The 72,089-nt window shown below is 38.9% G+C and overlaps 3 protein-coding genes across 5 annotated transcripts; 1 reads left to right on the top strand and 2 right to left on the bottom strand.

Moving 5' to 3' along the window:
- The first annotated feature begins 23,993 nt into the window (after positions 1–23,993).
- LOC147168209 (insulin-like) lies at positions 23,994–31,104 on the top strand. Of its 2 annotated transcripts, XM_086084771.1 has the most exons (4): positions 23,994–24,332; positions 27,760–27,867; positions 29,821–30,023; positions 30,850–31,104. In XM_086084771.1, exons 2-4 carry the CDS (start codon positions 27,836–27,838, stop codon positions 30,993–30,995), a joined length of 381 nt encoding a protein of 126 aa, XP_085940897.1. In that variant the 5' UTR covers positions 23,994–24,332; positions 27,760–27,835; the 3' UTR covers positions 30,996–31,104. The 2 variants fall into 2 exon arrangements, with proteins under 2 accessions (XP_085940897.1, XP_085940898.1); XM_086084772.1 differs by lacking the exon at positions 27,760–27,867.
- A 170-nt stretch (positions 31,105–31,274) lies between these two features.
- hmmr (hyaluronan-mediated motility receptor (RHAMM)) lies at positions 31,275–44,382 on the bottom strand. Its single transcript, XM_086085777.1, has 20 exons — positions 44,219–44,382; positions 43,512–43,610; positions 43,350–43,420; positions 43,178–43,255; positions 42,883–43,071; positions 42,659–42,745; positions 42,400–42,511; positions 42,255–42,320; positions 40,433–40,506; positions 40,291–40,361; positions 39,862–40,187; positions 39,652–39,791; positions 39,300–39,514; positions 34,869–34,976; positions 34,689–34,802; positions 33,908–34,612; positions 33,745–33,817; positions 33,312–33,488; positions 31,777–31,939; positions 31,275–31,668 (listed from the first exon to the last, which is right to left on the bottom strand). The coding sequence occupies exons 1-20, from the start codon at positions 44,262–44,264 to the stop codon at positions 31,640–31,642; spliced, it is 2,943 nt and encodes a 980-aa protein (XP_085941903.1). The 5' UTR covers positions 44,265–44,382; the 3' UTR covers positions 31,275–31,639.
- A 241-nt stretch (positions 44,383–44,623) lies between these two features.
- Positions 44,624–70,645, bottom strand: cyfip2 (cytoplasmic FMR1 interacting protein 2). Of its 2 annotated transcripts, XM_086084604.1 has the most exons (30): positions 70,459–70,644; positions 63,577–63,726; positions 63,404–63,493; positions 61,788–61,865; positions 60,919–61,020; positions 60,558–60,739; positions 60,372–60,468; positions 60,070–60,198; positions 59,462–59,566; positions 59,294–59,382; positions 58,962–59,199; positions 58,575–58,727; positions 58,337–58,476; positions 57,434–57,581; positions 56,441–56,594; positions 55,897–56,053; positions 55,728–55,824; positions 55,579–55,655; positions 53,770–53,878; positions 53,558–53,677; positions 53,272–53,471; positions 53,111–53,198; positions 52,838–52,981; positions 52,190–52,280; positions 49,923–50,053; positions 48,552–48,624; positions 48,366–48,460; positions 48,046–48,284; positions 46,482–46,629; positions 44,624–46,367 (listed from the first exon to the last, which is right to left on the bottom strand). In XM_086084604.1, exons 2-30 carry the CDS (start codon positions 63,691–63,693, stop codon positions 46,200–46,202), a joined length of 3,759 nt encoding a protein of 1,252 aa, XP_085940730.1. In that variant the 5' UTR covers positions 63,694–63,726; positions 70,459–70,644; the 3' UTR covers positions 44,624–46,199. The 2 variants fall into 2 exon arrangements, with proteins under 2 accessions (XP_085940730.1, XP_085940731.1); XM_086084605.1 differs by lacking the exons at positions 44,624–46,367; positions 46,482–46,629; positions 48,046–48,284; positions 48,366–48,460; positions 48,552–48,624 and adding an exon at positions 48,640–49,672 and having other exon boundaries at positions 70,459–70,645.
- Between the last annotated feature and the right edge of the window lie 1,444 nt (positions 70,646–72,089).

The following is a 72,089-nucleotide window of genomic DNA, read 5'->3' as shown; positions in this document are numbered from 1 at the left end:
CCGGCCCCAGCTGTGGATGGCAAGCGGCGGTCGACCCATTGGGTCCGACTCTACTTGCAAGCACCAGCAGGGCTAACTATGTTTGCAAAGTTGTACTTTGGGTATCCGTAGCAGAAAGATAGGGGCGAAACATGCCAGCCTTCTCTAAGGCAGGGCGTGACCTATGTCATATAATTACTATTACTTGACCCTAAAATGATATACAAATTTTACTTTGATGTGATGAAATCAAGAGTAGGGTTTTAAAATGAATGAATTATTAGTTCATCACTAGATTGCCCAAAATTTTAGACACTGTGCCTTTTAAGGTGAAGGCCTACAGCAGTACGGCAGTTTCACGGCAACAAGTGTATTATTATGTGTATTACTTCATTTGGAACTAAAAGGAAATCATATGGATTCAGGCATAGCAGAATAGTTTTGCTGGCACACTGGCTTGCTAACAAAGCTAACGGTTAAAAGTGTGACATTTTTTTACTCATGTTTTGTCCACTTGACAAAAACGTGAAAGGATGCTGATTTCGATAAGCACCTTCTATTCCATAAGGAACTGCTATTTCATTGTGAAATAAAAAAAAAATTCTCAAATCTGCAAATGCAATGTAACAGATTTTATTAGTGTTTTGCCATTACATCATTGTCGTTTACTATGACCTTATTCAAATGAATGTAGCCTAATGCAAAATGCAGTTTTAAATGCCAAGCCCATTATTACATTTATTGCTTTTGTTAGAGTAGACAATATTAAGTATTGTACTCTTTGCGTGTTCAATTAACTGAATGGTGAGATTCTGTTGAAGGAGTTCCTTTGCAAAGGTTTTAATTACCAGAAGCTTCTGGTCCACATTGACAAATCATCCAAGCGATCATCTGTTCAAATGTGGCTCCCTCTCTCCAGCTCACATCGTTATTTATTCACAAAAAGGGTTCAGAAAAAGGTCAGCCCACAACACACCTGGTTACAACTGAATACAAGAGAATCCGTTCCCATGGATATAAATCAGATTAAAAGAATACAATAATAATAAGCCTGACTCCCTTGGTGACATAGCAAAATCCCCGGAAACCTCCCTTTTAGATTACGAATGAATAGACAGACCCGTTGCTCTTTCTCATGAAAGTAACACAGATAAGAATATAGGTCTATTCATACAGCCATACTGAGTTAACTAAATTATAAACGGCTAAAATATTTTTTAAAACGAAAAAACAATGTTAATAACTCATCATTCCCTCATTTGAGCTCTTGAGAGCTCAACACATTAAAACATTTTTTTTTTTTTTCAATGGTTGTGTGATAAAAATAATTATCCTTAAAACATCCCTTTAGCAAAAGAGGAGGTAATTTAGCAATCATATGACATTAAAAAACAATTTGATACATTTAAAAGATTTTTAGTGGAATAAGCATAGCATATGTGAGGCTTAACATAAAATGTTGTTCATTGAAAAGTGTCGCAATGTATCGGCAGACGAATATGTGTTCTTTGAAGCCATCTTGTGATGAAGTTCTTTGAAGGTCTCTTTTTTTTTTTTTAATGAAAAGAGTGTCGCAATAGTTCGTCTCTTCTTTAAGAATTTGGGGTAGACTACCCAAATTCTTCGATTTGTCACCTGGGATTATTCTGCCCAAAATGTGACTGATCAAAGGAATGATTGCCCAAGAAAAGGCACTTGCTCTTGATCCGTTGACTGATGTCCTCAAACGGCAGCTCCGGAACGGCCGCTCCAAAACGATCACTGGGTCAGCTGACGTGGCTCCAGGTCGGAGGTGATAAGATTGATGCTCCAGTTGTGGAATTTCGTCTCTCCTTTCAACCTGAGAGCATCAGTTGATGAGATGGCCGAGCCTGGCACGTCTCCGGAAGCCTTGTAGACCAGATGTGGAATTTTCTCTGTGCAGAGAACTGCACAAGATTTCCTCACCAACCCCCTGGGGCCGTTCTCCTGAGTGCAGAAACTTTTCATTTTTAGTTTCTCATAAACTCACATAAATTTTATTTGGAGGAAAAAACCCTGATAGTTTTTGTTAGTTGGGATTAATAAATGTTATTTGATTAAGATCCGTAGGTCCTGTGCTGTTGGAACAGGAAAAGATCTATTTTTGTGACATTAAAATAGAGCCCAGCCCTTGATTGAGTTGAATGACATTCGCTCATTCATTAATATAAGACAGAGCTTATAAATATTTATCTTTCAAATAGGTTTTGTTCAATAATAGGTAATTTTTTACCATGACTAAATTTGTTCTAAATTTGCATAACTGTGCCTTTCATATCTCTTATTCTCTTCCCAGAATCCCATGACCGGCCGAATCCTGGCATGCTGGGAAAAACTCACATATATTCATATTATCTATACTCTTTTGCAAACACTGGGCTCCAAACATTACATTTTTCAAATATGATTCTGAGATAAAAGATATAATATAATATAATTACCTTCATTCGGCGAATATGCATTATTGTCCTTGCTTGCTTCAGACTTACTTTGCGATCGATTTCCTCTGATAACTGTGGATTATCATTTTCAAACTCATCCTGTCAATTGGAGTGTAGGCCGATACCCCACAACCTTTTTAATTTCGTTTTTAAGTTTGATTTTAATTTTCTAACTCGTCTACATTGGTTAAATTCTTAAACATAAACTCCCTCATTTGACAAAGATCCACTGATTTTTTCAAACACGTCAAGATAAAAGGGAGGACAAAATAAAAACCTCATGACTCAAAAGACGTCATAAATAAGTCAACCCTCTAAATCAGGCTATAAAATAAACAAAAGAGCTACAAAACACTATAAAACTGAGCATAAGCAGATACAACTTAAGACACTAATATATGATGACTTTGGGGCCATAAAAAATAGAGATAACCATATTACTCTAATTCTCCTAGAGTCCCAAAAATTATTTAAACTGCTAATCAACCTCACCTCTTTTACAGATTTAGTGGGGCTGAGGATAAAATCATCTTCAAACTGCTAATCTTTCACATATTAGCGGGGCTCATAAAAAACACAGCACACAAAATATTTCTGGGATTTATAAATCACAGTGCTGTTAAAAAAAAAATCAAACTTAGCCATCAAACTCTTGGTTAGTCTTTTACTTGTTACTACTCATTTTATTCTATTATTTATTTTATACTATAGCTGCAGCTGGACGAAGTCCAAAAAAGTTCCTCACGGGAAAAATAAAAATATATCATATCATAACAAATTAATAAAATTCCCATTGTACCAATTCAGAAACTGATTCTCCCAAAAATATAGGCAAAAATTTAATAGGCTATAGATTGAAATAAATTTTCTCAATCCCTCATTTCAAATTTACATATGTCGTTTTCAATTTCCTGAAATATCTTGCTATAGATCACAGTTCCCCACCCAACACATTAAGAATGCCTTGCATATCACCATGTAGCACTTTACTGAATGGATCACATCTCATTCCGACCACCAACTTTCTCAGTCCAGACCCCCAGCAAAAGGCAGGACGGCAGCTGTTGTCAATGTTCAGTCCTGGCCAGCATGGCGGCTGTTGTGGCAGCAATGTTCAGAGCAGGCATTTAGATTTCCTCTGGATGCAAAACAGCCATAGGGGAGAAGTCACTAGAATGAGGCGTATACACAGTCACTGGGCATTGAGGAATTTGAACATCATGTTTTTCTTAGGCACAGGACGAGAAGACTGTTGCTCTGCGGCTTTAGACCTTTGATCTCTGCCACATCCATTCAGACGCTGTCTGCAATGTGGATCCGATGACACACAGTCTTTCTGAGAGCTCACCTGATCAAAAAATGCACATTCGTTGATACAATGCTTTAAAAATGCCAGACTGAGGATATGGGATCATAGCAAGACAGTTCACTCCCTGCTTTCTCAAAAATGTTTCGTAAAAAACACAGCCTCTTTATTCATTTCTCTTTTTTTTTTCTCAATACCCCTTCAAATAGCTACTAGCCATACAACGTATCAGCAGCTGGGGCGCATCCCGTTCGCAGTTTGTAATCAGTGAAGGCCATCAAACCCTCATCTGCCTTGGAACTCAAACATCAGTTTCTGAAATGACACACTCAGAGAAAAAACAAATATTAAAAATCATTATCAACATGTCAATTTCAAAAACATTCATAACTCCTTACTCAACTATCTTACTTCCAGCCACAGCTATAAAGATGTAGGCATAATTATATCAACTCTCAAACAAAATGCCATTATTTTATCATTACTCTTTATTCATTTGTCCCGAAAAGGGAAAGTTAACAAATTAACCATCGTCATCAATCATTAAAGTGTAAAGATTTATTAGCTCAGTCAAATACTATTACTTATTTTATATTGTTTATCATTCCTCTCTTACCATTTTGACAAAAAAAGAGTCCCATTACGAGGACACATTATGCTCACAGCGCACAGCTCAGCCCCCACCTTTTTTTCTAACCTAGAAACGGGGGAAGGGGGGGGGGAATCTTAACATTATAAATCGCAAAACCTATTTTATCATATTCCCATTAATAAAACAAACGCCACTATCACAACAATATCATCTCACACAAAACAACACCAAACTTAGTTAAAATATTAAAGAAAAACAAACAAAATCCCCATATGCACACTTCTCACTTACAAACCCCCACCTTTTTTTAAAAGCTAGGTCACACACTCAAATGCATACGCACACACTCTTCAGTCATTATTTAAAAAATAAAATAAACGGTGTTATTCCTTCAATTCGTTGTCTACAAATCTTATAGCATTTAAACCGCAGCTTCGTACGGTAATTTCAATAAACGGGTTAACTTTAAACAAAGCATCCGTAAACTGCTCCACAAATGCTGGAGTCATTTTAGCATCAAATTCAGCCTTTTTCCATTACCAACAAAGAAAATACAAAAGTCTGACATACCATTTTGTCCAGCGAAAGCTTTGTATACAATCGATCCATAGTTCGTTTTTTCATTGTTCATCGACGCTTTTATTTTTCGCTGAACCGGAAGCGCATTCAGGACAAACCATTCTGTATCCGGGTCGAAATCGCCTCCATTTTTGTTTGTAGTTTTTATGTTTACTTCCGGATTCAATACAGTGACGTCTCACTTTCAATATTAATAGTTCAATATGTTAACACATATGGCCACACACAGACACACATAAGAATCACGTGACCTCTCGTTTATACACAGCGGTTACCCAATCCCGCTGAGCTAAACTGTTCTCCCTTTATTGCAAAATTTTTGCAAGGCGCTTTATTAAATAATGAAATTTATCACGTGCTAACGAACTCAACCGTGGAACAAAAGAAATTCAAACGGGAATCCTGACCTCAAACCACAATAAAAGCGCCAAAAAAAATAAAAGTTACACGTAATCTCTCGATTGCAAATACAGTAACACAAATCCAATTATTACTGTAATCAACCTGGACCCTCAATACTGTTCAATTTCAAACAGGCGCTTTTTTCAAACAAAAAAAAAATATTACGTGTTTAGGACGTTTTCACACCAAGAGCCATGAACAATTATGTTACTTAGTCCTCAAATCGGCCAAAAACTGCCAAAGCAGAAGCGCAATACTATAATCTACAGGCTGCACTTCAATGCACCGCCTCACGACGTGTGTAGTTCAATATCGTCGGACTTATCACAACCCACAACATCAAACTACAACTCGTTCACACAGATCTCTTTTAAAATTTAGATAATTTGCAAGACGAAAAAACCAGCTGCAGCGGACCAGACAGACAAAATTTCTTCTACGTGGATAAAGATCTCCACTTACCGGAATTAATATGGCGCCAGAAATTCCGCCCGTCAGGGAACGCCGCAGCCTGCTCAATCGTCAACAACACCATCCGTTTGGTTCAACGGAGGAGACCATTCGTTATAATTCAGCGTCGGCGGTCACCATTTGTTAGAGTAGACAATATTAAGTATTGTACTCTTTGCGTGTTCAATTAACTGAATGGTGAGATTCTGTTGAAGGAGTTCCTTTGCAAAGGTTTTAATTACCAGAAGCTTCTGGTCCACATTGACAAATCATCCAAGCGATCATCTGTTCAAATGTGGCTCCCTCTCTCCAGCTCACATCGTTATTTATTCACAAAAAGGGTTCAGAAAAAGGTCAGCCCACAACACACCTGGTTACAACTGAATACAAGAGAATCCGTTCCCATGGATATAAATCAGATTAAAAGAATACAATAATAATAAGCCTGACTCCCTTGGTGACATAGCAAAATCCCCGGAAACCTCCCTTTTAGATTACGAATGAATAGACAGACCCGTTGCTCTTTCTCATGAAAGTAACACAGATAAGAATATAGGTCTATTCATACAGCCATACTGAGTTAACTAAATTATAAACGGCTAAAATATTTTTTAAAACGAAAAAACAATGTTAATAACTCATCACTTTAAAACAATTGAGATGTGAATAGTGCTGTAAACGGAGCCAACGTTTCTCCTGCCCTCACATCTCAAAAGCACCGACAACAAAGAAATACAGCTACGTTACATTCTATCGTAACAATAGCTGTCAATACCGTCAGTGATAGATTAACCAGAGCTTTCATTGCGTTGACATTAACATATTCAAAATGCCAACCTCTTTGTGCAACACTTGTGGATTTACATCGACGCTCACTGGGCTGATTAAATGTGCTGCTTTGGAATAAAATACAGCCTTGGTGGAAGGAAAGGGAGGAAGTCAGAGAGGCCAGGTTCACACTGCATGTGTACGACACCTTAATTGCATCAATGATTATCTCTCCACATTACGCTTTCCCTTCTCATATTTATCGTTGTGTCCAATTTTCATTATGCCCTTCATTAAGAAGCATAAATAACTTGCGTAAATGTGCCGGCACGCCGCGACACACCCAATTACGCTGCCAAGTGTTATCCATCTTGTTCCCAGTGAGACGACATTACCTGGCTGAATTATGTCTATTAGTTGCCAGTGGCCCCTCCCACTCAATCAGGATAGCAGTCCTCATATGGCAGCATTAACTTTTCAGGCTTTATTGCATCTTCTTTACCCAACACGTACCATTAATCCCCTTAATGGCCACCATGACCTCTCTCACCGTCTTTCATAAAATAAAAATATGAATAAAGCCCATTACAGTCTGTATTGTGGACAGTCAAAGTGATAAATCAGTTAGCTGTATCAGAGGGATTGCCCCTGTGAACACTCAGCTTGGCTGCATTAAATTACGCTCACTGTTTGCTTTATCATAGCTTGTTTTTGCATACATAAAGCGGAAATATTTCTGAATCGTGTGCAGTATTTTTGCACTTTAGATAACAACTAAAGCTTTACTTGTCACTGTAGTGCAATTCTTTTACTTTTTGGTTTCGGTGTTATTGTTTTTGCAACATATTGGTCAATATCGAATTGCCAAATTTAGGCTTGGTTAACTACCAAGTATCCAACTTAACTGTAAGACTACATCTCAGGTGTAAAATGTTGTGAAAAATATGAAGGTATCAAGTGAGCAGGGGTGCCTGTCTGGTCCTCGAGATTCCCTATCCACACTGTTTTAAATGTCGCCCTCCTCCAACACACCTGAATCAAATGACTTGAACTTGGGAACCCTAATGTAAATTATATAGCGCCAAACGTATCATATTAAATACAAGGCATTTTGAGTCTTCTATTTCATGAGTAGGCTATAATATTTTTTTCCCCATTAAAACCCAGGCGTATATGATCTGACACATGCATTGCACAGACAATCCATTAGAGGGCAGTATCACACAGCTGATGGCTTTTCCAGCGACCTTGCAAGATCGCCCCAATTGAGAAAGGACAGACACCTATACTTATAAATAGTGGGAAATGTACATTCTGATTTGGGGAAATAATAATATGTTTGATATGTCTGTTTATTATTATATTTTTGACAGTTAGGGTTAGTGTACAAATGTACAGATTTAAAGCATTTTGACCGGATGCATCAAATATGACTCAAATCAAAAGTCATATGTAGAAATTTTCATGAATTTTTTATGTTTGTTTGTTCAAAAGGACCAATACTCTATTTACAAAGAATTTTAAAAAATCTCACATATATTTAATGGTTCAGGCTTTATAGGGTTAGAGAACATTTGCCTGCTGAAAAAACCTGCCTTCTCATTTGTTATCCTCCCATGACAGGTGCTGGGGCAATAGGCCAGGTAATTGAAGACATAGGCCAGAGGTAACCCAAATCTTAAAGTGTCACGATTTACAAAGATTTGTTTTCAATTAGTCAAAGAGCCAGTTGAGGTCAGCCAGGACAAAAGCGGATAACAAAACAAAAATGTTCTTTTCATTCAAAACAACAAAAATATAAACAAAAATGTAATTCCATTTGCACATTATTTCAGATAAATAGTGGGAAAAAACAAAAACAAAATGTGACCCCTGTATGTACGAATTCAAAACTTACATCGCAGAACATGTTTAAAAACTTTTTTCTTTACATATAAACAAAAAGAACCACAATTTTTTTTTATTTTTGTCCTTTTATTCAGGGGTGTCACACTTCAAACATAGGATCAATAGTAACAATTAGGGATGTTAGATACCACTTCTTCTTTTTTTATCGATACCAGGCCTAATTTCAAGGTATCAGTATACAAAATTGTGATTAATTAGAAATTGTATATGTATAAAAAATACTAGATGTTATTAGTACTTGGTTTCTATATTAGCGACTACTCAAGAATTAAATACTTGTATTTGATACCAATACAAGTATTTGATTCTGGCTGGTTGTCCGTCTCTTTACCTGTCCTTTTCACCCAAAGTCAGCTGGGCTAGGCTCCAGCACTTTGCAACCCTGAAATTATTGAAAAATAGATTGATGAATGAAAGTGAAGAAATGTTCCACACAAGACAGGTACCTACTGTACTACTGTACTATTCTACTTTTTTTTTTTTTTTTTATAACAAATGTTGGTAAATTAGTACCGTTTTGACAGTTCACTTGTGAGTGAACTCATTTTATTGTTGTTGCTAGGGATGGGCGAGTACTGATATCGGTATCAGTATTGGGCCGATACCAGGCCTAATTTCAAGGTATCAGTATACAAAATTGTGATTAATTAGAAATTGTATATGTATAAAAAATACTAGATGTTATTAGTACTTGGTTTCTATATTACAGTAGTTACCTGTCTTGTGTGGAACATTTCTTCACTTTCATTCATCAATCTATTTTTCAATCATTTCAGGGTTGCAAAGTGCTGGAGCCTATCCCAGCTGACTTTGGGTGAAAGGCGGACGACACCCTCAACTGGTCGCCAGTCAGTCACAGGACAGGTAAAGAGACGGACAACCAGCTGCAGTCATTTATCGATTGTACACAGTATGCTCCAGCTTGTCTGTGACATAAGATGTGATGGTGAGCAAAATCTACATTCCGAGCAAATTACCATCTATCATGTCTGGGAAGATCTGGTTTTGGTTGAGGGTCCCGATTGGTCCTGAGTGGGTTCCAGCCCTTCCGCGGGTTGACCAATCCGGGCCCTCAGCCACTTGTGCCTGGCCCCAGGTGTGGCTATAGTTACCCAATTAGTGTGCGTGTATTTAGTTCCCGGGTGGTGATCAGTCGGCGTGGGATCATTGCCGCTTGTCACGGTCACCCCCGGAGTTCTGTCTGTCATTTTGATTTTGTATCTTTTCAGTTTGTTGTTTAGTTAGCATTAACCAGTACCCTGGTTAGTGTTTTCTGTCAAATAAAGCACGCCAGTCTCGCCCGTACTCCTGCTGTGGTTCTCCTGCCTCCCTGCATTTTGGGTCTTCCACTTCACACGCCCCGTGACCACACCGTAACACCATCCCGCCCTCTCTTTTAAGCCATTAATGTTTTGAGTGGATACAATAATTCAGTTCCATGTAGTATTGAATTATTAGATCAAGTTCGATTCTAGTTTCTTATTTTGTTTCAAAAACATTTAGCCCCCTCTTTTATTCAACACTTGCTTCTTTTTCTTTTCATGTGGTAACTTAAAGGAAAGTCATAGAAAGAATTGATGTCTCCTTTCATTTGCTTCAACAGTGCCTAAAAAGAATCTCCAGGCATTCATGGTTAGCACCGCTCCTGATAAAGCGTCACAAACACTTTGTTGTTCAGGCGAGTACAAACTAGTTTATGCAGAGGCACAGCAATGATAAATTGGATTAAATGCTGAACGAAAAACACTTACTATGATTTCAAGTCTTCTCTTTAAATTTGTAATTTCAGCATTGCCCTTGAAATGGTTAAGATGCAATTGCTGAAGGAATTATTTTTTAAATATATCAATGAACAACACAATACAGAGCTCCCCAGACACAAATCCTTCATTTTCTCTTCTAAAATGAACAGTGATTTACAATCTCAAACTTGGGACAAACAGACAGCGTAAACTCCACCAAGGCTTAAACATTTGTCCTCCTTTGAAATCGACATGGCAAGAACAACCTAATGATTAAAAAAGAGGATGAGTCGTACATTCATATGTATATGATGCATAATTGCATATTAATACTGTATTTACGACTAATATAATCCAAAATATTGTGAGTTTCGTGATATGTCCAAACTATGATTGGGATATTTATATCCATGTGCACATAGATTTTGGTGACAATCGGTCACGTTGGACATTAACTCTTTGACTGCCAGACGTTTTCAGAAAAGGGATGCCGTCAGTGCCAGCCGATTTAAGCATTTTGACTGATCTTTCAAGGTCCACAGAAAATGTTCTGTTTGGACTATGGAAACACACGTACTACCAAATGAAAGATTGGACTTTCATCTTTCATCAGAAAAAAAAGTTTGTTTCTACCTTATTCCGTTCTTTAGTAATCAACAATAGAAAATGGTTAGTTTCATCCAATTTCGCCTGTTTTGGACCAAAATACGGAGAAATCAAGCTTTTAGTGAAACGATATTATTTCATGCATTCTAGTGAATTTTACACTTCTTTTTGTCCATGAATGATGCCACAAACACCTAAATAGTGCTTTACTTCTATAAAACACTACCACCAAGAATGAAAAAGTGTTTTTTGATAGCAAAATACGTTTATTTACATTCAACAGTGTAACAATTTGACAACAATTTGGCAAACTATTTACAAATGTGTGCAACTGTGGTGCTATTTACAAATATGTGGATGTTTCAACGACAGTTTTTCTTTTTGTAACACTCTCCTGCGTGCAAGGAGACGCAACAGCATTTGCACAACAGATTGCCTCTTCGCGTGCTCCACTTTCTTGCAGGCCGTTTTTTCCGGGGAATAGCAAGTATATACTGCAGTGTGTGTTGCCATCAAGTCTAATATCAGGATCATGCTACGGTTTCGTTACGGTGATGTTACGTCTGGCTTCCTCATGTCCTTCAGTTGCTACACCGGGTTGTAAGAGATGTTCTGATCCATTTTATCCACTCCATTCATGGTGGCATCGTAGTCCAGAACCAGTGTCTTCTCCGTGATCAGACTGTACCCGCTCCTCCGATGAATATGCATTGGACTCGGGGTACTCTTCATTGTCCGATCGAATGTCCGGTCGGTTATTGTGCGCGTTTTTCGGCCTTAGCAGCGGTAGCCGCGCTAGCCGCGCTTAGCCGGTGAGGCTTACTACGTGATCATAACAGTCGCGTCAAGGCTTCCAACTTTGGCGTCAAGCTCGGAGTCATCATCATCATCATCAATCTGCATTGGTCGATGCCAACTCTCCATCGCCCGATCGAATGTCCGATTGTGTAGAAGTACCCGGTCGGTTATTGTGCACGTTTTCCGGCCTTAGCAGCGCTAGCCGCGCTTAGCCGGTGAGGCTTACTACGTGATCATAACAGTCGCGTCAAGGCTTCCAACTTTGGCGTCAAGCTCGGAGTCATCATCATCATCATCAATCTGCATTGGTCGATGCCAACTCTCCATCGCCCGATCGAATGTCCGATTGTGTAGAAGTACCCGGTCGGTTATTGTGCGCGTTTTCCGGCCTTAGCAGCGCTAGCCGCGCTTAGCCGGTGAGGCTTACTACGTGATCATAACAGTCGCGTCAAGGCTTCCAACTTTGGCGTCAAGCTCGGAGTCATCATCATCGTCGACATCAATGCGCTTTTTAGTATTGATTGATGCTTTCCGTCTTTGAAAAAAATGCTCAAGCGTGAGCTGCTTGCAACCGGTTGCTTGGTCAGCCATTGTGGCTTATTCAGCCATTGTCTCCTCAACACTCTAGCTCCGCCTCACGTCTTCTACTGACGCCCACGGTGGGCGGCCCATCCAACCTTGTGCAAAGAGAGTCATCGCTGCCCTCTAGGGGCTAAAACGAGTCTTTTACTAACCAGATCTGCCTGATACTTTCAGCACAGCTGCCCAAGGCTTTCCTGCACCCGTTTCCAAAAAAAAAAAAAAAAAACATAGGGGACGTCTTTTAACGTCCTCGGCGCCCTTCCCTAGGTTTATGCTAAACGTTTTATAATGTTTATGGCGGTCAAAGAGTTAATGGGTTTGTTTGTTTGTTTGTTGTTTTATCTACGAGGCAATTTACGACGCGAATAAAATAATAAATATGGCAAGTTTCGTCTACTAAGCAAAGTAGACCTTTACATTATGAAAGCTCCACCCACTTGATGACAACTGCTCTGCCGAAAGACTTCTGGGATAAGAGATATGTATGTAGTCAGGTATTATAGGGTGCTACATGGCAGCGAACAGGGTATGTAATTATTTTGATACTTAAAGCCACAGTGTGTAATTTTTAGCGGCATCTAGTGGTGAACTAATAATTCAATGAATTTAAAAAACATTGTTGTTTTCTTTCTTTTATCAACGTACTTTTTTTTTTTTATAGAACCGTAGGTCTAGTAATTACTAATTATAATACATGGCTGTAGTCTCACAATAGGCAGACATATTTCGCCGCCATTGTCCTGGTACGGATGCCCAAAGGACTTCACTTGCATCTAGTGTTGGACCCAATTGGTCGACCGTCAATTACCTTCCACAGCTGGGGCCTGCAGGTGGTCTTCACGTGATTCGGGCTTGCGCCGCTTGGCTTCAGCTTTGCTCTTGCAAGCTTTTGCTACCGTATTTTCACGACTATATGGCGCACTACCTCCGGCAGGAGGCCCCGGGGACGACCCAGGACACGCTGGAGAGACTACGTCTCACGGCTGGCCTGGGAACGCCTTGGGATCCCATCGGAGGAGCTGGCTGAAGTGGCTAGGGAGAGGGAAGTCTGGGCTTCCCTGCTAAAGCTGCTGCCCCCGCGACCCGACCCCGGATAAGCGTAATTGAAGACGGAACGGAATGGCGCACTTAAAAGTCTTAAATTTTCTCAAAAATTGACGGTGCGCCTAATAGTGAGGTCCAAAATCTGTAAATGTTGTTGCGCGACTTCGTTAAGACCTCCGCTTGACTGTCTGTGTGGGAGCATTTCTCCCAACACATTGCTTATATACAGGACATCCGGCCCTGGTTGAGGACTGGCAGGCATGAGAACCCGAAAGACTCAACTCAAATGTGACATGAGACTTGTGGTTTCTCATGCCTGCCAGTCCTCAACCAAGGCGGGGTTTCCTGTATATAAGATACAGGAGGACGTCATGGTGCTCACTACTTTCGCTTTATAGAACAGCTAGAGCATATTACTCCACAATTTGTGAATGAAATTGTGCATGCTTGGGCTAAATGTGTCTGCTTGCACTAATGTTTGAGCTTTCGTCGAAGCCGGCATAATTTCTGAGGAGCCGCACAAGAATGAGACTGACTCTGACAATACTACAAAGGTGAGAGGAAACCTGGCGTGTTTGATGGAGAACTAGCCCAGCTGTTTGTTTCAGATACAGAAGATGAGGACTTTGAGGGATTTGTGGATTAAGATTGATCAAAAGTAACGTGAGTACATTGTTAAATACTTCAAGTACAAACAAACTCACTGTTTACATTGTTAAATACTTCAATAGAGTACTCAGTTTTGTTCTGTTGCCTTTTAAAAACATACGCTAGCACGTATGCTAGCGTATGTTTAACTGTGCCTGCGCCCAATAGTGCAGTGCGACTTATGTGTGTGTTAAATACAGAAATAGCACCCGTAACTGAGACTTTGTCTTTTAATATGGTGCGCCTTATGGTCGTGAAAATACAGTCGTTTTTTTTATTAGCTTCTCCTGCTAGACACTCTTGTTAGCCAATCCAAGCTATGGCTTTGACTAACTCCCGTTAGCTGCTCTTGTTAGCTGCTCTGGCTAAATACGTCTCTCTCTGTATTTTGGCGTTGCTCGCCGGGCTTCACATCGCCGAGATGCTCGTTCGCTTACGCAAAATAAGAATTGGTGGTGTGTGTAGTCTCTGAGCCACCGTAGTGTGCGTGCTTCCAAATGCATGCGCTTTGGCTGCATTCCATGATATAGTGACATCTAGTGGTCACTTATTGCACACTGTACCTTTAATCGTCTTAATTTTTCCATGGAGTTAGATGTCAATGATTGCATTTTTAATGTTCATACACACTGCCTAATAGAATGGCGAAAAAGGACCAGCAGTCTACTCTTGAAAGACATTTTACTAATCATCTGTCAGTCTCAAAGAAAGCAAAGCGAAAGTTTGAAATCGGACTCAAAATCATAGCTCCTTTTTGTTGTGATGCAGCAGTTCTATTTTCAGGCCTTATAAAACTCACTTCACCTCTGTCATTCAGTCATGTTCCTCCTTTCTCTTGGGAACCGGTCACATTTTTAGCATGTAGTCATTTTCTCAGCTGTCAAAGTTTGCTCTCTCCAAGCTCTGCTCTACGACCCAACCTGTCAAATTCCTATCTGCACACACGTCACCCAGTCTGTGTGCACGGTTTCTTTCAAAAATATGATTTTATTTCGTTTCATGTTGCTCATTACTGATAGTGTGGGCATGCGTGTGCTCTGCAAGGGTCCAGTCAGAGGTTGCGTACAAAGTGGGTCATGGCGGAGGTTAGTGCTGCATTAGTGACTGTCACTGGCAGGACAGGCGAGCACAAAGCCTTGGCAGCCCTCTCCCGCTCATTCACAATCACACACAGACACACGCAGGTGCTTTGTGAAACTTTGTGGCGTTCTGTCATGGATAGAAGCCAGCAGGCCATGACTCACACAAAAGGGCAATGTCTGGAACAGACGGACGCATCCAAGCTGTCTTTTGCTTGTACGCCCACACGTGCATGGGACAAGGTTTGCATAAGACGGGAACACTTGACCTGCCAGAATCCAAAACTCTTTGCCCTTGCCTTTTAACACAAGTTCTTTATTTTTGCCCAGTTTTTGATGAAGTTATTTTAATGGCATTGATTGAGGTCGAATTTTTAGAGAGAAATCTCTAATTACTTCCGCCCTCTTATGGTTCAATCGCTCCAATAAAAAAGTATGCGATCCAAGCTGTTTCTGTTGCGTGCCACGTCAGTCAATGATTCTTTTTTTTCTCCTGTTCAAAGACTTCTCAGTTTCGCTCCTCAGAGTGTCATGGATAATTACGGCAAAAATAAAGAAGCACTGTAATAGCTGATTAAAATATCTCACAAAGCTGAACTCTTCACTCCCTTGAAATGCACAAGAAGAGAAGACGAGTTACGCAACTTCCACCTCAGGGACCCTGCCGACTTTCTGCCCAACTTTGCCTCTGCCTCGTGTCTGGGCCGTCTGAGGGAGAAAACGCGCCTTTTTGATGTGCGTGTTTGAAGCCGCCTTATGACTGGGGCGAAAAGGATGCGGCTGTTGTTCACAGCTCGCGATGCTCTGCTGCACTCCCCGGAGGAAGCCGCTTCAAAGCGTGGCGGCGTTTGACCTTTCCTGGTTCCACATTTAACACCTTCTTAAAGCGCAGTGCCAAAGTGCCAGATAGCTTTTTTCTCCCCAAAGCTTTTACTTTCAGCAGTGTGCAAAGGACCTGACATTTATTAGTGAGAGTTTGACACACCTGCATTCCTTTACTGTCGTTCATCAAACTAGTCTCTTGTGATGGTAATTCTAAGAATCTGCTTGTCATCAGGTGCAAATGTGTGTCAATCAGATCAAGGCTGTGCAAGTTATTTATAAATTCCATCCATCTATTGTCCATATTAATCTTTGATTAATAAATATTCACTGCATCTAATGAGGCACAGGCACTAAATATCAACAGATTTTTAGATGATGTAAAAAAAAAACTTTCAGAATGTTTGTTCACAAACAAATTCTTCTGACACTGTACACAAGGCTAAACTGGCACACACACACACACACACACACACACACACACACAAAATGCCCCTCAAATGATCAAAACAGCCCGCCGGCCCACCAATCAGAGCCGACTGTTTGGTATCCTGCATTGACGTCACATGCCCCAAAATGGGCATTAGCGCAGCCATTTTGGCAGCATAGAAAACGCGTCACACTTTAACAATGATTGACAGCTGTTGTTGACCAGCTGCCAAAACGAGGCGTGCGCCAGGCCACCAAAAGTGGAACCAATGCGTAGCCAATGTTGCACTTTGTACATGGGGGCTGAATCCGCAGATGCTAACTGTTACCACACGCAAAATGTGGTGGAAATAATCAGTTTCGTTCGTTTGTGCTGCTACGGTTTAATATATATTACACAGTTGAATTGAATGCTTTACGGCATAAATGCCTTGAGGCTGCGGCCCAATTAGCAGCTGCTAAGTTGCTCAAGTACCTAAATAACACTGCAAGACTTTCGTGAATCTGCTAACTTGTAGCTTCGATGGCATTTTGATCACACCTAAAGGGTAAATAAATCCGGATTGTACAGACTTTGTCTAATCTGATTTGAAAGCACTCAACGGCGTAAGAGAGGAGGTAATTTCATGTAGCAACGTCGCTGAGTTGGAAAAATAAACACTCCTGACATTTCATCGGCAATCCAACATGTCCACCTCGCGCATGTTTATCATGTCCTTTTCATCAAAGTGACTGTCAATGCTCTTGGGCGGAAAGTTGACAGATAAACGCACATTTTTGCCCCCCTCGCCCGCTGTATTGTTTTTCATGATGTTTTTGATTTTAGTCTATAGAGTTTTTTATCTGTTAATGTTGGTTGAAAAGCTAAACTGATTAAAAGTAAATATGTCCTTTTTTAAAAGGGGGTCGAGAAAAGACAGGATTGTAGAATACTGGATTTCCGCGCTTTATGTGGCCCATCTGCCTAGCCACTATTTTATTTTCTTCTTCCTTTCATTTTCATAGATTTTACATGATGTGTATCTCATCAAATAGGTGTCCTGAAGGCCCTTACATTTTTTACGGCATAAACACAGAAGAAAGGAGAAAAAACACTGGCCATATTAGACAATCAGTGAGTTGGCATCACCTGTGGTCGGTGACTGTGTGCTGTGCAATGTCAAACTTAGTTCACAGTAAATTACAAGCGACAGCAATGATCAAATAATGTCCATATACTTACCAGATACACAACTTGACCATTTGCCATGCAGCATCCTTCTACGGTCTCATTATGAGGACCGGGACGTATTGAAAAGTTCATAGACAATTAGCTGGTCAGTCTTCCATTACGGAAAAGGATATGTTGGGCTCTGACTGACTTTGGCAACACCACGTTTAGAAAATTTGCCATTAAGTTAAATTTGTTTACCACTGCGATGAAAAGACGGCAAGATGGACATCTGTGTGTTTGATCGTTGGCATCTGAAGTTCTGTGCATAGTCACGATTCTCATGTTTACAATGACTTTACAATCATACTAAACAAAATACATTTAAAAAAAGAATATTTTTATATCCAATATTTTTTATGTTCAAATTTTGTTAGAATGAGTATACGTCTATATTTGCCTCAACATTAACATAAATATTCTTCTCTTTTTTTTATATATATGACTTTATGCGGACAGTAATCCTGTCGTGTGAGGGGTTCAATGTCAAGTGTTTCGCTTCATCGTCTGATTCATACATCATACATCTTTCTTGTCGCCTGTTGCCATTGTTAGATGTGGACCAAACTCTGACACCGGTAATACCGGGTCCAAACAGTAGGAATGTAACGATAACAGCAATATTGTGATATCGCGATATTAAAACTGCCACAATATATCGTCGTCGTCATGTCACGATATTAAAAGCAGCGCATCTGTTAAAAAAGTCGGTTTGATTTTCAATTGTGCAGTTCTAGCACCCTCTTGTGGCTAGTTTTTTAGAGCAGTTTAATTTTCACAGGGCATGTTTTGGCCCTTCTATGTTTAAAATCCACGCTAATGGTCAGCTGAAGGGGAACGTAATATGCTTGTGAACCGAGGATTTACGTATTTTTTATATATAATATTTATAATATTTGTCATTGCTGTAATGTACAAAAGCACAATATTGTGTGAGGGTTTGTTTGTTTTTTAGTATGAGCTCTTTTTTTTTTACAATGTGACCTTTTTTTGTATCACCAACCTCCCCACAATATCGTGATAATTATCGTATCGTGACCTTCATATCATGATAATATCGTATTGTAATGTTTGGATATCGTTACATCCCTACCAAACAGATCATATCATTATTATTATTATTAGGGGCAATTCACACCCCTAATAATATTAATATTAATATTAATATTAATATGAATATTAATATTAATATTAATATTAATATTAATATTAATATTAATATTAATATTAATATTAATATTAATATTAATATTAATATTATTAGGGGTGTGAATTGCCTAAATATTAATATTAATATTAATATTAATATTAATATTAATATTATTAGGGGTGTGAATTGCCTAGTACCTTGCGATTCGATCTGTATCACGATTCATAGGTCACGATTATAGCTTATAGCTGTAAGCCACTGTATTTAACAAACGGGTTGCAACCTGTTTCATATTTGAACTGCATTGAAATAAAATGTTAAGGCTTAATGTTCCATTAATATAACATTCTTCCATGTTTCATATGTGAACCCTAAGCAAGACATTTTGTTGAATATTTCCATCAAAATTGATCTTTAAACATTGATTCAGCTGCATATTGAGTCTATACGAGAATTGCGCGCTGTAATATCGTGAAATATTGCCGAATCGATTTTTTGACACCTTTAATAATATCTAATTCTTCTTATTATTATTATTATTATTATCAATATTGTTATCAATATTGTTATCATTATTGTTAACATTATTTTTAACATTATTGTTAAGATTATTGTTATTATTATTATAAAAATATAGCATTTATGACATTGTCCCAAAGTCATTTGAATGAATATTCTATAAGCATATTCGATATTTCAGTGGTGTTCATGTTGAATTTTATTTTGAAACTGTTCCAAACTGATTGCATTACCTCAGCAGTGAGTCAGAATGCAGGTTGATTCACGGCTTCCCCTTCAGAGACATGACTAGGAATGACAAATCGTATAATTTCGCATGTATCACCTGCGAAGCATAAGAAGCATGACCATCCTCTGACTGCAAGTATCCTTTGAAGATTTGTTTTAAGTTGACAAGAAACTTGGGGGGATCACCAATGTCATTAAAACTGAGCTACAGTTTTTTAATGTGATAAATGTGAAACTACACAGATTCCGTCATTTCAAGATCTGATGACTTTGTCAAGGTGAACATGCAGCTGGTGAATACATACAACCTCCATCTCATGAAGAGCGCTAAGGGGGAGTGTCGAACGAGAAGCGACATTCCATTGCATTTTAGCTGGGCCAAAGCTCAACATGCAAATGTATTTCCTCAAGCTAAACACAGAGCTCAGAGTTGAATATCTCTTTCGACCATTCTGTCGAAAGAGATATTAACCAATTGTGAGTTGTCAGCTTTGTTGCAAAAATAATATGATCCATTTAAATAGAAAAAAAATGAATATAAAGTTGTAGGTTAATAAATATAGAATAAAGGATTCTTGATTATACGCCCTGCTTGGCCATCATCACGCTACATTGCTTGGTCTATCTGTGATGCAGGGAATTTTGTGCGCTCAGTAGTCGACTTGAGGCTGTTGTGATGGTACACCGTGGGATTTCTTTATTTTTGTAATCTCTTCACAATAACTATGTTGAGGGGGGGAAAAGAAAGTGGTCGGATGAATATGTGTAATATGAATTCACTTGTATAACGGAACGTATGGTGTTCCACAGGGTTCATTTCTGGGACCTCTCCTGTTTTTATCAAATTTAAATTAAATAAATAAATACATAATTACAGGTTCAAAACTATTAGGTATCACAGAGTAAGTTGGGATGCAATGTCGCAGAATCATGACAAGTGACTAAGATATCATCACAATACAGTATTTTTTTAAAAAATCTATTTGCGAGACAATAGCTGCTATATGTAACTGAAGAAGGGAAGTTTGAAATCTCTATTTGTCTTGCTGTAATGACACATGTGACATATGTCTACACAAAGTCCATTATGTTACCAATTCGTGTCTTTATATTACACATTGACATGACCATAAATCATAATTAATGCTGAAGTTAACATTGTTTTATTGAAACTACAGTAAATATAGGTCATTTGCTTTATTCCCATGTTGTGTGTTATCAAAAAAAAGTTGAGTTGCCGAGCAACCAAATGTTTAAAAAATGAAGAAGCAATAAAACATTTCTCTTTTCATTGTGTTGTTAAAACTAGTCTACCCACACATAAGATAAACATGAGATTAAAAATGTCAAATTTCTCATTAAGTGCACAATTGCACAGACGATATTGACTCGATACCTAACGCCGGTATATTGATTCTTTATCGCCTCTCACATTATAATCTCCTAACATCAATATTTGGTCCCTTACATTTTTTTTACGTTTTTGGAGACTGGTTAGCACATCCGCGTCACAGTTCAGGGGTCACAGGTTGGAATCCGAGCTACGGCCTTTCAGTGTGGAATTTGCAAGTCCCCCTGCTTGCATGGATTTTCTCTGGCTACTTACAGTTTCCTCCCACCTTCCAAAAACATGCACGGTAGGTTAACTGAAGGCTCTAAATCGTCAACAAGTGTGAATGGTTGTTTGTCTACGTTTGCCCTGTGATTGGCTGGATGGATGTTGGTCACTTTAACACACATACTGGAATGCAATCAAAAACATTTTATCAAATGCTTTTTTTTTCAGTTTCCTGTGGAGTCTAACAAATGAAACTTTTTTAATTACTCTACAGAAGCTCATCTTTTGTCATGATTGCAGTCTGTAAATTTTGGGTTTAGTGTTGTTTCACAGATGTCTCAAGAATGTACCCAAGGAGGTTCAAGATGCAGACACGCTAGTTTTCTAAATAAAACTGTCTTTAACCTCAAACAACCCCTTTGTAGTTAACACTGCATAACAATAATATCTAATTCTGGGTTTTGCACTCTACAATATGTCAAATGAATGAGAACGTAACAAAATAATGATATTCCATTGTCAGTTAATCATTGACATTGTCCGCTTTTTAATGACCTGGGTCTTATCTGCGGAATTTCAAATGCAGCTGTTTGTTTTACAGAGCATATTACCGCCACACCAGGTAGAAATGCTCAAATTAAAAGATGGATAGAAGGGATTGTTCCCAGCCGTGTACTCCACGGCTGAGTCATTTTTTGATATAAAATTATATTACGCATGGCCTCTCGTCTAAATCTGGCCCACCCTCAGAAAGGCACTCAAATTAAAGAAAACAGCTGCTACACATGACAGGACACAGATCCCATCTAATAAACTACTTTTATAGAGACAAAGTGTAATCTTCCTGCTAATGGTTATATGTACGTATCAGAGATATTGCACATTATGATCCACAGTTGTTTTAAAGTAATTAGTACTGATAGTAGTTGTTATTATTGACAATTTGGCACTGTTATATTATCTGTGGTTACACTCAAAGAAATAGAACATTAGATTTAAATGGTTAGGTGAATTGGACACTCCAAATTGTCCATAGGTGTGATTGTGAGTATGGTTGTTCGTCTCTGTGTGCCCTGCGATTGGCTGGCAACCAGTTCAGGGTGTACCCCGCCTACTGCCCGAAGCCAGCTGGGATAGGCTCCAGCAACCCCCGCGACCCTTGTGAGGACAAGCGGTACAGAAAATGGATGGATGGATGGATGGATGGATGGATGGATGGTAAGACACTGGTCCCACACAACTATTTCATTTGAATTTGAAGAATGTTAGATGACTCCATTTCAGCAAAAGCTCTTAATTTATCATTTTCGTATACGACTGTCATCTTTTTGTTGAGTTTAATAAACAACATTGCGCAGAATTTATTTATTTTAACACTATTTTGTACCATTTACACGGACTTTGCATTCACTTACTGACAGCGTAGCATCAGGAGCAACTGGGGGTTCAGTGTCTTGCTCAAAGGCATTTAAACATGAGCATAAAGGTCAAGGATCGAACCCACAACCACTGTTTTGAGGTATGACCACTCTACCACTGAGCCATGCCACCCTACTACAGTCAATCACTTATCAATACCTTCTTAAAATAATCACTTAAGTCATTTTTTCAGATTTTTCTGGAAATATTAAAAATGTAACCATCATGAAGAGATTTAGGCAAAAAAGTAGTTTTTGCAAAAAATAACGTAGGCAATTATTTTAAGAGGGTGACGTTATGTTAAATGTACTTAAAGGTGCATTGTTGGAGTTTAAAATGTTCATGTTAAAGACGTTTCTACATTATGCATGTCCAGATGAGTACAAAGATCCCTGACTTTTTAACTGCAAATGCGCCTATCAGCTTCCCTTCAGTTTCTTCGGGGTGGGCAGCAGTGGAGGGTGACATTATGCTCGTCCCCGCGGACATGAAGTGTTGTGTTAGCTAGCGTACGACACAATTGGGATGGAAACTGAAAACAACAAGTGGAGGCCTGCTTTGAGCACAGACCAAGTTTTAGCTCAGAACTGAAAAATCGGAGAGTTTATTTGAGTGCATGTACTCGCATGCGCACCATGCACAAGTGTGACACAGAGGCTGCAGTTACACTTTAGGCCAGAGGTGGCAGTCACAAGTTAAAAAGTAAAAAATTCCACAATGCAGCTTTAACAGGTACTGTCATTTCTGGACCATAAGGCACACCTGCCTATAAGCCGCGCTAGCTAAATTTGGGGAATACTCGAGTTTGTTACACATATAAGTCGCACCCGACCGTAAGCTGCAGGTGTTTTAATGTTACCGCACCAGTAACTTTTTTTTTCATAATGAGGGCGCAAATTGTCTCACTCTCATTCTGTCCCTCCTACTGCATTTGGGCTCACTTGGTGTGTTTTGCTCAGCCTGATGCTCTCGCGCTTCCTTTATTGTGCGTCCCCTTGTGATCTAAAGGATAAGCCGCACCTTTCTAATAGCTGCAGGGTCGAATGCAAGTGAAAGAAGTAGCGGTTTATAGTCCAGAAATTACTGTAATTAGTCATGTATCACAATACATTTTAAAGGGGAAATCCACCTTAAACATTTCTTGGCAATAATATGTCATGTGACCTCACTCGTCTAAACATGACATTCTGATTAATATTACATTTTTGGAATATGAGTTATGAAGCAAAATCCAGACGTTTTTATCCATCTCAGGGGGCAGCCATTTTGCCACTTGCTGTCGACTGAAGATGACATCACAGTTGCTCAGGTCTCAGGCAGCAACCAATCAGAGCTCACCTGTTTTCTGAAGCTGCACTGTGATTGCTTCTGATATTGATAAAAACTGCTGGATTTTGCTGCTGAACTCATATTCCACTAACACAATATTAACCAGAATACCATAGTTATACTAGTGGGGCTGCATAGAACATATTATTGTCACACAAAAAAATGAACGGGTTGACTTCCCTTTTAAAAGTAAAAAGTGTATGTATGCAACATAATTGTGTCAAAGGGGAAGAATGAATTTGCTTCTTACATAATTGACTTGTAAGTGCTGAACTTGGTGTTTTTTTTCTTGTGCACAACTGCACTCTATATTTACCACTAGTGGCCACTAGCCAGCCAGGAAATCCTTTAATCTATTACCCAACGTGATCAGAATGTGACATATGGTGTTTGTCACCTAGTGAACTCTGCCATTTAGGCCGTCACTCAGCAGGGGGGCCGAATGGGGTCTCCTTTTTCAACTTGATCTGAACTCTGCTGTATGGACATACACAGTAAATGACTTAGCGCTACTCAAGAGCTGATCAGGATGCCCATAGGTCACAGTGTTAATAAGAAGACCAGAGAAGCTGACAAAACACAGGTGCATGTGAGGAGGTACTGATTGTCTCGGAAATGTAGCCAAGTGGAGATGTTCTCTGTACCTGTATAACCCAACAGGTCTGCTCCCCTTTTCATCGGCAACTGTCAGCTGCTCCACTGCACTGAAGGCCTCAAACAAAGGTAAGCGCGTTTCTCTATTCCCTCAAGATATCAACTTTGAAAATGTACATGTATAATAATCAGGATGAAAGTAATGAGCAGCGCAGGCAGCTCTATTATTCAGCCGGTCCATGGTGCCAAGAGAACTGGCATCCAGCCAGCAGGGATGGAGGAGTGGCGGGCCAGATCCAGCTCGTTGCCAATGTCGTAATGCTGGCGCCGGTGCATTGTTAAAGATTACTGTTAAAATGATTCATTTTCAAGCCAATAATCTGCAGTACATTATAAGACCTCCACCAAGGCTCTGTGTAGCTTCCAAATGACTGCGAAATATGTTTTCACCTTGAAACAGAAGCTGAGCATCAAACCTGGAGTATTAATCACAGAAGTGACTTCATTAATGACGCTAATAACAATTCTGCTCCAACGGAAAGATCAGCAAAGCACTAAGGTTGGGATTGACCTTGAGGATATACTGACAGAAGCTACAATTTTCATATTGAAAGACTGGAGTTTTCCTTCATTTATTTTAGCTTCTGTAAGATTTTAGTTAAGATAAAGCTGACAAAAAACACAATCAATTGTACTGTACAATTAATTATTAACACATTATTATTTTCATTTAATGTACTAATTTAGGCCTTTTTTTTGTCTGATATTTTGTTAATCTTGCAATTTCTTCACCTTGTTTCATCATCTTTGAAACAACATACTCAGTCTGATGTTATAAAGCTTCCTGTATGTGTTTGTCTCAAGAATGACTTTAGTGTACAGGCAAGTATGCAGGCAAACACCGAGAGTGAAAGTGATACTGTATGCATATGTTGTTGCGTAAATCCCTCAAATTAAAAGAATGCCTTAAAAGCAGCATAAAGGACAGCGGTCCAAATATGACTTAGATTGGAGTGCACCCTCCATAGTCTCACATCTTCTCACTTTTTTTTTTTATGAGAGCAGGTTTACTATGTTCAGTTCTACTCTGATAAGAGCCACTAATCCTGAACCGGTTGACCCGTGTGCAAGGTTCACACCAGGATTGGAGGAATGTTAAGTATGTTGGACATACATTTACAGTATGATCCTGAGAAGGAGGTAGCAGCCTGTTGGGACTCAAGTTGTGTGCTGAGCTTTTCTTCTTTTTTCTTTAACAAACTCAATTTGTTAGGATGCTCTTTTAGAAGACTGGCAGCAAAATTGGGGTTAACAGAGCACCACAGTTAATCCCGCCAGTTTGAGTCGAACACATTTTTCTGGATCATATTTTGACATCAACTCTCTCATCTTTAGGCCGTTTCTGAAATGGAATGAGGTCAAAGAAAAGCCACATCTTGAGGATTAGAACACATTTTAATACAAGGCCTAATATTAGACTGACAAATGATGGAATCATCTTGATAATAATTTAGATTAATAGTAATAATTATTATTATTATATTATATAATTATTATATTAAAAAATATTACATTATATTAAATAATTTAGGATGTTCCAATGAGTCAAATAAAGTCAATTTATTGAGGTAGGTCAATATTCTAAACAAAATGTCCTCCAAATATTCGACTCAACAAACATAACTAAAACAAAATGTAATTTCTATTTTGACAAAAAAAATAAAAATTGAGATACTGATTGAGTGTTTTGAGTTTTAAATGTGGTCATGGAACCAATTTAACTCATATCTCAAGGCACCACTTGAATATGAACAGAGGATGTTCTTAATTGCATCTGTCGCTTCCTCTTTTTGTCTTCAGTGTCCGTCACTACAGTCACGCATTATTTCAATATTTCTGCATCTGAGAGTAGCTTCTTGTGCTTCCCAAAAATCGATGCCACTCAAAATATAAAAACATGCCATTCAAATTGAGCGCCATTTGCTGTTGAGTCAATGACAAGAATGATTTGATTTCAAGGCATTTGTTTGGGTTATTATTCAAAATCCCTGTGCTTTTTCTCATAATGCTGTTTTCAAATTGGAAATCATCACAGCAAATTAAGCTCATGGGTCAAGTACCGATTGAGAATGAATGCAAATTGTTGGTCTATTGCTCTTTAAATTGCCCATTTCACTGTCCACATTATTAGTAGCAACAAAAAGTATTAACATGCCATTTAAAAATATATACACTGCATAATATAGTCTCCTACTGCTGGCAAAGTGTCAACAATAAGTGCACTGCCTCAAAAACAAAAGTGAAATAAAAAATTTGCACTCTCAGCAGTGAACTCTGTCTGTGTTACATTGGCTTAAGTCCCAGTAGTGTACATGTGCTGACCTGACCAAAACACAAATCGTAGTTTTTGCGGTTCACCTTAGGGTATATTCTCCCGCGCAGCCCTTTGGCTGTATGTGCAGATTCTCCCATCGACCACTTACGGACCTTCATGTACGCACTGTGGGTGTTGTGACCCTGAAAAGCGGGCATTATGGGGCCATTATTGCGCCAAAACCATTTACAAATGCATATTTCAATCCACAAATATGTAAGACAAATTTTAATCTGTAACAAGAATCCACAAATGTGTGACTGAAGTTGCAAATGTATGACATAAATATGCAAATGTGTACACTGATTTATATGCGCAAACACATAGTTGAATGTGTGTGTATATATATCTAACCTGTCAACACCAGGCCTCTTGATTGGCTGTATTTTTACATGTGACTTTTGTCACAATCCTGCCATGCAGGAGTCACAAATGCGTGTATTGAGACTTGTGTGTAGTTCCGACCACTAGGGGACGCTAGCGTCAATAATATGTCCGTTGTTGGCTGCAATCTAGGCTTGTTTTTGTTTGTATTCTTGTCTTTCGGAGAGCAGGGACCTTTTCAGATTCTCGTCTTTGCCGAGGAAATTAATTTTCATATCATAACCACGGACTTACTAACAGTGCATTCATATTTAAGTCTGTGATCCACTGACCTGAATATATGACTGGATAGCCGATAGGCCAAGCCTTTTAAAACCACGAGGCCGCCATATTGCTCCTCTCAAGAAACGTTTCTCGGCATACGATCCTACACATTTACAGTATCGAAAGTGGAGAACATTTGACACAGCACTTAGTAGAAACAGCATGATTTATGTTTTAAATTCGTTAAACATAAACAAGAGGACTTCAGACATTTTACAACTTGCCTTCAAGACATATTATAAATTGTATGAATAATGATGTTTACAAGAGGAAACTTGTCAATTTTTTTATTATTAAAGAATTGAACTGTAATTCAACAAAAGATGCCTCTGCCAAATCTAATATTGGGGTCTAAAGAACTGAGCGATAAAAGTAAAAGGGGGTCTTCAAAGCAGCACATACTGTCCACTTGTTATATATTTATTTTTAACTTGTTAAAAAATAGTGATCACCCCACCACAAACCCCCACCCCTGCACCCCAACCCTATACTAATTTATGTCTAATCTGTAGATTCTGTATGTATATTGTATAGGTTATACAGTAGTCTGCTGCGCGATGGGAGGAGCAAGATGGCAGCCCTGTGACTTCAAGGGCTTGCACGGGCGTATATGGGCTATCAGCGATCCAGTCATATAGTCTGGTCAGTTCTGTGATCCTTCTTTTTTTTTTAATTGCTGTGATCCTATCCGAGCGATATAACTCAGAAGTACTTGTAACCGTTCTCATCATCCTTTACGAACGGATATTACCCAATAATTCACGTTTTTTTCCTTGATTTCTCTAATAAATTTCTTTAATAAATAATAGAAACGTGTTTATGATTCCGTTTGCGTGCAGCCACACTTTTGTTCATGCTTTGAACGTATATTTTTTGGCCTTGCTGACTATCCATTTGTGACAAAAGAGTTGCATTGCTAATTTCATAAATGATTGTTTTAAAAACAACAACAATATTATTTTAAAAGTCTTCAGCGTTCAACTGGAGCGTCTCTGAGTAGTCTGTCAACTACGTCGGTGTCCTGTTGCTTTAAAATAGCCGAGGTGGATACTTTGCCGTGACCAGTAACTTGCATTATTTATCGCGCGATAATTATAATATAACTAATGCATCGTACATATACTAGCTTGTGGCTTAATGGGTAAAATGTTGGTCCAAAAAATCCAGAATACAGAATTCAATCCTCACTTCGAAATGTTTTAAAAATATGTATATTTTCATTAAATAATATAAACTACAATTTCTTGACAAGACTTGACTCGGTCCGATGATTGACCAACCAGAGCCATTCGCGGCAAAATAGCGCTAGCAGGAGAGTTACAGGTCACGGCAAAAATATCTACTGCCTTAAATATCGCTGCCGTGATGAATTACTGTATTATCCTTTTGTAAAGGATGATCACAACGACCTCCAAGTACTTCCGGGTCATTTCGCTCGGATAGAATCACGGACATATGAATGCACTATTCTAAGTACGTTGGTGATTATGATAGGAAAATAGATTTCCTCAGCAGACGAGAATCTGAAGAGGCCCCTGCTCTCCGAAAGACAAGAATACAAACAAACACAAATTGTCTATGGCCTTGATTGCAGCCAACAACGGAAAAATTGTTGACGCTAACGTCCCCTGGTGGTCGGAGCTACACATAACTGTCCATACACGCATTTGGGACTCCTGCATGGCAGGACTTTGACAAAAGTCACATGTAAAAATACAGCCAATCAAGAGGCCTGGTGTTTACAGGTTAGATATATATACACACACATTCAACTATGTGTTTGCGCATATAAATCAGTGTATACGTTTGCATATTTATGTCACACATTTGTGGATTCTTGTTACAGAAGAAAGAGAAATGAGGCGCCACCCCATGGCGCAGTGCCACACTGCGGATTGTTACAACTATGTGTTAACGCAAAAAAATCAGTGTACGCATTTGCAGATTTATGTCACATACTTGTGACTTCAGTCACACATTTGTGGATTTTTGTTACAGATAAAAATTGTTTTTATATATTTGTGGATCGAAATACACATTTGTAAATCGTTTTGGCACAATAATGGCCCCATAGAGCATACCCTGACAAATCTATTGCGCACATTCTCCCACAAACGATGCATCTGCTCTCTTCCGCACTCCGGAGGCTGTACTAGATCTAGCGCCCTCTCAAAGGTGAAAACATTACATTGCACGTTTTAATTATTTCACAGCCACTGTCACCGGCCAACTTTGCTTATTTGTGATGACAGGGTGGGGCACACCTGTCAGAAGTCTAGATGGGAAAATCACGGCACCATGGAAGTGCACAAAAACGGCTCATAATAAATTGAATCAAAGCATAAATGTGAAAACGTCCCTCCTGGTGCGCCAAATACACAATGGATGCGTCAGTCATTGGTGCACTGCGCTGTGCTAGGTGCAGTGTGAAAAGGTGTAAAAGTAATAACATGACTTACTTTCATTTCCTTTTGTTGTACCATATTTCATGTGGGTAAAATGTGTATTTGTTCTCAGTAAACAACAAACACAGAGGTTATCTAATAAAGAATTAAGTGAAATTCATCATAAGTATAGTAGTGCTTTGTTCTTCAGGTCTCCACATTCTATGGCCAAGGCATCATGGGTAGTGTCCATCCTGTTTTTGCTGGTGGTCCCTGTTCCACTGGTTACCGCCGTACCTACCCAGCACCTTTGTGGCTCCCACCTTGTGGACGCCCTGTACTTCGTATGTGGAGAAAGGGGCTTTTTCCACAGTCCGAAACGACTTCACAAGAGGGAGCTGGATCACTTGCTCAGTAAGGCACATATATACTTATACATACACATATACGTATATACACATACATATACGTATATACACATATACGTATATACACATATACATATACACATATACGTATATATACACATATACATACACACATATACATATGTATACACATATACATGTATATAGATATACATATACACACACATATATACACACACATATATATATATATACGTATATACACACACATATACATTTGTATACATATACGTATATACACACATACATACATACACATATACACATACATACATATATATCCACACACATATATATATATATATACATACACACACACATATATATATATATATACATGTTTATCATCATTTTATGCAAGTCTTGACTAAGTGTGGATTGTTCCCTTTGATATTTGATGGGAGGGGCTAATCCTCTGGTATAATTTGTATTAGCAGTCTACCAGCCATCCATTTCTATAGCCAGACTATAACCGTGTTAAAAGCATGCATCCCCCCACCCCATCATTTTTCAAGCCTCAATTCAAGGTATTCACAAAAACAAACAGCATTTGGACCTCAAACAATAAGTGGTGTGTTGAAGTTTAAATGTGACAGCTTCGATAGAAGCTATTGGAGCTCCACCATAGCTCCCACCCCACTCTCTCAAAGAGGCCCTAACAGGACTAAATGGATTGAAGTGATCAGATTACCTAGCCAAGCCATTAAGGCTCCATTAAAGTGTGATGAGTCCAAATGCTCATACGAGAAATTTGAGGTTCGATGCAGCAGACGGACTTAACTCTTGTTTTGGAAACTTTCTTCACCTCTAAGGATTCCTGTCTAAAAGGGCCAGACAAGAACAGCAGCTGTGGAGGAAATTTTCTGGCGGTGATGAGTCCAAGGTGAAGAGAGGCATCGTGGAGCAATGCTGTCACAAGCCATGCAGCATTTACCACCTGGAAGGCTACTGCGACTGACCTGCTAACTCCACATACAGAAGCACCTGTGAAAAAGGTCCTCAAGTCCATGTTATGTGATGCACTGGCTGTGTTTGACCAGCAGGAAATAAAGCTTTGTGACCCATAACCCAAGGCTCCTCTCTCTGCAAAGACGTGATTTTGTTAGGATGTTCCAGATATAGGAGTTTCTATCATCATTTCAACCAATGACCGCAATACTACAGTGCCCTCTGGTGGCTAGATAAAGCCATGGCCAGCAGGATTTAAACTAGTCACAAGAATTCAATTGAAACCACATTTAGGTGTTAAAGATAGCTTTATTTACAAGATAGAAATATGAGCACCCCAATACCTTACAGTAAAATCTCAGCTCACCTACATGAATAAGAATTCCTTTATGGAAATGGATTAAATAAAAGCTCAAACATTTGCTTCTAATGAAAGGAACCATTTGTCAAACATTGTTCATACACAAACATTTTAAGTATTTCTCTTTAAGAAATACAAGTCATTTAACCTGAACTTTCTGTGCTAAAGGCTAGACAAATGTCCAAAACAAACTAACAAAAACATTGGAACGCAGTTAAAACTTTTGAAAATCATCAATTACCTGAAAACAAAACAACAAAAACCCTCAGAAGCTCAATCATTGATGTTCTTGTCTAGTAGAATCTCCTTGCTGTGTGATTTTCTACAAGAGAAAGATTCAGAACAAAATCAGTAATCATTTATCAGTTTCCCAATTTAATCATTGAATCTAAATGAAAGTAATAGAAGTCAAGACACTGTGGCTGCTCACCTTCTCTCAGAGGGGTAGCAGTCTCAGCGTGCCTGTTCTCCTTATTGTGCTGGAACGCTTTGCTGGGATCAAACCTGCGCTGAGATTCACCGGGCAGCTTTGATTTGAGGGGATTTGGATCACTCTTCTGACGGCTCAACTGGGAGCGAAGCTTCAGCACCTCCTACAAAGACAAGAAGCGATAGACAGAAAGAGTGCAAGAGCCAGAGGATATATATATATATATATATATATATATATATATATATATATATATATATATATATATATATATGTGTTCGTCTTTTTCATGTTGTTTCGATACATGCAAAGCCATGTTTGTTCTGTAGATTGCAATGTTAGGGAAAAAAAGTGTTTGTCTTCTTCGCTGATTCTTCTTCTGCGCTTTCTGTTAACTCCCTGTGGCTGTGCTACAGCGCCACTCTACACTTGGCATATACATTACAGCCGTTAAACGTCCTCAGCGTCTTCTTTTGGACACACGCAAGTCTTGAAATGCTTCTGTGTGTACGAGATTTGTTTGAGGAACAAAGCCGGCTTTGCTTACATCTGGATGGGGCCTTACTTTCTGGACCTTGATTCCACAACCCTACAAATGCCTAGTAAGTGCTCGAACTGCTTCGCAGTACTGTTCCTACAGCTATGTCCATTCAATCCGGTTTTAAAGTCTGTTTTATTAATGTTGCTTTATTATTGACTAGCAGCACTGACATCCACATCATCACTCATTCCTGGCCAACACCGAGGGACTCTTCTAGTCTTTTTTTGACTCCCAGGTGGTCAAAGTCATTTACTCCCTCCTTTGCACAACTCAGGCACCTTACCAAAATCAAATCTTTACTCTTGCCACCCGACCTTGACCATGACATGAATTCTTACATTTCAACCTTACTGAATTGCATTGTATGCTGATATCAGCATCCACAGTGCTGCTGCTTAACTTTAAACCACCACAACTCAAAGACATATGATCACATCACACCAGTACTTCTTGCCTTTTGCTGGCTACCTGAGAGCAATAGAATTTAAAGGGATACTTGACTCATTGAGCCATTTTCAACAGTAAAAAGTTTATATTTTGTCTATAAACAATGTGACAACCATTATTTTTTTACATGAACAAATAACACATTTAAAAACAAATTTTTCCATTTGCTGTCGGCTGAAGGTGACAACACCTGTGCTGAGGAAATAGGCAACGACCAATCATGGCTCAGTTTGCGGACCAAACGCAGAAAACAGGTGTTGAAACACCTTTCAATGTTAACGTCTGTATGCGTTCCACGCACGCGCATTGTCCCACACATTCCCGCTGTGCGCAACGTTGCATGACAGCCCAGCGAAAGCAAAAAAATAAACACAGTTCCTGTGTGTGGGATAGGTCACGTCAGGGGTTTTGACTTGAGCCTTCAGGTTATCTAACTTGTTTTGAAAAAACGATAGAAATTAAATTATTATTGTTTGTTTGCAGGTGCGCACACTGGCAGGAAAAAAAACCAATCACATATTGAAATACAGCTTCCAAGTAGCATTACCTGTTTCAGGTCAAAATTCTCATCTTTTAGCTTCATCACATGTTTAATCTTCTGCTTCTGGTTCTGGTGACCCAGCAGACGAGCGTAAGCATCTGAGAGCTTGTTAAGCTCCTCCTGGTTTGCTCCCTTTTCGTTGATGAGTACCCTTCGCTCAGCAGCAAAGTAATTCAGTTGCTCCTTGAAGTGCCACAAAATAAGAATATTTCAAGGGGTATAGATAAATCAACAAGTCAAATTATTTGAGTGTGTATTAGCATCTTTTTTTTTAATCATCTAAATGCCAATCGTAGGTTTAAGTCACACATTATGTGCAAGTCATAAGCAAGTCTCTAGTTACAGTTACAATAAAACTTTTTGATATATGGATAAATCTGTAAGCAGGCACTACAGCAGTAAGTTTTATGTTTGGTTAAACAGTTTGCAAAAGACTGACCTCAAAGGGTTTAACCTTAGCAAGAAGTTCTTCATACTGTGACCTCCAGTGTTCCGTCTCGGAATTCGAAGAGCTTTGAAGGAGAAGAAAATGATTTTATGCAAGGTCAAAAAAAAAAAAAAAGTCATGCATTTTTTGCAAAAAACAAAACAAAACTCTGCACCTGTTGTCTTGTGCTTCACTTATTTGCTTTTGGAGTTTCTGCCGCTGCTCGTCCATCTCCCACTGCAGTGTGACCTTCTCCTGAGTCAGGACCCCAACCTGGCACTGCAGAGTGTTCCGCTCTTGTTCTTGTTCTTCCATTTTGCACAGCAGACCCTCCACCTTCTCCTCTGCGAGGGCTGTCTGTGCCTGAAGGTTCACGCACTCCTGCTGAATTTCATCCAAGCGAGCCTGAAGCCGCCTCTTCTCTGTATCTGTCATCATCAACGATTGGTCTGACACTTCAACTTGAGACACAAGTCCACTTCTTTCCTCACCCAATCTATTGAGCTCCGTCTGTAGTCTGAGAACCTCTGACCTGAGCTGTTGGTGGTCTTGAGTTTCAGCCTCCAGTTCTGCCCTTTTCACCTCAAGCTCTGCTTGATATTTAATTTTCTCTTCTTTTTCTTGTAGCAGTTGCTCCATTATGTTCACCTTTTCCTGGCGGACTTCCTCAAGATGCTTCAGAACCATTTGTTCCTGATAGTGAAGTTTAGCAATTTCTTGTCCTTTCTGCTCTTCAACTTGCCTCAATGCATCATCCATGTCTTTTGTCTGTCGCTGAAGCTCCTGCTCGAACTGACAGATTCTCACAGCATGGCTGGCCTCCAAAGCCTGCATCTCCTGAACTTTTTGATCAAGATGAGCTTGTACCTCCTGCAAAACTCTACATCAAGTTAAGAGAGTAAAACTAAGAAAACCTGAAAATGTATCATTTTTAATGATGCAATTAAGAGACAAACCCTGAACTCTGAAGTCTTATTTTGTGCTCCTCGTCTTTTTGTTGAATCACTTTGTCCAGCTCCTCTTTCAGTTTTTTACGGCTCTCGTCTGCTCCCCTCTGAGACTCTTTGGTGCTTTATCGGACGACAAAATCTTAAATTTTCAGAAAATTTCAGTGTAACAACACGTGACAAACTCACCATTCCAGCTCTCTCGAAATCTCTCCCATTCTCTTCAATGTGCTTCCGTGCTTCTCTTGTAGTTCTTTCATGGCAGTCGAGTGCTCCTCTTTCAACAATGACAGGTCGCTGCCCAAAGAATAAGCTACGATTACTCAAGTATTTTGACTGTTCACTCGTCAATGCACCAAGACAATCTGCTATGAGCCTTTTTGTAGTGGTTACATAATATAATTTTGTTTATGGGAGGGTGGGGGTTTGGTGGTTGTGGAATAGCACTTCTTTAATTTGGAAAATCCCATTTTTATGCTAGCATTAAAAAAAATTAATTAGTGATGGACAAATGAAGCATTTGTGATATTTTTTGACTCCTCTAGATGGCAGTCTTGGTTTAAAGTGTAAAATTTATCAATTTCCAATGCACTAGCCTCTATCTTTCAACCAAGAGCAGCAGCAGACAGGGCGTAGAAATTTTTGCCATCTAGTAGTGGGGAAATAATAGAATGTAATGACCTAAATTCAAAGTGCAGGCGTTTTTAAGCACACACACTACAGTGCCTCAGAGAGATCACACTTGGCAAGCCTATCACACTCTAAAAACAGTTGGGTAAAAAATAACCCAACTATGGGTTAAAAATGGACCGATCCTCTACTTGGGTCGATTTGACCCAACTTTGAGTGAAGAAATGGGTCTTTCAGCGTAAAACAACATATATATTGGTCAGATCCTTTACTTGGGTCACAAAAAAAACAAAAACAGTCATTTTGTATAAAATAACCCAGAAAGTTGGGTCAAATTGACCTATAAAGTGGATCGGTCCATTTTTTTTTATCCATAATTGGGTAATTTTTGACCAAACTGTTTTTAGAGTGCACCAATTACTAGATTCCCCAAGTTTGTCTCCTTCATGTATGCGTAGCAGAAAGATGTCAGCCTCTGTAAGGTAAGGCGCGACCTATGTAATATAGTTAATGATTAATAGACCTATTATTATTTATACCCAACAAAATGCACGTTGAGGTGATAGAGCATATTTTTTTGTAAAAAACCCAAAATAAAGATCTTGTTAGTGTCCTATAAATCGGGGGACTTGGAGAATCTCAGTTTTTACAATTCTGAATTAAATATTTCAATGAGTTCCCCATAAACAACTGGCCTATTAGTTTATTATGTACAAACAAACTTAAGAAATAAATGTGATGCTAATGAATAGGTGACCTCTAAATACGCGAGTAAGAATAGGTATTTTTTTACTTCGACATATAATACCATCAATGATGAAAATGCTCATTCTGTTCATCATCAGTTTGCTTTGCAGGGTGTGTACAGCTACTACAGACTGTCAAGAATATTTCCTGAGCATTTGTCTTCATTAAGAAGATTAGGAGAGAGAAAAGATGGAGCAGCCTGTGGGACGCTAATGTTGTTATTTATCCTGTGTAACAGATGTGCTGCTCAGCTAGAAGCAGCGGTGTCGGCGGCGGTGAATGTCAAAAATGCAGAATTCCGGGAATTTAAACCCATGTTGAGTTGAAAAATGTAGTTTAGTGATATAATGCATTATAATTGAGAGAGAGACATGTGAATCATGTAATTTTGAAGCCAAATATTACTACAAACAAAAGCGTGTATACCCTCACACATTGTAAATATTACATATTTTCAATGGACAACAAAGGAAAAAAAAGACATTCTTCTGCAATGTCAAAGTAGTCATGTGCAGCTTGCAAAACGGTGTAAATTTACTGACCCCTTAATGCATAGGTGTCAAACTCCGGTTCTCGAGGGCCGCAATCCTGCAGGTTTTGGAGGTTTCCCTCTTCCAACAAGCTGATTCTAATCAGCAGGATCGTTATCAGACTTATGCAGAGCTTGCTGATGAGCAGATCATATATCAGCTGTGTTGGAGAACAGAAACATCCAAAACCTGCAGGACTGCGGCCCTCCAGGACCGGATTTTAAAACACCTATGCCTTAAAGTAACAACACACATTCATGTCTAAACCACTCTCAACAAAAGTGACTACACCCCTATGTGAAAATGTTCAAATCCTTTTTGGTTCTTTATTAAAGCTACTTATATTAAATGTATAATATTAATTAATTTACTCGATACCTAGCAAATTAATAATATTGCTTGTAACTGTTGCCTCATTTTAACAGAGTAGATCTGCTACTTTTTTTTTCAGTGAACGACTTTTCAAAGCTGCAAAATTAGAGCGTGAAGAGGAGCCACATAAAACCTTCGATTGTGGAAGTTTACAAACTTCTAAATAAATACATCCATGACCTGTGTCCTTTTGTAACTGTTCACAAGTACTCACGTTTATAATAAACATCAACATACATGTCAATCATATTTTATTTTTGAAAAAAAACATTTTTTTAATTAGCGCAGTCTTATGTAAATAATACATGCTCTGTATCTGATTTATTTAGACTTTTATTGATGAAAGATAAGTGTGCGAGTGATTGTTTCACACTTCACTGACATGAGTTGCTTTTACTTCTTTTGTCCACTAGATGTCCCATATGTTGCTTTCACTGAAGCACCGAAGCTCTACTCTCGTAATCAACAAAAAGTAAATCATCAAATCACTCAGTAATTAAAAACACATTTTTACTTGCTAATTTCTGTGAGTATGAGTACGTCATTATTACTTATCAGAAAAGTTGACTGCCAAATTGAAGTTTGAACAAAGTAATGATTTTTTTGTTAGGAAATACTTAACTCATTCACTCGTAGCTATTTTCACTGAAGCAACCCCGTCCGCTCCCGGCTGTTTTACTGGATTTGGAAAGGTTCGTAGAATATTCTGTTCTATCGCTCTGGCATATATAACATGGAACCTACCAAAAGAAAGATTAGAGTCTCTTCTTTCATCGGGGGGGAAAAAAAGTATATTTGTATCAGTTTCCGTTTTACAGCAATTGGCTTTAGAATATATATAAGTTTCAGCAATGTTCACAAACCTGTTGAAAACACTGGCAAAAAAAGCTTGTTGCAACATGGCCCTGACTGATCTCTTATACTCCGCTGCCACCTGATAGCCGTTTTTAGTAATACTACCAATGCTTTAAGCCAAAGGTGTCAAACTCCGGTCTATGAGGGCCGCAGTCCTGCAGGTTTTGGAGGTTTCCCTCTTCCAACACAAGCTGATTCGAATCAGCAGGATCGTTATCAGGCTTATGCAGAGCATGCTGATGAGCTGATCATATATCAGCTGTGTTGGAGAAGAGAAACATCCAAAACCTGCAGGACACCGGCACTGGAGGACCGGAGTTTGACAAATATGTTTTAAGCGATCTCTTCATGTCAGAAGCTGTAGCAAAGCCTTCTGTATACGCTAGCATAAAAAAGAAGAAGAAGTATTAATACGTTTTTGGGAGTGACAAACTATTAAAAAACGTATTCATACGTTTTTTAGTTTGAATGAGTTAAGATGTTCGAAAGGTGTACATTATCAGCTGATATCACAGATTTTATTTTAGTTAGTCCAGTCAGAATCGAGTAGTCACACAAACATTGGAGCTTGTGCTGCTGCTTCCAAGTGTCTTAAAAAAAGAAAGCACTGAGCAATCTATAGTCTAGCCCCACATACTTGTAGTTTGGTATAATTGTGGATTTTGTCTAAATTTAAAAAAAAATTCTACATTCCTATACTATTCCAGACCTTGACACTTATTAAATCAATTCCCCACTTGCGTAGGAACCCTTTAACAATCCTTAATCATTGGTCAGAATTGGAATGCATTTTGATGCTGGAACCTACTAAAGTACCTCACTTAAAATTAGGGATATGCGAGTGCCGATACCAGCCTTATGTTAATGTATCAGTACTCACGACGGTGGCCAATACCAGAATCAGCTGCCCTGAATGTGGCCATTTTGTGATCAGGAACGAATAGAATAAACATTTGCAATTATAATTGTATGCAATTTTAAGGAAAATACTATAGTAGGATATATAGTTTTTTCTTTTTTGAATACTGTAATTTTATGTACTTGTGGTATCGGTATCTGTGGCTACTCTAAATAAAATGGCCACAACATCATTGCAAATTAGAATGTTTGATATAATGCCAAGACATTGCATTAAATCAATTATTTATTTTTTTAGTTTAGTTTTGATTTTTAAAGTCAATATTTTGGCCTTATTAGATTTAAGGGCTGTTTGAAAAGTTGATTCTCATAACAGGCCCCCACTCAAAAACGTTACCGCTGGGCACTGTTGTATCTCAAATTATGGGGATGCTGGGTGTTGTGGCATTTGTTGCTGCTATCTAGTGGCAGCATATACGAAGCTCAGCCATGGGATACATCAAATTTTGGCTTGCAACTTAATGTACCAAATGAGGAATTGTAACTGAGTGATCCTAAATGAGTGCACTCGTAAGTCAAGTCAAGTCGTATGTTCACTAATTGTGCATTTCGATTTTATGTAACTCACCGCTCAAAAGGTTCCCTGGTTTCACGGAGTTGTCTCTCTAACATATGAATTTCCTCCCGACTCTGCTTGCCTGCTTCACCTCGTCTTTGCACCTGCTCCTCCATGAGAGCCAGCTCTCCCAGCACCTCCTCCAACTCCTCATTCAGCTTACTGCAGCATTCTTCTGACTCGTGCCTCTCTTGCTGCAGCACCAAAGTCAGAGAGTCAACCAGGGCCTGAGGGGTTAAAACAGAAAAAGAAATGAAAACAATGAGCTTCAAGTCATCATTAGACAGGGAAGAGATTTTATTATTATTTTTTTTAAATAAAAAAAAAAGGGGGGGGGGATAATCAAATAAATAGAATGATTGACCCTTTCTTTTGTCAGTTCCTCAATGAGAAAAGCATGCTCATGCTGGAGCTCAATCCGTTTCTCTTTCTCATCTTGGTTAGTGTCCTTCAGCAGTTTGAGCTCTGTTGTCAACTCCTCCAGTCTCTCCTCTCGAATTTTGTCTAAAAACAACAAAGTATTTTGTTGAATTTTGTTACAGTTGTCTTTACCGACATCGGTGGGTGAGCATACTTTTCTCCTCCACCAAAAGCAGACATTTCTGTTCAAGATGTGACACATCTTCAATCATCTTCCTCTCCGTTGTCTGGAGCACCTCCCGTAGCAAGGCAAGTTCAGCCTCTTGCTGACCAACTGTTGCTTGACAGTCACTCACAGACTCTTGGGAAGCCTTAAGCTCCAACTCTTGGCTCTTCAACTTGCTCTCCACTTCTGCTAAAGCCTCCTTTGTGGCCTGCATCTCGTGCTCATATTTCAGCACATCCTTCTCTTTTTGCCTGAGAGCAACTTCAGTGCTTTCAAGCTTTGTGGTGCACTGCTCCAACTCCTCCTCTAGGTGTCTGCAAGAACATGCAACAGAATAACAGATCATGCATGCATCAGTGACCTTAACATTTATTATAATCAGACACCCTTTCAGGAAACTATTACACATTTACTTACTTCATTTTCTCCAGCTCAGAGTTACAGACAATGTCCTGTTCTGTAGTCTCTTTAAGCTTTAAGCGCAGGTCCTATAAAAAGGAGCCTGTTAAATTACAATTATAATGGATTAGTGTGCAAATATTCTCTGTTTCACGCCCACCTGAATCTGCTCATTAGATGCATCCAGATATTCCTGCACAGCCTTGATCTCCACTTGAAGCTGCCGTATCTCAGCTGGAAAAATAATACATTGCAAGAGAGGGAAGAAAAAAAGAAGACGTCTATTCAATCAAATGTGAGCAGTTATAGGAGCTTGATAAATAATGTTGTTGTTTTTTTGTACAATATAATAATGCTAATTTTTTTTTTGGGGGGGGGGGTCAGCCTATGAATAGCAAAAATCCACATACAATTGGCATTGGTGGCCATTGAAATGCATATGGGGAGAAAAAAAATAACCCAAAAGATTCTTCACAAAACAAAAGCAAGACAAACTCGCTAACATTAAGTCACTGTTGTTGTTGTTTTAAAGCAAACCATGACTTAAGGTTGTGTGTAAAATGGTGACATCCAGGTCAATTCCCCAATTCTGTTATTGGCAAGGCTTTGTACGCTGCTGGTGAAAAATGAATTACATACTGTATATATTATACACTGTATAAACATTTCCATATAACATTACTACTTGTGTCACATTATTAAAAGCTGCTCAGTATACTAGCCCAAAAATATTTTTACAATAGCCTTTTTATTTGACTATTTACAGTATGACTCAAACATCTTCTGTTCCGTTACCAAGAATAAATGACAGTCATTTGTTGTTTGCGCTTGCTGCAAATGGTTTAAGTACATAATGATTAAGAACAATGGGCCACTCGGGGTGATCGATAAGCCATTAATAGCTTTGATCGGCGATAACCAATTATGTACTTTTTCACATTTAAAAAGAAAATGAACTAGTTTAACTCTATATGTCCACAATTCAGTACTACATAATTCTGAGTCTTTTCATGTTTTCAGCAATTATATTAAGTGTTCAACCATTAATTGACAACTAATCAAGTTAATTAACAATTATTTTTCAGAAATTATTATTCATTTAGAGACCTTGTTTAGGTTTAAAATGGCCCAAATCCTTGGAATTTCTAGCCTGGCAAGCCATACCCACTTTCTTGAAAAGTGAGTCTGGTCAGGCATCCATAGGCAGCAATTCGGCACCGGCCAAAAACAGGTGGGCCAATCAAATTTGTCTATTTGCGTGACGTCCTCTTCACTAACGCTGCTCGAAAATCAAAACAAAGTGACTCATGACACCAAGAATCTTGAAAGTTTTCATTCACTACTGTCACGGCTAGAAGCCATGTTGGATTTTTACCCCGTCACAGCAAAAAAGAAAAAAAAAAGAAAAAAAAAGAGACTTCAACGAGTCGCTTTTCTGACGTCACGACCACTCTTCGCACATTGGCAAAGCCGCAAGTGAGACTGGATTTCCATGCTATGGAATTTTGGTCCCTCATCAGAAAATATTGTCAGATTTATGTAGTCCTCCAAGAAAGCAGATTGATTATCTTTGTGCTGAATCATAATAAAACATTTTACAACATCTGCTTTTACTTTGGAAAATTCTGATCAAATTGTTGTGTATTTTCTGACATATTACAGACCAAATGAGTAACAATCACATTTATTGTATGTTTGTAGTTTCTGCACTGTCAATTTGAATTAATGTCCTGTAAAGGGATGGGACTTAAAAAAATGGTAAAAAAAAGTAAAATCCCATTAATCAATTAAATCGACAATAAAAATGACTGATCAATCAACTATTAAGAAAATAGCTGCAGCGCAGCCCCAGTACAATGTATTTTAACAAACCTATGCATTTATTGTATTGGGTCTTCAAAGTAGCTAATGAAGTGTCTGGTGAATGTAAATGTTGTCTAGCCTGTTGTCTAGCCTGGAGCCTAAATTGGAGATCAACTCACCATGTAACCTGTCATTCTGTTGTTCCAATTCCTCATTTTGGGTTTTCATCACTTGATGGAGGTCCTCTGGAAAAGATAAAACATTGAAAATAATATAACCTAAAATTTGAGGAAAACAGGGTGATCTATTTCCGTTCATCCCTACCCAAGTCATTATTCCTGTCTGTTAAAGCTTTGAGAGAATCCTTGCTAGCTTTGCGCTCTGTTTCTAACTCCTTAAGGTGACCATCGGCGCTGAGCTGTAGAACACTTAGCTCCTGCACTCAGACATACAGTACATCTTAACATTTGAACGACAAATGAAACCATCATCATCAGCTTTGAATATTTGATGCAACATTTTGTTGTATATAGGGTTATGAAAACTGTTGTAATGGAGGGAAGTGGATATACAAAATTCACACCTTATTTTTGCTGTCCAATTTGTTTCTGGCTTCCATCAACTCCATTGTAAGTGAATTTATCCTTTTTTTTGTTGTGTCAGCTGAAACCTGGGAGGAAATATGAACTCTGTATCAAAACAGCACAAATAAGCTCTAAAATATCACTCTACCGTATACTGTAGGTGTGACTATTTGAAAATAGTTTGATTACACAAGCAAAAACAGAGGCTCAAGAAAGAACAAACCTTGTTTTTTAAAAACTCATTGACTTTCTTTAGTTCAGCTTTCTGCCTTTCAAGGGTGGTGATGTTAGCATTGAGGCCGGTCCTTTCCCTGACTGCCGCCAACATTTTAGCCTCCACCTTTTTTAGGTCCTCCTCAAGGGAGAACAATCGTCGATCCTGCTCCCCTCTCTGCTGGACCAGTGAGCGGATCTGCAAGGGGGAAAAGCAATATTACTACACAAGCGAGAATAAATCAGCTACTGAGAGTTACAGAGCAGCATTATTTGTGCCCAAATATTGTTTTTAAAAAGTGCACCTCCTTCTCTAATAATCGACGTTGTTTCATTTCCAAGGTCATGGAATGTTCTCTCTTTTTTGTACTTGACGCCTCAACCTGAAAGATGCATTTAAAATGGCGAGGAAATTGTATGGACACAAATTAGACTAGATGTTATATTAACTGTAGTCTAATGTCAACTGTAACTTACCATTCCATCAGCTGACAATGTTCGTCTAACAGGGGACATTAGTGTAATCCTGGAGGGTGATGGTGGGGGCACTGAACACACAGCCGATGAAAACAACTACGTTACACGCCATTTCATTAGTTCAGTGCAGTAATGTGTCGATCAGAGAAACATGTTACCAACCTGCCTTAGCATGTTTGAACCGATCCGATTTCTCAAAGGATACAGCTCCCTTTGGTTCTTCAGGTTTTATGTCATAGATGCCCGGGGCAGGGGCACAACCTTAGGTAAAAGTAGATTTTCATTATCCACATTACAATACTTCTTTGATAGTAATAGATATATATTGTGGCATTGTGCTTTTTGTGTATGGGTCATTCCAGAATCGGAGGACATTTTCTATACTCTGATGTTGTGTCACTCAACAAACACCGAACTCTTTTACTGTAATACTTTTCATTTATTTATTACATGTCAATGAAACCAGCGCAACCTTTTCAGCTATAGGCTATTATTAGAAAAAATGAATCGACTATAGTATTATAAAAATGTTTTTGTTCATTACGCGTGTCTGCATCAAATGCTGCGGCCGTTGGGGCAATGTCAGTCCAGTAATTTTTGTGTTTCCTGTCTGCAGAATAGTTATGAACGGCTCGTTTACAACTCCCAACTGGCTGCTAGAAATTGTAAATCTAAAAAATAAAGGAATCCGCATCTTCGGGGCGAGCGCTTTACCCATTACCCCACGAACTGGTACACATCATAGGCACAAAATTGTTCTCAGATTTTGGACGGTATGCTAGTAAATTCTACTGCAAACCCGTTCGCATCATAAAAAAAACATACTGCTAGCTTTAGCCGATTCAAACACGCTGCTCGATTTTACTCACCAACAGCTTCGTTGAACCTTTTCAAAGGAGCTCTTGAGAAAGACATTTCGTATCCAAAGATTTTGATTACTTTTCCTCAAGTCGTGTCACAACGCCAGCAGAAAGCAGCTGCTAGAGACGTTTCAGCGCTGAAATTTCAAATTTGCCCAATGCACGCTCTTTCGTGTGTGTAACCAATAAACGTTGAGTCGTGTATCCTTACGTCATGCAAAGGTTTACGCATTTCCGGGTGTGTGACCAATGAATGTTGCGTATATGTTAACGTCATGTAAATTATAATTTCAGTAATGGCGACCGCAAACTATAGATTTCAATTTGTCCAATAAATATGTTTTTTTTTAATCAGATATACAATGCCCAGGTCAAATTAAAATAAAATTAAATAAAGTAGCATGAAACTTCACATCAGTTAAACATGTTTTATTTCATGGAAATACAACATAATTTCTAATCCTATGCAGGACCGTTGTTGTACAGTTTATAATCTTTTCTCCATTTTCAATACTTCAAAACATGGTCACTTGTACAATTACATAAACAAAGCCTCATGTCACAAATGGAGCCATCGATGACAATAAATTACACTTCCATGCTAAGGTTTCGCAATGATACATTTGTGCCTTGCCTTTGTTTTTACTAGATTAACCTGTAAATGAACAATAGATCAAAGTTGAATAAATATAATAAAAAGATAGTTACAAAATAACATTTCTCAATTAAAAAATTTGCAGAAAAAGATCACAGGTTGGGTGTTACTGCTGACTATAAGTCATTTGTTATCCTTGTGAAAAAAATAGGGGCGTAATTTAGCATATCTTGATAGCACTGCTAAAGCTAAAGCAAAAGTCCAACAATAATTAATACTGACTATATTCAAGAAATGCTCAATTAATTATATTCAAATTTGTGTATCATGTTTTTCTTCCACACATCTATTGGACCAGCATCACCCGCACACACGCCAAACAGGTTAATCTAGTACAGCAATGTCATCATACACCCAGAGGTATTTACTCACCTTGTTGTTTAAAATTCTGGTAAAAGTAAAACATGTTCACCAATCAATTGTGTTATCTTCTAAATAAGGAATATCATTACTGTATTCATGAACAGTATATAAAATCTTTCGAACAGGCAAAATAAAGAAAAAATAAACAAGGTTTCCAGTCAGTAGCAGACAAGTATACCAAGGATGTGTAAATAAAAATATTCATAGTAAAACAAGAACAATTACGACACCCAACACTTCACTTAGTTTGACTGTGAAATTTACATTGAAACTTGCGCTGAATAAAAATGTATCCAGATAATCAGATGGGTTTGGAAGAGGTGAGATCAAAACATTTTTTTAAATGAAAGCAACCAGGTAACATTATTCCTTTGAAAGTTAGTCGATGGAATAAACAAAAATCATTGAATAAATCATTTAATATATAAAGATAGACAGAAGGTCTATCATAGGCACACCAGATTATTACACAAATGAGAAAAAAGGACATTCTAGTAAGCAGATGTGAGGCGATAGCATCTGTAGGACGGCCTGTTTTTTTCTGAGAATTTTTTTTTCAACCTGAATAATTAGCATCAATTTAATTAGTAAGGAATTGTGTTTACTTCATGCTGGGGCTCACATTTTGTCATATGCTTATTTTATGTAATTCAATCTGGTGTGCAGGTGTGAAAGAATAAAAAAGGGCATGCATGAGTCTGACTGCAAGTCATGTGTATATTAAAATAAATAAAATAAGATGTAACGATATACTTCCACCTCTGGTCTCGCTGACTCCACTATTGCAGAGCATTCTTAGAAATTTCAGGGAGGGTAACTGTTCGAGATGATTCATCTTTAAATTTCTTTAGCCAGTGAGAGGAAGAGTTAAAGTAACTAACAACCGTAAGAGACCAGAAATTGGCAAGAATTAGCATCACACCCATGAGGATTGTGAGTGTTTCAATGTGTGCTGTACGCGTGTATCTGTTTTCAACACGTTGTGGCCAGGGATTGGTGTATAGGAGGCTGGAAACAGCGAACATGCTCCACAGTGGAACTGTCTGTCTCCACGGCCTTCATATACTTGTTTAGAATAGCAAAGATTTCATTGTTAAGGATCTGGTACTTCCTGATGCGGTCTGCCATCTTCTTTAGTGGCTGTGAAAAAGACATTAGTGAACATGTGAATTGCAGTTATTCAACAACAGGATAACATCCAATGCTGAAAGCATGTTTGGTACTTCATTTCTGCTACAGTTACAGTATACCCACCACATTTTTGATGATCTCATCCTTGCCATCTTGTCTTTGGACTTTAAGCAGGTGGTAGCAGAAGTCAAAGAGATCAAAACGGCGCTGCTGTCCCAACAGAACAATAACAGCACAGCCGGCCCAGTTCAGACCATCCCCAAAGCACTGCCTAAAGGTCAAAGCACACAAATCAATGATTATGCTTTATTGCAACTGTGTGTATTGGGAGTAAAGTACTGTATTACAAAAGCAACAACATTATAATTGCTATAGGTAAGTTAGGGCAGTAATGTAAGGCACTACTGCTACAATCTCACAAATAGTACTTGTTACAAGTATTTTTACCTCGTGGTAATCAGACAACCAGTGCTAGAGTTTTGTCTCCAGACACGTCAGCTGTTTGGATCTATACAAAGTGTCCCGCTGGAATTTTTAAGTCATCATGATTTAATTAACTCGGCACATATTAGTCCTCTTGTTGCCACATAGGTTTCTGTTTAAATCCTACTTTTGGACACATCCGACTGCACCATCATTGGCTGGCTAGTCACTATTGATGCATCATTGGATAAAACATGTCAGTTTACCTTTACATCATTATTGGTCATAATGCCACTCAAATGTCAATGTACAGCACCTAATTTCAGGCGATTAAATGTTAGATTACTTTGTCTTTACTTCGGCACAGATGTTAAATCAGTACAATTAAGATCATTCAATGAAAATAAGTTTTTTGGAACCATGGTCAAAGTAAAGATTTATAGCATTTTTTTAAGGAACCAAATTATTTAGGGATGTTTGATACAACTTTTTCAGACCGATACCAGTATGAGTCCTCAACTCTTGAGTCGTCATCGTTACCGAAACCAAGTACCGATACCACAAGTAAGTACCTTTGATGCATAACATTTCCAAAAAGAAACAATTACATCTAATTTTAAATAAAGAGTTATATTTCCCAAATATAGCATTTTCCTTAAAATTGCATGAAATCTAGTGGCATTTTTTTTTATTCTTCTCATTTCTGATTTCTTGTTCCGGATCGTAAAATGGCTAAAAGAGAGGGGCCAATACTGATACCTTGAATTAAGGCCGGGTATTGCCTCGATACCGAATTATTCATTTAGTTTGTTGTTAGAGAAACCAATTGCTAATGTTTGCGAAAAAGTATAACTGTGTCAGTGAGCCAATTTATTTATTTTTGTTTATTATCATTTGGAACAACTTTTTTTGGCATTTGCTAGATGCCACTTGTGTATTAAAAAGTTATTTTTTTAAAAGTAATTAAAAATAATCATAATGTAAATAGTGTCTCCATTACAACTGCCAAACAAAGTAATTTCAAACAATAGTAACTACAAATATGGATTACATTTTGGTCGTAAGTACCTCTCCTCTGCATGTGCCCTGCTTGCATGAAGCTTCATTGAAATCGGTTTTGTAGTTTTTGCACAGTTCTGTTAGCTAACACATGAATAGTGAACTGTGAGCCATGACTCACTTAAACCTGAGATGCCTAGCATGTGCTCTGTATTTACTTGTGTCTGTTTTACATATCAACAAACATAAATCTGGTGTCACTCACTCTGCTGTGAACTCATGAGTGCCCACCGGAATGCAATACACAAACTGCATTGCACTCCAAAGGCGGTGGAACTCCATGCACTCATCGACATGCATGACACCATTGGTGGGAGGAGGCCCGCGCCACACCCCGTCTTGCAAGAAGCTGCGGATGCGCGTCAGGATGACCTCAAACATGGAAAGGCCGCAGCACAGGCGCTCTTTTGTCAGCAAATCTCCCTCACGTGCAATTGCAATTTGCTACCAGAAAGACAAAACAATTAAATAAGACATTAAACTCCACATATATACAATGTTCATACTTTATGGGCGCCAAAATACCTGAGGGGTTCCCAGCCTCTCAATTAGAGGCACAAGGTGGAGAGGGGCATATTTTGCTTCCAGCCTTTTCATCCTCACTTCAAGACGTTCTCCCTCTACACATCACATAAACAATATTTTTCAATGTCATTAAAAAATAAAAACTCACCCTCCCATTGAATTTGAATGATTTCAAACCAAATATACCTTTGATGTATACTCTCGGCAGAATGTTTTGGAAGGGGGCAGCATGAAGAAGGTCACATACTTCCTCCTGTGACTAATATTAAAAAATTATACAAGATAAAATAATTTTAATGCACTTTGATGCTTAAAAAAAAATCCAGAGCATGCAGGTAAGCCATGAAGTGAGTCTGTACAAGGTGTGTCAATGAAATGTCTACATCTAAGAAATCTAATATCTGTGATGTGTATTTTTTTGGCAGTAAGACTATAAGAACATTTGTAAAGGACCCTTCAGCGAGTGTCAGAATCACTGTCGAGTAGGCAGTGAAAATGAAAGAATATGGAACTAAGAAGGCCTGGCACACAAGCTGGGTTCTCGTTTATCCCAAAAGGTATTTGATGGGGTTAAGGTCAGGGATCTCAGGTTCTTCCATCACAAAGGGCGTTATGGACCGTTGTATTGTGCACAGTAAGACAGGAACAAAAACGGTCTTCCTAAAACTGCTTCTAAAAAGTTGGAATAATAGAACTGATTTTCAGTAAACGTAAGGGTTGTGATGAAATGTATACATGTTTTATGATCAACTGTTATTGTTCTTTGAAGAATGTGATGGCATTTGTTAAAAGCACACAAGCTAAAACGAAGCAGAATGTGAAATCATTTCCTAGTCTGTGCATTCATGACAGGAAGAGCCAAACAATAATGAAAGCAGGACGCAAGCATGTATGTTGAAATTAATACATGCACAGATGTCCTATATTTAAAAAAGTTAGTATTTGAAGGAAAGCGGAGACGTGTTATGCAAACAAGAAACATGCACAGAATCAGAATAAATGTATGGAAGCACCAGACAGCAATAGCAAACGTCCACAAATGTGGTACAGATTCCTCTATGCACATTAGGATTCTTACACTGCACCTTGTTATTGTTTTATTTATTGTCTTTCTTTAGATCTGTTATATATTAATGCCACATGTTTTTCTAGGCCTGATGAGATATAAAACTGTGTCATGCAAACACAGCAATAGAAAGAAAAACGAAACACAGCAAGCCCAACCAAAATGAGAGAAACAGAAAGAAAGAAAGAAATCATCTCAATGTTATTTAGATAGCAATGAACAAAACCCATATCCTTACCACCTGCGGTTGATGCCAGCGTGTAATGAAAAATAGAATGAGAGTTTCAAGATTAAATTTACTGTAGCACTCAGACTGGGGCCTGAAAGCCTCTAACTGTGATAGCTGATTTAGAGAAAACCAACATCTTAAATCGGGCAGAAAACTTCAGGCTCCCAGACTACAGAACTACACAACACATTCGCAGCCCAGGCTGGTGGATCTTATTATACCAGCTCTAACTGTCATGTCAGCAGCAGAGTAGTGGTCTTACCAGAGCTTGCTCGATGAGCAGGCAGAAGAGGATGGCGTTCCCCACCTCCCTTAAACTCTGGAAGACATCTGTCTTGAGCTCAGCGTATTCAATAATATCCTTGAGCTGGTGGTGGAAGAACTCCAAGATACCTGCAATAAAAGGAGCATGGGAATATTGCTGTATTTTCTATATATGATAGATCATACAAAAAAAAAATAATCACCCACACTGTAAAGCAAAAGATTTGTTTGGTATGGTGAACTACACCATATTACTAATACTCTCAGACTACTGGGATGAACGAAAGTGATGTCAGAGGGTTGGTTGACCCACATTGTCCCCAAGCACCAGGCCCTTGTAGCAGGGGATGAGAGGATAAGTGATCGTGGTAAGATTTCAAGATTGAAGTCCGGTCAGAACTTGTGCTACAGAACATCGGGAATCTAAGGATTACTAAACCCTTCTCATAGGGATATCCCATCTGCCAAATGTCTAATCTGAAGTTGCATGTCTAGTCAGTTTGGAAGAAGGACATCCCGAATAGGATGGAAAGTGGCACACCTATTATGTTTTAAATGCCTAACACCTATAACTTCTAGTGCTAACATTGTTTCATCTGCAAAACATGCTTTTGTAGGATTCAGCTTCCTACATCAGTAAATGTTTATTGTCAAGGATGTTTTAGACTACGGTTGGGTCAGGGAACGGGGCCATAACACAAATTGCCAAAATTCACGTATAATTGACAGAGATGGGCACTTCCATTTCTTCATAGGCCCGCCGTTGACAGATACCCACCTTTTTGGAGAAGTGCCTCCTTTTTTGACAAATGCTTTCTATTGCAGGACTCGAAAAAATACATAGACGGAGTGCAGACTGAAGCAGGTTTTTGTCCGTCGAACCGGGTCAGTACAGACGGTCCTTCTCATTCTGTGCATTTTTTCGAGGCTTCACGTCATAAAGCACTTGCCGAAAAAGCGGACACATCGCCAACAAGGTGGGCAGCCGTCAACAACGATTTAACAATCCGTAGTTGCGCCCCTTCGTTTTGTCAGGGTATTTTTGCTTTATCGTGACAACGCTGAGAAATATCTTTTTTTTGTCTTTTAATAAAGTGAGTACAAGTGGACAATCAGCCCATTTTGGCTCCCAACTTAGCTATCCAGTAGCACCCGTCCATGGCTGTATTCGGGCCAAACCTTCACGCGTTACAACGGAAAGATGGAGGTGCCCACGTCTGATAATATATTCCCCAAAAAATTGGGATTGGAATGGGCATTGGGGGGAACACTTTTTTTAAACCCCCAATTGGAAAAAAAAAATGCTGATAAGACTCCAAAATGCATTTTCCACAAATAAGCCCCCACAATTAAAAAAAAAAAATATATATATATATATATATATATACAAAATACCAGAACGATCAGGGTAGTTTTAAAGTGCCCACTTCACAGAATTATAATATCCCTGCCGAGCTTTACAACACCCACATGGAGGTCTGCTTGCAGTTCCTCATAGTGCGTTCCAACCTCCCGCATGACTCCAGCAAATCAGTTTCAAGTCCGTCATGTCATGTGCTGTCCCTCTCTCTCACTTTGATTAACAGTGACTCAAGTCAACTGTGTTATACACACACAACGGCGCAAAAATTAGTTGTTTTTTTTACCTGCACCAAGCTGCATGAAACTGCAAAAATATCCAAAATCCAGTCTGCCTCAATGCAGATTAGACCGCACCTCACTCTAGACTTGCACTGGGTACGTAAATGGAGCCCCTAGTGGCATTTTACAGGTAATCCTGGAATTAAGGTAACAGTTAATTAAAAAAAATATAATAATATATATATATATATATATATATATTTATTTGAATTTTCTTTAATTCTTTTTTAAATTTTATTTCATCTGCTTGATTTGTTGCTTAAATGTGCATGTCATTGACAATTGGTCAAATTCTACTCAGAACCCACATTCCTATGTCACAAATTCCATTTCCATTTAAGTCTGCTATTAAGCACTCCCTCTTTGCCATCACTGGCAAAAAACGCACTTCTGAACTTCATCCTTTAACTTCTCAAATAAGACATGATATGCGGAAGCCTAATTATCCTAGTTCAAAGTCTTCATAGTCTATGTTTGACTTTTGGTGCATAATTTTTTGGTTGTACAACTTTGGAGGTTCCACTGTATCATTTGATACAAGTCTTCCATACAAAAAATACAATTAAGATTTTTTTTTCTTCTTTTTCTTCTTAAAGAGAGCAGACAGAGAGAACAAACGCTCACCTGGGGAGCCATATTCATGGCGGGGTAAGCGGCAAATTTTGGGCATGACTTCGATGAGTGTTTTTACATACTGCAAAACGGTGCCCTGCAACTGAAAGGACAGAAAGATGAACAACAAAGTCATGTTGAGAATCCATAAAAAAAAAGGTGTTCCATGTTGTGGAATAGCTTGCCGGAGAATCTCAGGGCTGCAGAGAATGTTCATGTTTTCAAAGAGCAGGTTCAAGACATACGTTTTGAATGTAGCTTTTACCTAGGATCTATTTTAAGTACTTATTTTATTTATCTTAGCTTTTATTTTATGTTAAATTAAATCTTGGGTATAGTTTTTAAATTTTTGGGTCTATTATTTAGGTGTTGACCATTGAGCTTATTATATTATTATTCCTCTCTTCTTTTTATTATTTTAGTATTTTTTTATTTATAGTTATAGCTCTGTCTTATCTTCTTAAAAATGATTATAGTCTTCCAGAGTTTTCTCAGAGGGAGCCCTCTGGGTCAGGAGCTGGGGTTGGGCCTGCGGCCGCGGCTTTTTTTTTAAACTATGTAAAGCACTTTGAGTTGCAATTTTTGTATGAAAAGTGCTATACAAATAAAGATTGGTTGATTGATGTTCAGGAAGGTTAAGCAGAAAACGATGATGAATACCAAGCTCTTGACAATCTTTAGCAGCTCCTCCATCACAACAGCAATGCCTTGGTAACCAAGAAGACGACAAATGGTCTTGAAGTGAGGCGGGCCAACAAAATTCCTGTAGGAGCTATAGATGTGAGAGTAGGCAATGTTCAGAGGCTAGAAGAATAAGAGGAGACAAAGAAAGAATCAATGTCAGTCATCAAATTACATACAGTCCATTTCAACCTAAGTAGCTAAACAATCTTTTTGAAATTTAAATGAAATATGTGCATGAGAAGAGCACACCTTGGACCCATACAGGTAGTAAGGCTGTACGTTGGCTGGCTTGTCTCTCTGAGGCTCCTGGGTGAAGGGAATGGCTGTGCGTACAAATCTGAAAATAAAACATTTAAAACAGTTAAACAAGCCACCGTTGAAAAAAGGTGTCCCTGCAATCACGGACATACCGGTTCGTGGATCCATTGTAGCAATAATTAGGGAGGAAATCGAAATTGAGCTCCCAAAAGACATGAAGCGTAATTCGGCCATAGGGAGCTGACACGTTGTGATTGGCTTCACGGAACATGGCATCAAAGCTGTCCAAGGTCATGTGCTTGGACAGAAGCCGGTGGGTGAGTCTGTTGATCTCCAGAAGCCACTCCAACTCCTGACCAAGAGTGATACAAAGTGTTGCATTCACAATCTGAATTGAAAGCTGCACTATTTCATTGGGCCACCGTTTGCGATCTTTACCACAATAGATGTCAGATCCTCGCTTTCAAAGCGGCTGATGGCATGGTCCAGAGATTTATACATGGCAGCAGAGATCCTTTGGGTGATGAGACGATTCAGGTCAATGGAGCGACCCAGAAGCTGTCGCACACAGAGTGAATCGAGCATATAAATTAAAAAACTGCACTGAACTGCAGACTTATTATGTACAGTACTAGAGTTGTTTTCAGTACCTGCACATGTCTCTGTTTAAGCAACGTCTCATAGCGGTTTGAAGGTGGGTATGGTATAATCACCCCATAGTTTTTGCACTCTGCACGGAAGCGCTTATCAAGCAGGACACTGTGGAACAAATGTTTCCGTGGGTGCATGATATTGTGTCAAACACATCAAACTTAACTCTTTGACTGCCATAAACGTTATAAAACGTTTAGCATAAACCTAGGGAAGGGCGCCGAGGACGTTAAAAGACGTCCCCTATGTTTTTTTGTTTTTTTTTTGGAAACGGGTGCAGGAAAGCCTTGGGCAGCTGTGCTGAAAGTATCAGGCAGATCTGATTAGTAAAAGACTCGTTTTGGCCCCTAGAGGGCAGCGATGACTCTCTTTGCACAAGGTTGGATGGGCCGCCCACCGTGGGCGTCAGTAGAAGACGTGAGGCGGAGCTAGAGTGTTGAGGAGACAATGGCCTGGTCAAGCCACAATGGCTTGACCAAGCAACCGGTTGCAAGCAGCTCACGCTTGAGCATTTTTTTCAAAGACGGAAAGCATCAATCAATACTAAAAAGCGCATTGATGTCGACGATGATGATGACTCCGAGCTTGACGCCAAAGTTGGAAGCCTTGACGCGACTATTATGATCACGTAGTAAGCCTCACCGGCTAAGCGCGGCTAGCACGGCTAGCGCTGCTAAGGCCGGAAAACGCGCACAATAGCCGGCCGGGTACTTCTACACAATCGGACATTCGATCGGGCGATGGAGAGTTGGCATCGACCAATGCAGATTGATGATGATGATGATGATGACTCCGAGCTTGACGCCAAAGTTGGAAGCCTTGACGCGACTGTTTATGATCACGTAGTAAGCCTCACCGGCTAAGCGCGGCTACCGCTGCTAACGCCGGAGCTTTCACATGCGGACATTTTGTCGGACAATGAAGAGTACCCCGAGTCCAATGCATATTCATCGGAGGAGCGGGTACAGTCTGATCACGGAGAAGACACTGTTTCTGGACTACGATGCCACCATGAATGGAGTGGATAAAATGGATCAAAACATCTCTTACAACCCGGTGTAGCAACTGAAGGACACGAGGAAGCGAGACGTAACGAAACCGTAGCATGATCCTGATATTAGACTTGATGGCAACACACACTGCAGTATATACTTGCTATTCCCCGGAAAAAACGGCCTGCAAGAAAGTGGAGCACGCGAAGAGGCAATCTGTTGTGCAAATGCTGTTGCGTCTCCTTGCACGCAGGAGAGTGTTACAAAAAGAAAAACTGTCGTTGAAACATCCACATATTTGTAAATAGCACCACATTTGTAAATAGTTTGCCAAATTGTTGTCAAATTGTTACACTGTTGAATGTAAATAAACGTATTTTGCTATCAAAAAACACTTTTTCATTCTTGGTGGTAGTGTTTTATAGAAGTAAAGCACTATTTAGGTGTTTGTGGCATCATTCATGGACAAAAAGAAGTGTAAAATTCACTAGAATGCATGAAATAATATCGTTTCACTAAAAGCTTGATTTCTCCGTATTTTGGTCCAAAACAGGCGAAATTGGGTCAAACTAACCATTTTCTATTGTTGATTACTAAAGAACGGAATAAGGTAGAAACAAACTTTTTTTTTCTGATGAAAGATGAAAGTCCAATCTTTCATTTGGTAGTACGTGTCTTTCCATAGTCCAAACAGAACATTTTCTGTGGACCTTGAAAGATCAGTCAAAATGCTTAAATCGGCTGGCACTGACGGCATCCCTTTTCTGAAAACGTCTGGCAGTCAAAGAGTTAATGAGACCAATTCACATTTCCTACCTTCCAGCCATTGCTTTATAGTAGGCAAATATCTGATCAGCCAACTTGTAGACAAACTGATCAAAGCAAAGGTTTACCTGTAAAGGAGCAAAAACTTTTATTTCAAGAAAATGACACAAAATCATTTTAATTTAAGTTAATTTTATTACCTCAGCCTCAATTTCATCATAAAGGAACTGCTTCTTGAACTTAGTGAGAGCATAATAGCCGCTGTCGTTGTACAAATCAAGTGGATATAGCACATACCTAGGCAAACAAGGAAAACACTAAATACAAACTATGTTGTTCAATCTGACTTGTTAAGGAAATGGGACTCACTCCATCATTGATGGCTCCTTGGTCTCCAGGATGTGGTCGGTGAGAATCCACGGCATGGACATCTCAATAGGGAACTGTATTCTGCGACCCATGGTCAACTCAAGGAAGAACTCTCTAAACCAGAGCTGGGACAGGTCACAACACTGCTGCAGGGCCTCTGAATAAAGGGAGGTTGATCAAATAAATACAGATTCATACAATAGAGTCAATTTTTATAGTTCTCATATTGTTTAAAAGTATTAGCTTTGGAGACAAAAGTTTTGAAACACAAAGACATTACACCAAAAGGAACATGAAATTAAAGAAAAATGTTGTGTTAGAACAACTTCCACTCTTCTAGGAAGACTTTGTGCAACAATTTTGCAACCTGTCTGTGGGAATTGCTTTCAATCCCAGGTCGAGCTCATCCTTAAGTTGTTCATTGGGGTTAAAGAAGGAGGCCATATCAGCCACTGATTGACTAATCAATGGATCAAGAACAAGGACCCCATCTGCCTTAAGTCGATGAGGTAATTCACCGTCTGTGTAGGGAGGTTCTCCTCACCGCTGAAATTAAGCAGGTGTGTGAAGAAGAAGGATTGTTTGTGGAAATCTTCTATGGCCACAACAATGGGTCCATCCAGACTGCTGCGCAGGGTCTTTTTAGAGCCACTCTTGTCTGCAATCAATGACTCCAACATAGTGCGCACCATGTACAGCTGCAGGGAACACAAAGAAGGACCATGAAGAATGGAACTACACACTAGACAGTTTAATGAGACTGAATACAAGAGCAACTCTATAGTAATCCTATACTATAGACAATACAACTGTAAGAGTTCAGCTTTCTACTCATATGCCGATAACCGATAAGTAAGCCGATAATTGTTTGCAAAATTAACTTGAATACAAATACATTGCAACATTGTGTAAAGTACCATGAAGCTGAATTGTATTGATATCTCTACTTCAAAAACTAACTCAAAGTAACTCATTTTGAGTTTGCCAAAACAAAACAGTTATGTTTTAAAAATGCAACAAAAAACTGCAAACATTTTGGGCAGACACAGTAAAGAAAGCCCACACTGGCGACTGCTATGTCGCCATGATGCATCGTCTGTGAACACGAGGTCGCGCATATTATGACGTCACAAATATGCGACACTACTATAGGAGAGGGGAGGGGTTGTGGAGTTTGACACAACTTAAGCCACAACCACAACAGACCAATGTGGCATGTCTAATATTATCGGCGGATTTCTTTATCATCTGGTTTATCTGTATGACGTCAAACTGGTTGGTAATTGCCGATAATTATCAGCTGATTTCTTTATTTTCTGGTTTATCTGTTTGACGTCAAATTGGCCAATAACTGCCGATAATAATCGGCCACCGATATTATCGTGCATCCCTAGTACTGATGCAACTAAAGAAGTGGCTGGTAAGTTGCAATCAAATAGACTTTGAGAGGAATTACGGTACAAAACATTTTCACTCATTGCACATTTGTGTTATCATGACCGTCCCCTTTGATAACAATAACTTCAGTGAAACTTACTTGTGTGCTAGAAGGCCCCACAGCTCTCCGGGGCACCTTGATATCAAAACCACCTTTGGGGTCCTTCTCCCCCCTCAGACACGGATCATTTGGAGGTTCCCTCGCCCCCTCCCAGTCACAAACGGTTTTTCGAATGGCTTGGAGAACACTGCAGAAAAAGAAAATGCGATGACAGAGCCACATACACAACACAACATTTACATATGTGGGTTTTACTTTTGATCAAATTATCTGTACAGTGTTAATTTTGACAAGACATTTTAATTTAGTTTTAGATATAGCCTTTTGACTAAAATTAATTAAAGTTTTAGTCATAATTTAGTCATCTGATTGTATTAGTTTTAATCCAATTTTAGTCAACGAAAATAAAGAGCAATTTTAGTAGGAAAACATCGACTAAATTTAGTCGATGTTCTCCTTCAGCATACATTTCAGCTTTTATCCAGAAAATTATAACACAAATATTTGTAACTAATTTAACACGCAAGACACATTTAATACAATGGTGTCTTTATTAATTGTTTCAATGAAACATGTTGAACTGACAATAATATGCCGTTCTTATAACTTCGTTTTCACCTAAATAATAAAAAAAGGCATAATTGCTTGAGATTAATTCTTACAGCTGCACAATGAATGTAAACATGCTTGAACATTAAATAAACAGTTTCTGAGTGGTTCTTTTTTCTCCCACCCGCGAATCATTCCTTCTGATTAGAATTTTCGTCACTGTGGTTTTTTCATTTTCGTTTTAGTCATTGACGAAATTGTCAGTCAATTTTAGTTATCGTCTCTCTATTTTAGTTTTCGTTTGATTTTCATCTGAAAAATATTTTTGGTGGCGAAAAATATGACAAAAAACTTTCATCAACGAAATTATCACTGGATCTGTACTGTATGTACCTAATGAGGACGTTCTTCTTTTTGCGTACAGCCTGGCGCAAAGGCTCCCTGAGGGTCATCTGGGCAAAGTCCTGCAGTGCTGCGTAGATGGTATTCCTGATAGCCTGATTAAACACGGACTCCATTCGGCCCATCAGTACCTGATAGGCACAACGACATCGGAATGATTACTGAATGCTGAGCATCGCGCTGGTTTTAGGAAGAACAATTTTAAAAGATAACAAAATGGCTTTTGTACTTGAAGCCCTTTAATCATGGCAATCACTTCCACCAGAGCAAACTTCTCCTCGCTGGTGTAATTATAACGTGTGGCTCGTTCATATTCCTCTGCTGTGCCCGGACAATCCTTATTACAAAATTTATCCGTGGGATGGACCAGCTTCCATGAGTACTGAAAGAGCCAGAAAGGTTTGATTAATTTGATGGTGCCTTTAAGAATACGCACACATACTGTACACTCACCAGTGATTTTCAACACACAATCTAATGAACTATAATAGAGGTTTTTAAAAATATGCCTTTACAAAAATAATGATGCTCAATTTAAATGGGTTTGTTTTCATTAATATTCTTATAATTATGAACGTAGTTTTCGGTAGTGTAGAATGTAACAAGCACTACTCACAACTTCCATGACATGTGTACTCCACTTGGACAACAACTGCAGACCCCTCAGTGAAAGGTCAAAAAGCTCTCTGTATTCCTCATCTGATTTTTGGCTGTCCAGGCCCGAGCCCGTCACCACTTCACTGTTGCTATAGCGCGCGAGCTCAGAGATGAAGCGGATGTGGTCCTCTCTGATCTGCACCATCTGCTCACACAGGTTGTACTGTGGTGAAATGCTGCTCTGGGTGCACGTCCACCTGTGTGCACAGGGGAGACAAAGGTGGGTTCAAATAGATCAAGAAGGATGAGAAGCTGTTAATCTCAAAGTGTGTATATTAATGAGTTTCTTACTTGGACTTGTTTTCCTCGTAGTGAGCACTTGTCTCGATGTAGCGGGACAACTCTATCTGCATGTCTCCGAATAGTGGCACTACTTGAAGCTTAAAAGCACAAGAAAGAAAATGTCCTCTGATTTGTTTAAGTATGGACAAAGATATATTGAAAAGGTCAAAGCCTTACTTTGAAGAACTTGTCAATCTTGCTGAGGTTTATCCTTTTTTTGGCATCTAGTTTGTAGATATTGCTCACATTCCCATCCATCAGGTACAGACCAAACCCCATCACCTAACACATGGACAAACATGTTTTAATATGGGGGGGAAAAACACTAACTCATTACAACCCAAAAACTACGTTTAATACTTTGTCCTTCACTCCCAAAAACTTATTTATACATTTTGCAATGGTAGTTATTACAAAAAACGGCCAGCAGAGCATAAGAGATCCAGCCAGGACCATGTTGCAACAAGCTCTTTTTCCCGGTGTTTTCAACAGGTTTGTGAATAATGATGAAACGTAGCTATATTCTAATGCTAATAATTGCTGCAAAACGGAAACAGAAAAAAAGTACTTTTTTTCCTGATGAAAGTAGAGACTCTAATCTTTCTTTCGGTAGGGTCCATGTTTTTATAGCAATAGAACAAAATATTCTGTGGCCCTTGCAAAATCTGTCAAAATCCAGTAAAACAGCCGGGAGTGAAGGGGTTTGCTTCAGTGAAAATGGCTGGGAGTGAATGAGTTAATGACTACAGTGTAAGAGCCAGTAAGAAAGCATTAAATGTGTGTACCTTGAGAAGCATGTGTTTCTCGCTTGGAGTCAAATACATCTTGTTCTCATAATAATCTACACAGATGTTGACAATATCTGCCAAAAGTTCCTCATAACCTGGAATCACTTCCAGCTGTTGGTGCAGGCACTACAAACACACAACAACAGGCGAAAGAGATCGTATTCAAATATAATATTATATATGACACCAGCAAGACCAACAAGAAAACATTAAATCATTTTGGTATTTGCATTTTTTTTTTTTGCAGGTAAATTACACACTTTGGAGGAGATAATCAATGGAGGTAACAATAAACAAACCTGAGTGATCCTGTTGTGGTTGGCTAAGAACATAGAAAGATTCTGAGACTCCTGGATGGACTGAGGATCAGCCATCTTCCTCAGAAACTGAGCTGCCCTAAATACGAAAAGATCCCAACACATGAACCAATTTCCCTTTAGGAAAAGCAAATGCAGTAACGAGAAAGGTTGCATTTATGCAAGTACCTTTTGTAAGCAGAATGATCATTTTTTACGCTACACTTCATGTTTTTCAGTTCGTCCAGTACAGCAAACATGTTGATAAATTTGCCCAGAGTGAGCAGATAGGCCTCAGAAACAAAATCTTTCCTTCGCTCAGCGTGGCAGAGACGCTTCACTTCGCTACAGAAACGCTCTATAGCTTTTCGCTATAAAAAACAAAACAAAAACATAACACATCATTATTTGTTCTTATGAAAAGCAATAAATATATTTTTAGATGGATATGTGGTTAAGAAAATAGGTGGATGAATGTACAAACAGTACGTCCTTTAGCCATTCATGCCCTCCCTTATACCTGCTCAATTATCACTTTAAAATGTCTTACTTGGAAGTACATAAACTTCATGAGCTTGGTGACTTCAGGCTCCAACACCTCCACTGTTTTCTCGTAGATCTCAACTCTGTTGGGTTGCTCATTGCATTTCACCTAACAAACACAGGAGGGCACCGTCACATATCTTGCCTTTCTGGCGCTTGTACTGGAAATTCATTGAAGGCAATTCAAATTGAGGGTCAATTTAGGATAAATCACACCAATAAATTATAGAATGATAATTACAGTGGTTCAATATACTATAAATACACTTTCTATATTATATTTCTTTGTGTTTTCTTTTTTTTTTTTCTTGATGTTTGTGAAGTTTGCTTCCCCACCCATCGAAAAAGGAACTTGTGGTTTGAACGTGACTATATGAGGACTGTGAGCTGCCAAAGTTTAGAACAACTTTTGAACAGTATAGCTTTTGCTATCAGGGACTTGAACTGTTGAATGATTTCCCCACTGAACTTTAATTGGAGACAAATACAAATGTCTTCAGCAAAAAACTCAAACAATGGTTGAAGTTGGGCCAAATTTGCTCTCATTGAGTGAGAGAGATTTGTTAGCACTTAGCACTATCACCCAAACAGGAAACGTATTTCTGTAATATTATCGTTTATTGTTGTAGTTTAATGTGTGGTTTCAATGACTCATTTTAGTATGGCTCTTACATCTGCCTAAGGGACTGCCGATGAAAATTAGCTTAACTTTGTTAACTTGGGCAATTTACATTGTAAAATGTTGATTAATGTGCATTGTCTCTTTTCAAATAAATACAATTCAATTCAATATAACAGCTACTACACTTGATTTTAAAATACTGTGAATTAATAGTAAAGTCTGAGTCTACCAATTAACATTTATTTGTGTGTTACCTGCGGGATAGCGCGAGAGCAGCTTCTCCAAGTGTAAAGCATCACAGCATACTCATGTCCTTCCTCCAGCATTTCATTCTGCACAAAGTGAAAAGGTAACGATGCCCTGTCAATATGTGTTCGTAAAGGGGAAAAAATGCCAGTCAATAAAAAACCCGCTATGATAATACGAATGAAATAAAAATGTAAACTTTAATATTGATAATAAGTTACCATTACAGTATCACCAGTACCAGACACACTATTTAAAGGGACAGTGAAGTGAAAAATCAACTTTTTGGAGCTTTTAGCCCAGTTATAATGCTTTTTCTTCACCAAAAACTTAATTGACGTGGTGTTTTTCTGCATTCATCCCTCTATGAGAAATTCTAAGTCATTCTGCTCTCCAAGCACCAGCCCCTCCCAACCTGAGAAAATGAGTGGCTGCTCACTCTATGACATCATTAGGTGCGGACCCAGCCCCGCAACGCTTATGCGGACTAAACACCTACGTTCTCGGAGACCACAGAATAGCGATAAAAGTAGCCTTTATCAGTAAACATTCTGTCCAAATGAATTCAAAGCAATCAATTATCCCTCACATTTGCAATGCCAATGTGCATGACAATTGTCCGTTGTAATTCCCAGAAAGGTTGTGCGCTGTTGAACCTAACTGAACGAACGGTGGAGTAGTTAGCATGTAAGCAGAAGGTCCCCGGTTCGTGTCCCACTCAGGGTTTTATTTTTATTTTTTCCTCCCTCTCCTCCCCTACTACGATTTCTTGCGGCAAGGAGACGCTTTGTTTTAAATGTTTATTAAAGAATTGAACATCCATCCAATTTCCACATTTAAAGAAGACGCAAAGGCTGACCGGTCTTGCGTGGGCTCTCGTGCTTGAACGCGGCGCTCCAGAGTTTTGCGGGCGGTGGTGCGCGCAGCAGCTGGCTCGGACAAGAGGGGTGTGGCAACCACACGGGGAGGGGTGTGATTTTACTGAACCGGGCGTTAGAAAAATAGCCAGCAAAATATCTAATATTTAAATGTAAAAAATTACATCGCCATGGTGTGAAAGGTAAGATTGAATCATTATATGCCTATAGTTAATTGCGGAAGGGCTTAAAATACCATGATATAATACCTGTAAAAAAACTGATGGAACATATCAGACGAAACAACAGCAATTTTTCAAACTAGATGAACATTTGAGCAATTGTTTTGTTTGCAGTTTGTCAGTTGCACAAACCATTTTGATAATTTATTGTTTCATATTTTACTGTGTGCAGGCATTTGTTAAAGCTGCAATGTCTTCAAAGCATAGTACATTCATTCCTCTCAGACGAGTAACCTTTTCCGTAATGAATGTGCACTTGATTAATATTTCAACAGGGAAACATTTCCTCCATTCAGAAATAGGTGAGACACATTTCTAAACCCCTCTAGCTTTAGCATCCTCAAATAGACTAGCTTCAGCCTCAGTGGGAGTTCCCGTTGAAATTGAGTTGAATACACAGCTTCTCCTATTTGTAAGTCGAGTCACACTAGTCACAGCATCATTTATGGAGGAAGAGGTTGAGAGGAACTTTGTCTGGCTGAAGCATGTGACCATGTGTGTTTGAAAATAGAACGCAGGCCTCACCATGCTGGAGTGGACTGTAGCTTGCTCAATATAACGAGCGATGCCAGTCACAAAGGCATTCCTATCTTCAAAGTTGGTATCAAAATTGGCCTGGAGAAGAAGGGAGAGATCAGTGAGCAGAGTAAGATATATGGACACGAGCTGGACAGGTGACAGCGAGGCTGGGTTAGTACCTGGTACATAATGGAGGAGGGAGGAGGTTCAATGCATGGCTGCTGGTCTGGGAGGGGCAGCTCCTCCAGCAGGTCCACATTGGACAGGGCATCTTCAAGGGTCACGTGGGTCGTCATGGTTACAAAGCCTCACTCACACCACATCCAAGTCTGAAAGATGGAAGGAGAACATGAAATTAATAGCCAATTAAAAACCCGCAGATGAATGATGGCACTTGAGAGACTTAAAGACATTATGCATTTTGTCTGCCGTGTCTGTGACATACTTATGTCAAAATATCTCAGGCAACAACCAGCCAATGCAGAATACGGCTTTTGTTACCATGACAACCAGAGCTGGAGCTAAGGCCTGGAACGAGGCAAACCACTTCTACTAACAGAAGCAGAGTCCAGAGTGTGGAAAGAGCGCTCGTGAAGACTATGAACACATTTTCACTCATTGAGGCAGTACTTGTGCATTAGTTTGTATAAATAAGCATTAGTGCGTGACTCTGTGCACGTACCGCAAGCAGCAGACCCATCGACAAACACATATACCCCTCAACTACCTCATTACCATCTATATCCATGACCAAAAGACTATTATGGAAGCAAACCAAAGCTGCACCGTCGGACTATGAGCACATCTTAAACTCACTGATCAGCGATTGTGATCGACCCTGAAAATCCTGATCGTGTAGTCTTACATTCACTTGAGCCATTCCATCTCTTCTTCATTTGCGCAAAGCAATATTCGGCTGCATTCACAGCCTGGAACAGCAAGTAAAAGGACTTCATCTATAAACGCAGTCCACCGAATGAAGCGTTAAAATTAAGCTACCGGTAAGTATAATAAAGTATAATACTTGGCCTAAGCAAACATCATTTCCTCATCTGAACCCCTTTGTCTAAGCCGTTGCCCCTGTAGCTGTACCCTCCCCCTTTTCAATAAAGACATTCACAGCAATAGTAAACTTTGTGTTTGTCGAAGAAAATCTATATGAATAAGTCCCAATAAGGAATATGGAAAACAGTGTGACATGGGACCATCAAAAACTGAGTATTTGCATTATATGTTGTTTGTTGATGTTTATGTTATGCGTGTATTTGCATCATACATGAAGCAATATATACGGTACGTACAGTAATTTACAGTCTTGATCAGGGGTGTCAAACTCATATTAGCTCAGAGGCCACTTAGAGGAAAATATATTACCAAGTGGGCCTGATTAGTAAAATAATGGTATATAACTTAAAAACAATTGCCGGAAATTATACACAGATTTTTGTGGTCCAACCATAAATTACGGAGCTCCACTGCAATAATATTGTTCCAAAAAATAACACAAATGCAAATGGAAGGAAATGAAGTTATAAGGACGTTAATCCTTGTCTTACGTATTTGTGTTACCAGTAATTGAATTTGTGTCGTATTTAACACGTTTATGTCGGTCTATGATTTGTTATTTTTATTTTAAACAAAACTGTAACTTTAAGTTGTGTGTAAGATAATGACATAAAGGACGATTCCGTGTACAAGTTGCATTGCTCATCTGAGGACTGCGTGTGAAATTACGAATTTATATGTTTTACAAATTTATTTTTAATTTAAAAAATCGTCTTGCGGGCCAGATTAAACTCCTTTGCGGGCCTGATCCGGCTCGCGGGCCGTATGTTTGACACAACTGGTCTTGATTGTTGCTAGGAATGTAGTGATTCTCTCCGCTTAAGAAAGTTCAGCCCTTGTCCTCTTTTTCTCTTTTTCTCATGACAATCACCAGCATGTATAAGCTTTTAATGCTCATCATGGGTCTCTGGGAAATGTGTGTTTACATATGACCGCGCAGACAAAGTTGACAGGGCCAATAATCGGCTTAATACGCATAGCCAGAAGCGAGAAGATGAGTGTGGAAAAAAGAAATGAGCCACAATAAACTATTATGTGTGACTCTTCCCTGACTCTTGAATTCCCACTTGTGCATTGGTATTACAAATACATTATACAGTATTGAGCTGCTATTCATTCATCATTTTCATTTACACAAATTATAGGCCATTTATATTTGTATTCGTTTGTGTTAGTTCAGTTTGCTCTGTGCTCAGCGTTGCCTATGCAGCCATATATTAATATTTTTTTAACTGCACCAACTTTGTGTGGGGCATTCCAGGGAACCACATATTACAGGGGGTGGGAAAAATCGGTTTGTGTTTGATTTTCGTTGTGTTTGTTCTCTTTCTTTTTTTTAATGTGAAGCACCTTGTGTTGCTTTGAAAGTATGAAAGGTGCAATAGAAATAAACATTTGATTGATTGATTGGTACTCAGAATCAAGTTCAACCTTTCAGAGATGGAGTACTTCCAATATACAATTATATACAGTAACAGTACATATATAAAACGCAATAAAATTAAATAAATAAAACAGTAATTGCAACTATAAGTGTTTAAGGATCCACAAAAAACTATAGTCTTATAGAAAGTACAACTTGCTAGAAGGGACTAGTCTTGAACAGCGCAGCTGAGCGCCAATCCTATTCACATTTGAGAAAGGCCTTGAAAGCCGGAGTTGGCTGAACAAACTTTCCCACCATATACTAGACTGTGCAACAATTTGTGTGCGCGTGAGTGTGTATGTGTGCATAGCATTTACATAGCAAAGGGCCCCTGCTTCACATTAGAGTTTTTAAGAGCTTGGCCTATTATATATTATTATATGTTTGCTAAAGATTAAAACAGTACACATCAATAGCATTGTAGGCAACTTTATTTGATCAAAATTATCCAGTTATCTTTGTTTTGTGTTTTATTGAGGATTTACTTTTATTGTTATTTTACAGTTGAACATTTTGCAACAAACCCTGCAGCTCCATCACTGTTATTGTTGGAAAAAACTAAATATTTTAGGAGCCAGAGATTATCATTATTTTAGTTTTATTCAACTTTCAATTTACATATGATGTGTGACTGTATATTTGTCAATTGGGAAGGAAACTGCCTTTTAATTTGCTGTCTATAGTTGTTTATTCTCCATTTTAACAAATGCGGTCCCAGTGAGACTTTTAAGAAAATTATACTGTGGAATTTATTTAGGCGTTTAATGACTAAATTTAATGATAGCTTAGCCTTAGCATTTCTTATCCTCTGAAATACTACTTGTCCTCTTTCATGTTAACAGTTGTCAGGACTCAGAAGTGTTGCTTATTCGCCACCACGTAGACGATGGTCCGTGACTTTGAGGAATGGCTGCAGTTTAGCCGTCACGCTAGCTGTCCAGCTGCAAAGTGGCACTGCAGAGCTAGCTTTGTGCACTAGGGAGGATGCAATGACGTCAACAAATATTACCGCGATTGGTTGGTTGTTCAAGTCCAAATCTTATTTCAGCCAACTTGCAGACTCACTTGCAAACTCCAAGTTAATCTACTGCACGTTGTCCTGCCTTCTCAGGAACATTTCACACTTCCCTGTAACAGCGGAATACATGGATACGGCCCAACCACAACACTTGGCATCTCCGCAAATGCGACAAAAGCTCACCGTAACTTCTGCTAACATGCCAGGCTAAACATAGCTCCACCATAACATATAAGAATATTAGTCTCTGGATGGAACAATTCATCATACTTCCTTGACACAAATAGCTGACAATAGCTTCCAATGAAAAACAAACAAACAAGTGAATGCATGAATGGCAAACAACAAACAGGTGCAGGCACTACCGTATACTAAAGGTGTTGGAAAAAATTCATTCTGCAATATATCAGGATATTACAGCACGCAAATCTCGAATCGATTCAATATGCGGTCGAATCGATTTTTAAACATTTTTTAAATGTAAATATTCAACAAAATGTCTTAGTGTTAGGATTCACACATTAAGCATGGAAGAATGTTATATTAATGGAACATTAAGCCTTAATATTTTATTTCAGTGCTGTTCAAACAAGAAACAGACTGCAACCTGTTTGTTTAATGCAGTGGCTTAGTTATAAGCCTGAATTTTCAGATAAATACATTTTCATACAAATCTTACAGTGTACATGTACAAGTTTGTCTAATTTGTATTTTCTAAATGTGAGTAAAAAAAAAATCGCAATAATCAATTTATAGATTAGTATCGTGATTAATCGGTATTGAATCGAATCGTGACCTATGAACCGTGATACGAATCGAATCGCCAGGTACTCAGCAATTCACACCCCTACCGTATACGGTACATTGAATAAAAAATGACAGGGCGAATACGCCGTTGTTCACTCTATTACAATTTAGGGCAGCTCTCCTCATAACAGCATCAGCCAGTAAACCTGTATGGGGAAGTATGTGAACCTGTGATGAAAACAAAACAGCAACACCCAGAGAAACAACTTCAACCATGCACGACAGTGTGAATCCAAACAAAGTAATATTACTAGAAAGGAAGATTGTTTTATATCATTGCATAGAACTGTGGCCATTGTCTGTTATCAGGCACTCGTCAAGAGGAGACACTCACTGACTGAAAGTGTGTCAAGTCCAGGGTCGCACTACTCAGTGGAATCCCCTGCCCCGGGGGTTGCCTTTGTTACACAGATTCATCCTCACCAAACAAAACCAATCCAGAGCATTTCCATACACATGTTCCAGCAGTGTCTGTGAAGTTTACAGAATCGGACGTTGGCTAGTATCACCTGACCACATCAATGACGTTTTTTATTTTAGGTCAGTAACAATGGACACCACACGTTTGTGGAACAACAAGCCTAGTTCACATGACCAAGCTTCACAAGTAGAGAAGGGACATGAGGGGGGAAATCACATTCATTAGAGTATGTAAGGCAGTAAATACTATCAGACAACAATAAGCGTAAAACCAAGAATTTGTGTGTTTTGCCTATTTTTGTTTTTTACCTGCAGCTCTTTTCTGCTTCCAATTATCTGGTTAGTTACGTTTGAAAAAAGTGTATGCTTCTTCAAAGGAGAACAGACTTAAAACTCGTATTTCATTCATTTTAAAAAATTAAACCATTTTTGTCACACATTACCCTTCAGTTGTACTCCTCATTCTGGTGTGTGCGTGTGTGTGTGTGTGTCTTGGAACAGTGTAAGACAGACATATAGAGATATACTGCACTGCAGGCTCAGCTCCTCTCTACAATTCTCAGTACAAACCTAATAGTCATTCTTCGCAGAGGATAAAGAAAATATGTCTGCCAGTATTGTAATATGGTCAGTTTTCATGTGTTAATGTACCATTTGTGTTCAGAAACACTACACTCTTTGCTTTAGTTAGACAACCTTCAGCTGAGATTGGCAATAAACAGCTTGATGCCTGTTTTTTGAAAAATACTAATTATATCCGCCAAACTGACACTTGTTGTGAAGCGAGTTGAGTCACCTGCAACTGTACAGCGCTCACATCTCAAGTTTGTACTCACAAGTCAAAGCAAAAATAAATTAAAAATGGTCGATGGATGGCTCGTATTTTGAAAAACAGTGCAATATACATCCAGTTGCATTATGGTGATTGTTACAAGAGAGGTCCTAAATATTAGAAATGCATGCACATGTGATGTAAGGTAACTCTGCGTTTGCAACTGCCACAATTTAGCATCTTAATAGCTAGCAGTTTCATTCTGATCAATAATTTCCTGTGATGGAATTTAATATGCAGGACAACATTTGTTTCGTGTGATTTTTGTAACACAATCAATGTGTGGATTTGCTCTAGATTGAAAGTGTTGGAACACCTATGGCATGCCAAGTTTGATCTAGATCTTGTGATATATGATATACAGTAGACATGCTATTTGAAGCATGGTTAACTGGACAGTGTCTGGTTCATCATTAGATGAATCTCAGTCAAGTTTATTCTGACCATTTTCTATGGTGATATTTAGAAATTAAAACAGTAGAAACAGAGCATATAATGCGGTGTTGTCCTAACCCACTGCAAACCACTACAACGGCAATCAACATTATGTATCTGCCTGTATGAATTAAAACAAAGATTGATATTTGTTCATATAAACAGAAAATTTGAAACCACTCGTTCACTGGGTGTCATTAGATTATGCCAATGTAGCCGATTAAGTGTCCAGGGAGTGGAAAAATAATAATCATACAGTAGCCTATAGTAGCTATTGAGTGATGCTTTTGAGGAAAATTGTCGGTCTAAGGGTTTGTGAAGCATGCAGTGAACTACAAATCATGACATCACGGCTTTGGGTGAGGGGCTGGATTACACATTGACAAAACGGCGAGCCTGCGAACGTGCAGAAGTCACGGGAGATGTACAGGGTGCACGCCTGCATGGCGATAGCGTGAGTTGATTGCAAATTGTTAAATTTGGACGTGAAGCAGAAGTAGGCGAATGCACTGAATGTCATTTGAGCATCATTCACAGGCCCGCAGGCGTGTCATCATGAGAGCAGTGCAGCTCTCAAATGTTGACACCTCGCTCACTCTCGAATCCACGCTCAACCTACTTACACAAAATGGGGAATCACATATCAACCGGCTTCTTTTTAAATATCACACGGGCGGTTTATCCTCCATTTGAAAAGGAGGGGGGAAATCGTCTGGCCTCCATCATTCATCGGTGCACTTGCTACACTCTCCTTCACCCCACCCATCTCATCAGCTACGATGCCGCTCGCTCCAAGCTAACGGGAAACCCGTGTGTGGGGAAAGAGAACCGTCTCACTCGTCTCACTTGTCTCTCAGCAACGCCCAACGACCTTTTCTGTACTATGTGTAAGCACTAATAAATACCGAGAATCATGCACTGTGTAAGCAGCAAGTGAAGCGAAAAAGAGAGCTCTCGCTCTCTCTCTCAAGCCATCATCACCGCACAGCTCACATCACATCACCAGCGAGACCACGTTCATCGTCGAGCCTCCATCCATCGCCAAGTCAGCCACATACCTGCAAATCGCATGTCCGTCCGACGATACGAGAGGACGGGCGGACAGTGGCGCGGTCTGCGACGCCGTTACGACCTCTTCTCCGCCTTTAGCACGTCTTGAGAGTCGACTGATGCTCTAGTTTTGCCCCAGTGCCTACCCAGCTCTAATCCACCCCACACAAAGAGCAGAAAATGGCTGCAAGTGCAGTTTCTTAAAGGGACAGTCACACCGCTGTCGACATGATCAGGATGGTAATGATGAGTCAAACGTGATTGGCTTTTCTCGGTGATTCGTGGCCCCACCAGCCATCTCCTATGCCGCTTATTTTCACCATTAGCCGATGTTTTAATACACTTGTGTTAAATATGTACAGTATTTTGATAATCAAATGTTCTATATTGTAATTGGCGCTTTGAAGTAGAAATTAAACGGCAAGTGTGTTTGACATACAGTGAATCTCATGAATTGACTCTGGACTTGAGCAAAAAATTGTAGAAGAAAGATAGTAGTTTGATAATAATAATAATTATTATTATTATTATAAAAAAAACACTTCTAGTAAAAGTATTGTTTCAACGTAAAAACGTGACTCTGAAATGTACAAAAAAGTAAACGTTTTTTTTAGTATCCAATTTTACGTGACAATTCCCAAGTCAAAATAACGGCCTTAGTCGTTGAATACAAGCTCTCAACTCATTTACAAGCGTTGGACTTCGGATCATTGTAATTTCATTTGCGCTAATTGATTTGATTTCAAAATGTGATGAAATGTCGTTTGACAACTATAACAATCAGCCTGTAGCAGTAAAACTGTGATATGACCAGAAATTGGACGTAACTGGTTTTAACGTCAGATTAAATGAATGTCCTTATACACACAGTCAAGATAGCCGATTGTACATTATTAAAAATGAAAGAATCAAAACCATGTGTAGCCTACATGCAATTAGGTCATCTAAATTAATGATCAATAGAAAATTAAAATGTGCAAGCTAAAACATGTTCAAAAGACTATATCGAGTTGATTTAGCTTGGCCAGCCAGTCTACACTCTTAATATATATATATATATATATATATTTTTTTTTAAAGAGCAGGACATTTGTTTTGTGTATTTTTATTTAGTTAACCCTGATAGTTGCCCTCCTGTTGCTAAAAAAAAAAGGGGTAAAGTAAACGTCACTCTAGGAGGCTTTAGTCCAGGGAATTGGGGGGTTTAGAATGCAGGACGGTTGTGGTGTTTAAGCTGATGCATGACAACACATTTGCCAAAAATCATTCTATTAGCTGACAACTGAATAATTCTCATATAAGAGCATGGATAGAGAATGTTTCGTTTCTCTGAATTTGCTGCACCATCAACATTTTATCATAAGCTTTCTATGTCCTTTAAAAAAAAAAATAATAATAATAATTGTTGTCATCCAGATGTTTGTTGTTGTTTTTTTAAGTAACCTGCCTAGTTTGACAAAGGAGTAGAACACATATATCTTTAAATTTAAGAAGTAAAAGTAAAAAGTTGTCAGAAAAAGAAACACATATACTCCAGTAAAGTACAACAGATAGCAGAAAAATCAACTTGTGTTTAGTGAGAAGTATTTGGACTTTGTAGTTTCCACCAGTGGTCCCGAAATGTTTTCATTTCCATTAT

The sequence above is a fragment of the Leptonotus elevatus genome, chromosome 9, assembly GCF_054856555.1.
Source record: "Leptonotus elevatus isolate MCC_2025b chromosome 9, RoL_Lele_1.0, whole genome shotgun sequence".
In the NCBI taxonomy this organism is placed as follows: Eukaryota; Metazoa; Chordata; class Actinopteri; order Syngnathiformes; family Syngnathidae; genus Leptonotus; species Leptonotus elevatus.
This window is presented reverse-complemented; position numbering and strand designations above follow the sequence as displayed.

Excerpts from the sequence above, each read along its gene's own strand:
- LOC147168209 (XM_086084771.1), top strand. The coding sequence starts at position 27,836 with ATGGGCTATCAGCGATCCAGTCATATAGTCTG. Across the intron at positions 27,868-29,820 it reads CGATCCAGTCATATAGTCTG|GTCTCCACATTCTATGGCCA; the intron begins GTCAGTTCTGTG and ends TTTGTTCTTCAG. Across the intron at positions 30,024-30,849 it reads GGAGCTGGATCACTTGCTCA|GATTCCTGTCTAAAAGGGCC; the intron begins GTAAGGCACATA and ends TTCACCTCTAAG.
- cyfip2 (XM_086084604.1), bottom strand. The coding sequence starts at position 63,693 with ATGACGACCCACGTGACCCTTGAAGATGCCCTGTCCAATGTGGACCTG. Across the intron at positions 52,281-52,837 it reads TAAAGATTGTCAAGAGCTTG|TTGCAGGGCACCGTTTTGCA; the intron begins GTATTCATCATC and ends CTGTCCTTTCAG. Across the intron at positions 48,285-48,365 it reads AGAGGCTGGGAACCCCTCAG|CAAATTGCAATTGCACGTGA; the intron begins GTATTTTGGCGC and ends TCTTTCTGGTAG.
- hmmr (XM_086085777.1), bottom strand. The coding sequence starts at position 44,264 with ATGTCTTTCTCAAGAGCTCCTTTGAAAAGGTTCAACGAAGCTGTTG. Across the intron at positions 43,072-43,177 it reads GTCGATTATTAGAGAAGGAG|ATCCGCTCACTGGTCCAGCA; the intron begins GTGCACTTTTTA and ends TCCCCCTTGCAG. Across the intron at positions 34,803-34,868 it reads ATTTCGAGAGAGCTGGAATG|CACCAAAGAGTCTCAGAGGG; the intron begins GTGAGTTTGTCA and ends CGTCCGATAAAG.